Source organism: Camellia sinensis, chromosome 1, assembly GCF_055761805.1.
Source record: "Camellia sinensis isolate YWXY chromosome 1, ASM5576180v1, whole genome shotgun sequence".
Taxonomy (NCBI): domain Eukaryota; kingdom Viridiplantae; phylum Streptophyta; class Magnoliopsida; order Ericales; family Theaceae; genus Camellia; species Camellia sinensis.
Window position 1 is genome coordinate 124,944,795 of NC_138961.1, and position 72,089 is coordinate 125,016,883.

At 39.7% G+C, this 72,089-nt stretch overlaps 2 protein-coding genes and 1 long non-coding RNA gene across 3 annotated transcripts; 2 read left to right on the top strand and 1 right to left on the bottom strand.

The window, feature by feature from the left end:
* The first annotated feature begins 3,279 nt into the window (after nt 1-3,279).
* Nucleotides 3,280-6,351, top strand: LOC145819783 (uncharacterized). Its single transcript, XM_082913652.1, has 3 exons — nt 3,280-3,654; nt 3,769-5,331; nt 5,863-6,351. The coding sequence occupies exons 1-3, from the start codon at nt 3,280-3,282 to the stop codon at nt 6,349-6,351; spliced, it is 2,427 nt and encodes an 808-aa protein (XP_082769778.1).
* A 20,539-nt stretch (nt 6,352-26,890) lies between these two features.
* On the bottom strand, nt 26,891-29,971 carry LOC114279528 (peptide methionine sulfoxide reductase B5). The gene is made up of 3 exons (XM_028221783.2): nt 29,596-29,971; nt 27,398-27,554; nt 26,891-27,330 (listed from the first exon to the last, which is right to left on the bottom strand). Exons 1-3 carry the CDS (start codon nt 29,688-29,690, stop codon nt 27,163-27,165), a joined length of 420 nt encoding a protein of 139 aa, XP_028077584.1. The 5' UTR covers nt 29,691-29,971; the 3' UTR covers nt 26,891-27,162.
* On the top strand, nt 27,448-29,816 carry LOC145797184 (uncharacterized). The gene is made up of 2 exons (XR_014338395.1): nt 27,448-27,579; nt 28,058-29,816. It is a non-coding gene; the product is annotated as an uncharacterized LOC145797184 (long non-coding RNA).
* Nucleotides 29,972-72,089: the final 42,118 nt, after the last annotated feature.

Genomic DNA, 72,089 nt, shown 5'->3' on the forward strand with positions numbered 1-72,089 from the left:
AAGCAAGATAATGCATGCATATGCATTGGCCCATCAACTAAGCATAAGAGCACAACTCTCAAACAGGATCAGGAAGTGGCAAACATGGAAGTGTGACAACACTATATGCTCTGAAATCAGGTGTGAAATGATGCCAAATCATCTAAACAACACAAGCATAGCATGCTAGAAGGCCTAAGGCACAAGACTACCAAAAGGGACTACACAAGAGGCATGCAATACGTGGCACAAATGATTGAACCAACCATAGATAGAGCTCAATTAGGTCAAAACAAAGACCAAAACATGCTAAGATGGGAGCTCAAAAGTCTAGGCGCTGAGATAGGAGCTCAAAAGTCTAGGCATGCATGCATACAAGTTAGGCCATAAGCGAGGCACAAAGGCATAACCCTTAAAAGCACTCAAAGAGTGAAAGAAGTGAGAACATGGCAATGCTATATGCTCTGAAATAACATGTTAACTGATGCCAAATCATGCACATGTCACAAATGAAGCATGCTAGGAGGCTCAAAGCTTGAAACTAGCATAGGCACTTGCACTATAGCTATACAAAGTGTGACACTCCGAACGTTTAGTCAAGTCCATATAAATATTTATATTTATATATAATTATGGTTGCACGTAATTATGGTTGCACGTGATGATAGATGAATAAATGTATAAATCTAAAATGGCATTGGGTTATTAATTAGGGATTATTATTTGAGGCTAAATATAAATTTTATAATACAAATTAAATTAAAAAAAAAAGAAAAAAAAAGGGGAATAAATAATAATATAAATAATAATAATGGGTATGGTAATAAAATAAATAAGTAATTTTTTGTTGGTATGTGCTAATATGTAATTTAATTAAAAATTAATTTACTTATGTAATTATATTAAAATATTGGGTCAAATGTAATTATCTTAATTATTATCTCAATTAATTCTTAAGATAGATATGAATCTCGGGTGAATCAGAAACAATCTGGGGAGGGATTCGAATCGGCCACGTGTCGGCTAATCGGTGGACTCATCTCACTATAAATAGTGAGAAGTTGCTCAATCTGTGGAAGAGAGAAACAGAAAAGAAGAAAGGAAAAGAAAGAAAGAAGAAAGAAAGAAAAGAGAGTGGGAGAGGTACGTAAATAAGTTGGGTTAGTGGAGTAAGGCTAAGGGTCACTATTAAGGTGAGTTATATTATACCTTGAGTTACCAAAATGTATTTTATTTATGTTTTGACTTACCAAAATCTATTTTATACAAGTTATATTTTATTAGTATATTAATAAAAGTTATGTTTTATAAAGATTTCAGTTACGTGGTTTTATTTCTGAACCCTATTTGCTTAAAAGGAAACTCATGGATATGTTTGTTTTTATTTTAAAGAATATTTGGCTATAACCTTATGTGAAAATATGTTTTGTGAATACCACCACGGGAGTCCCATGCCTTGGGGGACTTAAATAACCACTGGCTTAGTGATTGACCACTTTGTGGCCCAGTGTTTGTCATGGATCCATTGACCAGTGTAGTGCTAGTCACTTAGTGATGTACCGTGGTTATAGTGATTATTTCAGTCTCTGGCACTTAATTAAATTATGTATTCAATTCAACTCAATTTATAATGTTTTTAGCTTAAATAAATATCCATGGCTATTTTGTGCCCTCATAGTATAATATTTCTCACTCTGCTATGTGCTTATAGCTGTTACCCCTTTCAGGTGACGAGGTTTAGCGGGATCAAGATGGAAAATGAATCGCTATGTTGTTTTGTTTTTTTTTTTGTTTTTTTTTTTTATTTCTGTCTTCTATTATTAAACTCTTGTAATACTATGAAGCTCCAATGACTATGTTTATTACCTTTAAAATAAACAGTTGATACCCAGTTACTTATTCTAATTTATTTAAATTATCCGTTTGTGCTGTAAAATTTTCCAAATTACCTTATTTTATTTCATTTATCTTGTTACGACATTAAACCCTTGGGGTACCGGGTTTGGGTCGTGACAAAAGTGGTATCAGAGCAATGGTTCTTTTAAAAAAATATAATTATTAAAAGTTTAGGGGTCAAAATATAAATAATAATAATATAGATAATATAAATAATAATAATAATAATGGGTGTGGAAGTAAAATAAATAATTAATTTTATGTTGGTAAATAATAAAGTGTAATTTAATTAAAAAAAAATAAAGAGATAAATAAAATAAATAAATAAATGAAAAAAAAATGTATTAAACTTGCATTATTATATGTCTAATGCATATAAGTCATGTTATATATATGTCTAGGCTAAGTTTTCTTGTGTTGTAGGACATGGCAAACCTATTGGAGCTATTCTGGTACGAGCCCCCAGAAGCTTATCTCCTCCCAAACCAGTTAGAGGGCTGGGGTGACTCAGAGAGTCTGGTCAGGCAAGCCCATCCAACACTTGACCCTCTCATGGAAAGATCCGTTTAGTTACAGGCTGACCCCGATGAGGACTTATTATTCTGGAGACTTAGCCGAGATAGCACCCGCGAAAGGTACATAGGACCAACCCACGTTGTTGGTCTTGCTCCAGATATAGAACCACCACATTTTCTGGTCGCACCTCTACCCGTAGGCTTTGCAGAGAGGAGGGGACCTGCATATCCTAGTAGCCACCTTCACACCACGACACCACCTCCCCAGCACATTGTCTATACCCCAGCTGTGGACTTTACCGACGGTGCATCATACCTAGAGACACCGATACGGATTACTGGACGGGAATTATGGGGTTATGATCACGGTGCTCCTGTTTACGTGGTTCAGATAGTATGGAGCTGCTTCGGAGTTGAGCTTAGTGGGTGGGAGTTTGAGACCAGCATGCAAAGTGAGTTTCCGGAGTTGTTTCATGGACCAGTTTTCCGAGGCCAGTTTCCCTGATGGCCTGATGGATCATTTTAGATATCTGACCGGAAGACCCTTTTTGTGAGCTGACCATGAGTAGTCTAATCCTTTTGTATTAGTAAGATTAGACATTGATTGTGACCGCCAGACTGACACCTTATATATGGTAACAATGATGTATCTGGTATTAATGTGATGTATATGTGGTAATGTTAACATGATGATAAGGTTATTATATTATCTAGTATTAATGTGATGTATATGTGGTAATGTTAACATGATGATACGGTGGTGATATTATAGCAAAATTAATATGATATATACAAATGTGGTAACAATAGAACTAATATGTTACATATGACGTTATATCAAAAATTGTTTCAATATGATATCACACTTACATCATTTTACCTTGTAGTAATGGCCAACGAAGGAAACGAAAACGGATCATCAGTCAGCGGTACTATCCCAACGGAACAGATCATGGAAAGGGCAGTCACCAACTTTTTACAGGCCTTGCAAAACAGCATAACCAATGGGACAGTAGAAAGACAAGAAGGATCGACTACGATCAAACAATTTCAAGATCTGAAACCCACCACGTTTATCGGCAGTCCAAACCCACTAGTAGCAGAGGCTTGGGTCAGGGACATAGAGAAAATCTTCCGTGCACTACCTTGCACAGAAAGACAGAAGGTGACTTTTGCCACTTTCACCTTCAAAGACGATGCACAGGAATGGTGGCTCCTTACCTTGGAAAAGGAAGATATTGTGACTTGGGCAAGGTTTTTAGAAGTATTCTATGAAAAGTACTTTCCAAATTCACTACAGGAACAAAAAGCGTCAGAATTCATACATCTAAGGCAAGGAACCATGACAGTGGCCGAATATGAAAGTAAGTTCACACAGCTGGCACGATTCGTGACATATGTCATTCCCACCGAAGCCCGAAAGGCCAGGAAATTTGAAGCAGGGTTGGATCCTGAAATTAAGGACAGACTGGAGGTTCTAAAACTACCAACCTACGCGGCGGTGGTAGATCGAGCGTACATTGCGGAAAAAGGAATTAAAGCTTTACGATCTGGAGAGCCAAGTCAGAGGAAGCGATTTTGGGAAAGAGATAACAGAAGACCCAATGTAGCACCTCCCAAAAGAATAAATACAAGCACAACCAGTTCAACCGGTCCAAGCAATCAAAGTCCTACAGACCTTAAAGGTGGCGTTATTCCAGCTTGCTCTACCTGTGGAAGAACTCATTGGGGACCATGCCGTCAGGATACGAGAGCATGTTTTAGATGTAGCCAAGTTGGTCATTTATTGAGAAATTGTCCAAAGCTCGTCCGCCCCTTTGAACCAGTCCGAAAACCCGCAGTACCTGAAGGAGCGAGAAAAGACCAAAAATGCCAAGGAAGAGCTTTTGCCCTGGTGCCTGGAAACCCAGAAGTTACTGAAAATGTTGTGTCAGGTACACTCTCTATTTGTGGTCACTTAGCCCATGTTCTCTTTGACTCTGGTTCAACCCATTCTTTTGTTACACCACACTTTGCTACCAAGTTAACGCCAATGCCCGAACCCTTAGGATACATACTATCTGTGTCTTTTCCCTCTGGAAATTCTGCTCTTAGTACTGATGTATACAAATCTTGCACTGTATCCTTAAAAGGTGAAACCTTACACGTAGACTTGATACCCCTTGGCATCAGTACCTTTGATGTAATTTTAGGAATGGATTGGCTAGCTGCTAATCGTGCCTCTATCGATTGTAAAGCCAAAAAGGTGTTCCTCAAGTCACCAAACCAACTCGAGCTTGTCTTCGAAGGAACTAGAGCCTCTCTCCCTCCCTGTATTATATCTTTCATAACAGCCCAACGACTGCTAAGAAAGGGTTGTTGTGGTTGTATCTGTTATGTGATTGATACTCAACAAGAGACCCCCACACTTGATGCGATCCCCGTAGTTCGAGAATTTCCAGATGTGTTTCCTGAAGACCTGCCTGGCATCCTAGTTGATCGGGAAATCGAGTTCACCATTGAAAATCAACCTGGTACCCAACCAATCTCAAAGACCCCTTACCGCATGTCCATGGCAGAATTGAAAGAACTAAAAACTCAACTCCAAGAATTACTGAATAAAGGCTTCATCCGACCAAGTACTTCACCATGGGGAGCTCCGGTGCTGTTCGTAAAGAAAAAGGATGGTACAATGAGGTTATGTATCGACTATCGAGAACTAAATAAAGTCACCATCAAAAATCGGTACCCCTTGCCACGAATCGACGACTTGTTTGATCAACTGCAAGGCGCCCAAGTGTTCTCAAAAATTGATTTGCGTTCTGGTTACCATCAACTAAAAGTCAAAACGGAAAGCATCGAAAAGACTGCCTTTAGGACCCGTTATGGGCACTACGAGTTTCTTGTCATGCCATTTGGCGTCACCAATGCTCCAGCGGCCTTTATGGACCTCATGAATCGAGTGTTCAAACCCTATCTTGATGAGTTCGTCATTGTCTTCATTGATGACATTCTCATATACTCGAAATCGCCAGAAGATCATGAACACCACTTACGAAAAGTCCTACAGACATTACGTGATCACAAACTTTATGCCAAGTTGAAGAAATGCGAATTCTGGATCACTAGTGTACATTTTCTCGGTCACGTCATTAACAAAGATGGCATTTCAGTTGATCCCCAAAAGGTTGCAGCAATCGTGGATTGGCCACGACCTACTAACGTATCCGAGATTTGAAGCTTCTTGGGCCTAGCCGGCTACTATCGGCGCTTTGTGCAAGATTTCTCGAAGATAGCTTCACCATTGACCCGGCTAACTCAAAAGAACACACCCTTTGAATGGACGGACAGGCAGGAACGTTGCTTCCAAGAATTGAAGGACAGACTCGTGACAGCTCCAATACTAGCACTCCCCGTGGAGGCAGAAGGGTTCATAATTTACAGCGATGCCTCATACAATGGTTTGGGTTGCGTTCTTATGCAAAACGGGAAGGTCATTGCTTATGCCTCTCGCCAACTAAAGACTCACGAAAGGAACTATCCAACTCACGATCTAGAATTGGCTGCAGTGATCTTCGCCCTCAAAATCTGGCATCATTATCTCTATGGAGTAGCCTGCGAAATCTACACCGACCACAAAAGTCTCAAATATCTGTTTACACAGAAGGAATTGAATATGAGGCAACGACGATGGCTAGAATTCATGAAGGACTACGATATAGAGATTCATCATCATCCTGGCAAAGCTAATGTAGTAGCAGACGCACTAAGTCGAAAAACGACTAAAAGTTTGGCATGTACACTCATTCCCCGCAAGATCCATGGATTGCTCGCCAACATGATCGTGGAACCCGAGTTGATGGACGAAATTAGAGCCCGCCAATGTGAAGACAAACGTTTGAAGAAAAAGTACGAGGAACAAGGAAACACGCCTGATCCTGACTTTACAATTAGCAATGGGATACTAAAATTTCGAAATTGAATTTGCGTACCCGACCTTCCAGAACTCAAGAAAAGGATATTAGTAGAAGCTCATAACTCGAGGTTTGCAATCCATCCTGGCAATACAAAGATGTATCACGATCTGAAGGAATACTTCTGGTGGACCGGAATGAAGAAAGACATAGCAAGCCATGTCTCCAAATGCCTGCGTTGTCAACAAGTTAAAGCGGAACATCAGTGACCTGCAGGAATGTTGCAACCACTCCCTATTCCTGAATGGAAGTGGGAACACATTACTATGGACTTCGTGGTCGGGCTACCACAATCGTTTTCAAAGAATGATGCAATATGGGCTATAGTAGACCGATTAACAAAGTCAGCACACTTTCTACCAATCAAAATCATGTACCCTCTAAATAAGTTTGCCACTTTATATATCAAAGAGATTGTTCGGTTGCATGGTATCCCAGTATCAATCGTGTCTGACCGAGATCCTCGTTTTGTGTCTCATTTCTGGAATAGATTACAAGAAGCTTTGGGAACTACACTGAAATTCAGCACGGCCTATCATCCACAAACCGATGGGCAATCCGAAAGAACAATCCAAACGTTGGAAGACATGTTACGTGCATGCGTGTTGGACCTCAAGGGTAACTGGGATGAGCACCTACCTTTGGTGGAATTTGCCTATAACAACAGCTACCAGGCAAGCATTGGAATGGCGCCGTACGAAGCTCTGTATGGAAGGAGATGTCGATCACCTCTGTGCTGGACGGAGGTCGGGGACAGGAAATTGTTAGGCCCCGAAATCGTGCAAGTCACTAGTGAGAAAATCCAACTCATTCAACAGCGAATTCGCTCCGCTCAGAGCCGCCAGAAAAGTTATGCAGATACTCGGAGACGAGACTTGGAATTTCAAATATGGGACCATGTGTTTCTCAAAATCTCCCCAACAAGAGGAGTAATCCGGTTCGGAAAACGCGGGAAACTAAACCCACGTTACATCGGGCCATTCGAGATACTGGAAAGAATTGGTCCTGTAGCCTATCGCCTTGCACTACCTCCTGAGCTATCTAATATCCACAACGTGTTTCACGTTTCAATGCTCCGACGGTATCTCCGAGACCCAGAACATGTCATCGATTATGAGAACTTGGAGGTTCAAGAAGATCTCACCTACAAAGAACAACCAGTGCAGATTCTCGATCATCGTAATCAAGTTCTCTTAAATAAGACCATACCGTTGGTAAAGGTCTTATGGCGAAATCCTCACATCGAAGAAGCTACGTGGGAAACCGAAGCACAAATGCGAGCTAAATACCCGCACCTCTTCGAAGGTTAAGGTACGTCAAGTTTGAGGACAAACTTCTGTTTGGAAGGGGAGAATTGTGACACTCCGAACGTTTAGTCAAGTCCATATAAATATTTATATTTATATATAATTATGGTTGCACGTAATTATGGTTGCACGTGATGATAGATGAATAAATGTATAAATCTAAAATGGCATTGGGTTATTAATTAGGGATTATTATTTGAGGCTAAATATAAAATTTATAAAACAAATTAAATTAAAAAAAAAAGAAAAAAAAGGGGAATAAATAATAATATAAATAATAATAATGGGTATGGTAATAAAATAAATAAGTAATTTTCTGTTGGTATGTGCTAATATGTAATTTAATTAAAAATTAATTTACTTATATAATTATATTAAAATATTGGGTCAAATGTAATTATCTTAATTATTATCTCAATTAATTCTTAAGATAGATATGAATCTCGGGTGAATCAGAAACAATCTGGGGAGGGATTCGAATCGGCCACGTGTCGGCTAATCGGTGGACTCATCTCACTATAAATAGTGAGAAGTTGCTCAATCTGTGGAAGAGAGAAACAGAAAAGAAGAAAGGAAAAGAAAGAAAGAAGAAAGAAAGAAAAGAGAGTGGGAGAGGTACGTAAATAAGTTGGGTTAGTGGAGTAAGGCTAAGGGTCACTATTAAGGTGAGTTATATTATACCTTGAGTTACCAAAATGTATTTTATTTATGTTTTGACTTACCAAAATCTATTTTATACAAGTTATATTTTATTAGTATATTAATAAAAGTTATGTTTTATAAAGATTTCAGTTACGTGGTTTTATTTTTGAACCCTATTTGCTTAAAAGGAAACTCATGGATATGTTTGTTTTTATTTTAAAGAATATTTGGCTATAACCTTATGTGAAAATATGTTTTGTGAATACCACCACGGGAGTCCCATGCCTTGGGGGACTTAAATAACCATTGGCTTAGTGATTGACCACTTTGTGGCCCAGTGTTTGTCATGGATCCATTGACCAGTGTAGTGCTAGTCACTTAGTGATGTACCGTGGTTATAGTGATTATTTCAGTCTCTGGCACTTAATTAAATTATGTATTCAATTCAACTCAATTTATAATGTTTTTAGCTTAAATAAATATCCATGGCTATTTTGTGCCCTCATAGTATAATATTTCTCACTCTGCTATGTGCTTATAGCTGTTACCCCTTTCAGGTGACGAGGTTTAGCGGGATCAAGATGGAAAATGAATCGCTATGTTGTTTTGTTTTTTTTTTTTGTTTTTTTTTTATTTTTGTCTTCTATTATTAAACTCTTGTAATACTATGAAGCTCCAATGACTATGTTTATTACCTTTAAAATAAACAGTTGATACCCAGTTACTTATTCTAATTTATTTAAATTATCCGTTTGTGCTGTAAAATTTTCCGAATTACCTTATTTTATTTCATTTATCTTGTTACGACATTAAACCCTTGGGGTACCGGGTTTGGGTCGTGACACAAAGCAAACCCCAAAAGGCCAATAACACCTAAAACAGCCCTAAAGCATGTCAAAACAATGCTAAAACATGTGTGGAGTATAGCAAAAACAAGCTAGCATGGTAGGCTAAAACATCAAGTAAGCTAGGCCAATGAGCATGATTACACTACAAGTGTAAGAGGCAAATGAGGGATGCTCTAACCAATCAAAAATAGAGTTGTATCATGGTAAAATAACACCAAAAATACACTGAAATGGTGGCCCAAATGCCTAGACAAGATGGCATACACATTGGCTCATATTTAAGGCATAAAACACCAACCCTCCAAAGCATTGAAAGAGTGACACATGTGAGTGTATGACAACGAAACATGATCTAAAATCATGTATCAAATGATGCTAAGTCATGCGAATAGCCCAAGCAATGCATGCAAGTGGACTCAAAACACAAAGCTAGTGAGCAAAAATGAACTATGGCTGTACAAAGCAAGGCATGCATGACCCAAAACACTTAAATCAGACCTAGAGCATGCTAAAACATGGCCAAAAGCTTGCTGGAGTGGAGCCAAAAACATGCTAGAAGATGGTCCAAAGCATGATGCATGTTGGGCTAGCAACGAGGATTGCATTACAAGTACGTGAAGCATGCAACAAGTGTTGAAACCAACCCAAAATAGAGCTAAGGCATGCTGAATAATGACCAAAAACATGTTGAAATGGAACCAATACATGCTAGAAAGGTGAGCTAAAACCTTAAGCACACAAGGCTAGTTTGCAAGGATTACACTACAAGTGTATAAAGCATGCAAGGGTGGCCTAAACTAAGCCAAAATAGAGGTATGCCATACTGAAATAAGGCCAAAAATAGGCTGAGATAGAGCCAAAACAAGCTTAACAAACATGCTACTTTGATGAGCCAACAAGGCAAGCAACCAAGATATAAGGAGAAGGGATGACCCCCTCTTATTTGGGACCTCAAAACAAGCTTTTTGTTACTAAAAATCCCCTGAATTTCAGTGGTTAAAAGGCCAAAGAGAGGTTGTTTGAAAAGCTTGAAAGATATCTCAAAAGGCTTTACAAGCCAAGAAGCAAAAGGGAGGAAACACCCCCTAGCCAAACAAGGCTTAAACCACCATTTTTATGCCTTAAAAATAGAGTTTCTAATAGTTCAAAACCAGCCCCAAAATAGTCCAAAATAATGGAAAAAGGATGGTGAAGCAAGTGTGCAAAACAAGTACAAAATGGGAGAGTTATACCTCTTGAAGCCAAGCACACTTTAGAGCAACAAAACAAGCTTAAACCAAGTAAAAATCCTCTTCTTGAGCTCCAAGAAGGTCCAAAGTTATCTCAGGCAAAGGTGGAGGTATTTGGTCAAGGATTTATATGCAAAAGCTAAGGGCTTGTATGCAAACTAGAAGTGATTCCCCACTTGTATGCACAAGACGGCAAGAGAGAGAGAATTCTAGAGAGAGAGGTTTTTTAGAGAGAGAGGCTCCCAAATCTTCCATCCTTGCAAAATATGAGATTTATCTTCCATATATAGCAATTCAAGAGCTTTGGATCGGAAATATCTGAATTGCAAATATCTGATGCAGTGCACAACAGCTGGAGAGGAAATATCTGGGAATTCTTGGCTTTCTAGGAATTTCTGGTCGACCAACCACCCCAATTGGTCGGTCAGCTACTTTTTATGGTTTGCAAGGATCATTGCTGGTCGGCATATGCTCGGTATGCTCAAAACGTGGTCGGCACACTCCCTTGGTGGTCTACAGCAAAAATCAGTCTTGGTCTCTGACTTAAAGCAAGCCTAACTCTTTCATCTGGATGCCTTTTCAGGTCATTCTTGTGTGCAAAATGAAGCCCTGGAAGTAATATTTCCAATGGTAGCATCCTTACATTAAAATTGGAAGTGTGCTAAGAGATATCCCTCTTTTAGTGAAGACTGCTCAGTTTCGGTCCAACCGGATTGATGCCTAATTTCAACTAACCATATCTCCCTCATCCGGACACGGCTTTAGGAGATTCTTAAGTGAAAAATGAAGCCCCGGAAGTAAGATTTCCAACGGTAGTGGCCTCATAGATGAAATTCAAGTATTCAAAAGGATAGGTCTGAGTTAGCAAGGGATGCTCGACTCTCTCTTAACAGTTCATGCCCATATTCTTCCCCAACTTGGTTTCTTCTCTCCTCTCCTCTTTTCCTCAACTCCAAACCCCCAAACAAGGTGTTTTGAAAGATTTTTCAAAGATTTCATCTCTTTTTCATTCATTTCCACTTTGTCCTCGCTCAGTTTACCGAAAAGCGCAACATTTAACAAAATGCGAGCATCGGAACATCATAGAAACTTCCTTTCAAAAATGTTTTGAAAGAGAGGGTTTTAAGATCTCAAAATCATTTGGGTCCAAAAATGGGGTGTGAGATTTGGATTTGATGCTCTCCTTGTCGAAGAAATCGAAGCTTTGCACTACACACCTTCATCACCAAGCAAACGATCAGTAGCGCCCATGTCTTAAGGGCGGTTAAAAATTAGGTGTCTACAGTGTATCGCATTCATTTATATCTATTGGTTTTGCTTCTTCTTTGGGGATAAAGATTGATTAGTTGGAGTCACCATTGTAGGATGAGTCACCGGTTCGGGATAGAGTGGCATTGGGGCGAATGTGCCACTCTTGTGAGATTGAAGTCACGGATCATTGACTCTCTTTTGATTTCATCATCTTAGACATGCATACTTTTGACATTAGATTGGGTATGGATTGGTTGTTACATTTTCAGGTTATGATAGATTCTCAGTGCCACAGAGTGTCTGTGTGCACACCTATTACGGATTGTTTTTATTTTCTATCTGATCAGGGCGGGCTTAGCTTTTTTTTACCATTTCCTTGGCCGACGAGGGTAATATGGTCTATACGAGCACGAAATAATCTTCGTGTATAATCCTATTGATCAAGTTTGTACTCCTCCAAACGTCGTCGCTTTACTACCTGAAAGCACAAACGTGAGCTTGTGAGACCCCCAACTTTTGTAAACCTTATTAGGTCCCTAAATTTTGAGTTATTATAATAAAGCCCTTAATTCGTTGATTGTTCGCAAATTAAACCCTAGAACCGAAAACGCATCACAGACGAACCCATACAAACCCTAATTGACCCTGGAAGCTTAGAAATCATTTCTAACACTCTAATATTAATTATTTAACTCTCAAATTTTAGATTAATCGCTCTAAACCTTAACTTCCGGTTTTCACAATCTTCGTTTGGTTATTTACCTTTAAATTCAAAGCAAGATAATACAAATCGAATTATTTTTCCTAACACTAATTTATTAACTCTACACTTGAAATAGATACTTTAATTGAGCCCAAGCCCTCACATTTTTATTAAATCACAAATTGACCCCAAACAAGTACCATTATATATTTATATATACACTTGTACCCTAAAATCTTTTTTTAACATTATATTTTACAATTTCCAAGATTTGTACAAAATATATATATATATATAACAAGTCCATCAATTCACCATCACATAGCTAGCCATCATACCTCCTAGGCTATAATCATTGTACTTTACTACAAACAAATCCCTTGAAATCTTGGAGCAATAATGACTTTGGTACCTATAAAGATTTGCTATATATATGTGTGTGTACTTCTAACTAAAAGGTATTTAAATTAGCCCTAAACCTAACTAGATCATAATTAAATACATAATTAAGGTTCTAATCATCCCTCATTCCATTACATTTAAACTAAATCAAGGCACTATTCAATTGAATTGGAACCAATGGGCATTTGGGACTTTTCACACCAAATTCTCTATAAATATACCACTCATCCCCATTTCTTGAGCACATATACACACCCACACACACACCCACACTATATTCTAGTGAGAGAAGAGAGGGAGGAGGGTGAGCATGGTGGAAGATAGGAGAAGAAGTTTTCTAGCAATTCCAACAACCCTCAAGTAAGCCACAACACAACTCTCTCTTCCATTTTCCTTTTCAAATACATGTTATTAGAAGTTTAAAATGGTATTTTCAGATGTGTTATAATGGTATTCTTGTGTTAAAAATAAAAGGAGTTGAGCCTTGATTCTACCCTTCTTCTTTTTTTCTTAATCGGTATAAGACTACATTTTTCCCTATCAATCTCTCAAAATTTTCAAAGGCACCCCTTCACTTTAAATTTCTGAGTTTAATTATATTATTTAGCATGTATTCATCACAAGATAAGTGGAAAATTTCCCCTAGCTGACCTTTTTTCTCACCAACTTTCTATTTTCAAGAACTATGCTTGAAAAATCTATTTTGTAGCCACCTTACAAAAATTGTAGAAAAATTTATAAAAATACTCTGGATCTCCATTTTATGTCAAAATTTTTCTTAAGGAGTTATCTTTCAAAGAAAATTGGTTTCATTAAAAACGAGTAAGCGGTTTGTGAAAAAATCTGATTTTCGTAAAGATCAACGAATCTGGACAGAGCTGGAGTATTTCTGAAATAACTACAAATCTGGAAAAGCTATTCCATTTCTGAAAAATGTTCTGAAAACTAGATAAAATTCCCTACGAACCATAGGAAGGTCGGGCTCTGGATAAATCTAAAATAGCCCTTTTGAGTATAATCTTTACGTAGTACTGAATCTGGAAATTCTGTTTTCATTAGTGTTTCATGCTCTTGTGTTCATGAATATGCTTACTAATTTATGATCATGTCTCAATATGATATTTCACATGTCATAGGTTTATGTATTTTATTTTAATCCTTCGATGGTGCTCACACTTATGCAAATCAGAAAATTTTATTCATGTGCAAATTTATTCCCTTAACTACTTGAATATGCCTAGAGCTACTTGTGCCTACCTTCATATGTGAATCTCATGTGTTGTAACATTATTTCCTTCTCTTTGTACTATTTAGTTGTTCAAACTTGTGCAGTAGATGTTGTTTCAAGAGCATGTCCTAACTCTGACTTAAATTATCTAACTCAAACGGGAAACTTAATGGGTGGTAATGGGTTGCGAATTTTTGGATAAGATTACTAAGATATTGATTGGTTGACGGGTTGCGTTCCCTATTTGGAAGTTAAAATCTTGCGCAAGTGGTTTTCGGAATCCTTGAACGGAGCGGTTGTATTCGGACCCTAGGTATTTGGTGTAAGGAGGGATTTGGGCAAAGCCCATTATTGCTGTCTCTTTTGAGGCCCTGCGGTTGGCGCTACGCGGTACATAACCGTTGGTAGGCATCCGAGGTTAGTTCTGCAACAAAGCAGCAAAAGAGGGGGCATACCGAATAATTCGTGTCCGATTCTTGTGGTTGGAAGGATGAAGTCTCTTTGGGGGATTTCTAGATTTCTAACATTTAACCTTGTAATCCATTATTATTGAGTGATTATCATGCTTCATTACTTGCTTGTTACAATTGTGATGGTGTATTGGATTAGGAAAAAGGGATAGGGTGTGTGTGCATTTACTAGGCATTCAAATCTCATGGCGTTTCATGCCAGGTATCGAAGAAACGTACGAAGCCAACGAAGAGTCAAAGACATTTGAAGACTTAAGTTTTCCTTAGAGAAAGTTTGGAACCATTTCGCTCATTAGTCTAATTGTGCTTTTATTTATTCTTTTTGGATTGTAATAATAATGGAACTCGTTTTGTAAATTTAAAATTTGAGACGCTGTAATTATTATTTACCTTGTAATCCTATGCCTATCTTTGCATTGTTATGAGACCTTGCGTCAATGCCTTTTAAGATCTGTCAAAAGAGTAGTGCACAACCTAAGAAAGCTGGACTTAGAAGGGAGGCTAACTTGACTCCTACAGCAATTTGGGTTCTTACTCAGTTATTGGCCATAGGACTCATTAGTGTCGTTTCTTAGACTCCTAACCTTAGATAAACCCTGTATTTAATTGATAATATATTCTCTGAAGTTCACGATTTTTGGGGTGTCACAGAGCTAGCCAGCGGGTGTGTACCGGAAACCTCTCTAATGCTTAAGTCAACAAATAAACAATAGACACAAAAGCTCTATGTATTTGAGAGTAAGAATTGCAATACCTGTGCATAGGTCTTGTCATGAGCTTTTATAGATTTCGCCTGGTACAATCCTAGTAGAACTCTAACTCTCCTTAGCAGAGTCCTCCTAGGAATCACACTCCTAAGGATAATACATGTCCTGATAACACCCTACTCACTACCAGCCAAGTGAGATGGTTAGCACAATCTTAGTAGGACTCTAACTCTCCTTAACAGAGTCCTTCTAGGAGTCTCATGCCTAAGGTTAATGCTTATCCTTAGAACACCCTCATCACTGCAAGCCAAGTGAGATGGCCACACCTTTATGCTCGGATATACATTCCTAACTAAGCTGTTTTGTCTCGATCCCCTTCCGTTCGAGTCGTGTGACCGAAAACCGATCTACTGAATGGCACCCTATCGAGCTACACATAGCTCGACCCTTTCTATTAATAATATCTTGGTCTGATAACGGACTACTTTCAGATAGCTAGGTCCAAGCCCTAGCAACCTATCTCTGACGAGCCTAGTGTCTTCTTAGCCCAAGAACGAGCTACAGCAGCTCTTATCTCAGCCCATTGCATGGCCCAACTTCCAAAGAAGACTTTTCCTAACTCGGCTGAATTTGTTCACAAATTACCCTCTCAATTGCCCCTTAATTCCATCTACGTAGCATGATTAGGATTATTTTCCTGCTTTGGCCGAGGCAACTATCATCCTGGCCAAAGAGTGCAAAAATTTTGTTGGTTAAACCTGCCAACCTACTTTGGCCGAGATAACTGTCATCCCCGCTAAAAAGTGCGAAAAATTGGTTGGTCAAACCTGTCAACCTGCATTGGCTGAGGTAACTCTAATCCCGATTAAAGAGTTCAAAATTTCTGTTAGTCAAACCTATCAACCTGTTTTTGCCGAGATAATTGTCATCCCGGTCAAAGAGTGCAAAAAATTTTGTTGGTCAAACTTGTCAACCTGATTTGGTCGAGGTAACTGTCATCACGGCAAAAGAGTGCAAAACATTTGTTAGTCAAACCTGCCAATCTACTTTGGCCGAGGTGACTATCATCCCAGCCAAAGAGTGCAAAAAATTTTGTTGGTCAAACCTGCCAACCTACTTTGGCCGAGGTAGCTGTCATCCCAGCGAAAAATGGGTAAAAAATTGGTTGGTCAAACCTGCCAACCTGCTTTGGCCGAGGTAACTATCATCCCGGCCAAAGAGTTCTAAACTTTTGTTGGTCAAACCTGCCAACCTGCTTTGGCCAAGATAACTGTCATCCCAGTTAAAGAGTGCAAAAATTTTGTTGGTCAAACTTGCCAACCTGCTTTGGCCGAGGTAACTGTCATCTCAGTCAAAGAGTACAAAAAAATTGTTGGTCAAACCTGCCAACCTGCTTTGGCCGAGATAACTGTCATCCCGATCAAAGAGTGTAAAAAATTTGTTGGTGAAATCTACCAACCTTCTTTGCCCCACTTATGTAAAGGTTTGTTAGAAAGAGTTGGTCAAACTTGTCAACCCCTTTTTCCCCCTGTTGGGCAAAGATTTATTAAAAAGAGTTGGTCAAATCTGCCAACCCACTTTGCCCCTAGTTAGGCAAAGATTTTGGCGCAGTCTGTCCTACTTGTCAACCGTGTTAACTCTCATCGAAGGCTTTTTATCTGGCATCACTGTTGTGCCGGACTCTACCTTGGCCCCATCTTCCTCTACCCAGATGTGTTGGTGCACTCTGTCTATTAGGGCTTCCATAATAAGGGGTGGCGTCATTGTCATTGAATCCCTCAATTTATTGCCCGCTGGTAAACCCCATTTATACTGTGCGAGAGCTAGGTTTGTGGGGCAATATTCGATCTGATTAAAAGTCTCCTAATATCGATTGTTGTAAGACTTTAGTGTTTCTTTCTCAACCATGTCGATGGAGAGTAGTTGGTCTATCGTCACCGGCATCTTGGTGTTTGTCTTAAACTTGTTGACAAATGCCTCTGCAAGTTGCGCCCATGAAGCTATGCTGCCTTCTGGCAACCTCTTACAACAAATCAACCCTAGATCACCTAAGCTTGAGGGAAACAGGATACACATTAGAGCCTCGTTTCATCAATATATGGCCATCACCTGGAAAAAGTTGCTCAAGTGCATATAGGGGTCTAACTTCCCCTCATAAGTTGTGAACTTAGGCTGGTGGAAGCCCAAAGGTAATGGTGCGTTTTCTATTGCCAGAACAAACGACAAACTTTGTAACCTTGCCAATGCCTTATCGGCTGGCTTGTAGGTAGGGCGCGATGCTGGCATTCTAACCTCGATGCTTTCGTGCGTTCTAGGTGCAATCTGTTGTAGAGCTGAGATCCTCTGAGGCTCATAAGCCTGGACGTCTTTCTTCATTCGTGCCCTTTCTACTATAACAGTTCGCAGATCCACTGATTCGGGCAGCTCAGTGTGCCAAGAGGTGGTTTGGTGAGTATGTGAGGGTTGATAACTGTTTCCCTCCATGTAAGACCTTTCAGTCCTCGTTCTCTCAAACTTAGAGTAACGAGTCCTGGAGATTCTTGATCTTGTGTCACCTGTTTAGAGGCTTCTGCTTTCGAATTGCAATGGCGTAACTCACTTGTCGCGATCTCCTAAGTGGCAAGAATGCATTATGCCTTTGCGGATCTCTTCCCCTGCCACGCCTTTGCCCTTCATCTGGCGTTTCATGGCCTCCATGTCTGCTGCCATTCTCCTTATCAATTCATCTTGCTCTCTTACTTGATTCTCCAGAACCTGAGTATCCATCCTCTGCCTCTGTCCATCTGGGCTTTGAGAACGGCGAGAACTTAAGCCCCATTTTTCTCGCATGCCCTTATGTGGGTTCCGTTGCTGGGGATCCAGTTTTACCATGGGTGGGACAAAAGGAAAACCTTCACGCCTCCCGCCCCCTTCCAGGGTTTGCCCATCAATAGCAGAATGTGGCAAGTCTTTATTATGCGCCATTGAAGTTAGTAAAAGAAAAAACTCAATGAAAAGGCTTGTTCTCTGTAGAATTTCCCACAAATGGCGCCAATTGTACGAGCACAAAATAATCTTCTCGTATAATCCTGTTGATCAAGTTTGCACTCCTCCAAACGTCATCGCTTTACTACCTGAAAACACAAACGTGAGCTAGCTGGCAGGTGTGTGCTGGAAACCTCTCTGATGCCTAAGTCAGTAAATAGACAATAGACACAAAAGCTATGTGTATTTGAGAGTAAGAATTACAATACCTGTGCATAGGTCCTGTCATGAGCTTTTATAGATTCTGCCTGGTACAATCCTAGTAGAACTCCAACTCTCCTTAGCAAATTCCTCCTAGGAATCATACTCCCAAGGATAATACCTATCCTGATAACACCATACTCACTACCAGCCAAGTTAGATGGTTGGCACAATCCCAGTAGGACTCTAAGTCTCCTTAGCAGAGTCCTTCTAGGAGTCTTATGCCCAAGGATAATGCTTATCCTTAGAACACCCTCATCACTGCAAGCCAAGTGAGTTAGCCACACCCTTATGCTCAAATATACATTCTTGACCGAGCTGCTTTATCTCGGGCCCTTGCCGTTCAGGTCATGTGGCCTAAAGCCGATCTACCGAATGGCACCCTACCGAGCTACACATAGCTCGGCCCTTTGTATTAACAATATCTTTTTCCGATAAAGGACTACCTTCAGATAACTAGGTTCAGGTCCTAGCAACCCATCTCTGACCAGCCTAGTGTCTTCTTAGCCCAAGATCGAGCTACACAAGCTCTTATCTCGGCCCATTGTGCGGCCCAACTTCCAAAGAAGACTTTTCCTAGCTCGGCCCAATTTGTTCACAAATTACCCTCTCATGGTTTGAGATGACTTGTCGAGGGTAATTTGTGAATACCTGGATGTTTTCCATGAAAATCTTACTAAATTGCCACCCCATTGGGAAATTGAATTCTCTATTGACTTAATGCCCAATACGACACCAATTTCCATTGCACCATATGGATTTACACCCACTGAGTTATATAAATTGAAGATTCAACTCCAAGAACTTTAGAAAAGGGCTTTATTTGCCCTTGTACATCGCCTTAGGGAGCACCGGCTCTCTTTTCAAAGAAGAATGATGGGTCATTGCAGTTGTGTATTGATTACCACAAGTTGAATCGAGTTACCATTAAAAACAAGTATCCTTTACCCAGAATAGATGACTTATTTGACCAACTTAAGGGATTCTGTTGCTTTTCAAAGATAGACTTAAGATCGGGGTACCATCAGTTGAGGGTTAAGGAAGAGGACATCTAGAAAATGACCTTTTGTACATTTTATTGCCACTATGAATTCCTAGTTATGCCATTTGGTTTAACCAATACACTAGCACCATTCATGGACTTGATGAATCGAATCTTCCGAGAGTTCTTAGATTGATTTGTAGTCGTCTTTGTGGATGACATTTCGATATATTCATCCTCTGAGGAGGAATACGCGGAACACTTGTGGATAGTACTTGATTTTCTTAGAGTGCACAAATTATATGCCAAGTTTGAGAAATGTGAGTTCTAACTTTCAGAGGTGAAATTTCTAGGCCATGTGGTGTCGGGGGAAGGGGTGACTGTTGATTCCTCTAAGGTAGATGTCGTGCGAGATTGGGAACGACCTAAGAACGCTTTTGAGATTCAGAGTTTCCTCCAAGTTTCTTCGAGTTTCTTCAAACCATACATTACTTAAGAATCTTTTGATAAATCATTTCTTACATTGGTAACTTATTTAATTATTTGTTAATTTTGAAACATTTTTGCCATCTGAAGCCTGTTTGGTAACCATTTTGTTTTCAGTTTTCAGTTTATATTTACAAAAATTTTAAAAATTGTCATAAAAACTTGTTTGATAATTTTTTTTAGTTTATAAATAGTTGTCTCAGTTTGTAAATTTGAGGGAAAAAAATAAATTCAAAAAATCAGTTTACGTTAGTTTCTAAACAGAAATTTAAAAATTTTACTAACAAAAATTTTTTTCAATTAATTTTTTTTTTTCAAATAATTTCTTTTCCAATTAAGTTTTTTACAATGATTTTATTTTTTTTTCCAACTAATACTAACCGAGGAGACAATTGGTAATGCTGCTTTAAACCTTAGGGAGGGGATTGTAATTTCTAAATGTGAGGGGTGTCAATGTAATTTACCTAGTGAGGGAAAAATTGGTATTAAAAAGAATTAAATTGCTGAAGGGGGGGGAATCTGTAATGAAACTTTAAACCTTAGGAGGGAGATGTAATTTTCAAAAGGAGAGAGGGGAAACTGTAATAAATATAAACCTCAGGGGGTGTCAGTGTAATTTACTCAAAAAATATTGAGAAAATATTGTGATAACTTATAATAATTTTTTAATTAAAATGTGTAATTGTCAAACGAAAATGTAAAAGCATTGGGTGTCTCTTTCTCTCTCTTACATTTTTTAGGGAATTTTTATTTTGGGAAAGATGCACTTTTGTCCATTTGGTTAGGATTATTTTCACATTCAACCCTATGTTTTATAAAATCACAATGATAAAATAAATTTAAACTAAATTTTATAAAATTATAACAAGTTTAATTAGTTAAGTGAGGCTGTTAAACAAACTAAACCGATGTATTTTTTCTTTTTTGGTAAGCTGGAGGCCAAAGGCCAAAATAAGAAAAAAGAACAATTAAGACACTGCTTTTCGAGAGAAGAGCTAATCAGATGAATCTCAAATCAACAAAAATCTAATCGACGTAAGAAACTTTGGACAATTTGTAACTCCAACATTGCTCGCAAATCTTCTATTGCCATTCAATCTGCACATCAGCTTTTCTTCGCACATGTTGTAAAGAACAACTCTATCATTTTGCTATGAGACTCTGAATTTCCAACACTATATTATGCTCCAGATGCATCCAATTGGGCTAATCAATCGAGAGCAACTTGTGTATTAGATTCCAACACCACATTCCGAAAACCCTTGATGTATTTGTTGACAAATGATAGATTGCTAATAAAAAAAATATCATTTTTTTGCAATCGAGTTTTTTTAATAAAAGAATCTCTTTTGATAAGATTTTTTACCGGTGTCATCGTAATGTTGATTACTCACTTGTTTTGGGATTGGAGCTTGCCTTGAGTAGCCTCTCTCGTTGGTATATTTATGGATTGGATCGGATTGCTTCTATCTTGCATGGACAATGTATCTCTTTTTGTCAAAGATGATCAATATATTGAAGACGAATGAAGGATCACTAATAAAAAATGACGTTCTTTCTCAATTAAGTTTTTTAATAAGAAGATTTCTTTTGATAAGTTTTTTCATTAGTGTTGCCATATTGTTGATTACTCGTTTGTTTTGGGTTTAGGGCTTGCCTTGGGTAGCTCATTTCATTAGTGTATTTGTGGGTTAGATCAGGTTGCTTCTGTCTTGCATGGATAATGCATCTCTTTTCGTCAAAGATAGGGGGAAGCGATGCCAGAACTTTTAGTTCAGAATGTTCGGAGCTCGATTTTAACCAACGTCCAATTTTTAACTTGGAGTTAGATCTCAACGGCATCCCTGCTGCTGAGCACATATGAATCACTTACAATACACAAATCTATGAAAGAATGGGTTATGTTATGAGCATTTTCAATATGATTCTTTTCCTGTATTTGTTCGATGAGAAATGTGAGACGAAAAAGGAACCCATTTTTCAATTGGGAAATACAAGTCTGCTTTGTCCACTTTCCCTATCCCCTTTATCAAAATGATCAAAAAGGCAAGCTTGCTTCTTATTTTCATATTTGATCTTTTCCATTTCTGCCTCGCTTGTTGTAGCTAAAAATTTATTTTATATTAATTTGTTATATAATTAAAAGTTAATATGAGTCATGTTGAATCGATTTATTTGAAATCAATAATTTCAAGTGTAATGTACATGCATATGTTAACTTTTTTAACACGATAATTAAAATGACTATATTATTTTCCCTTTACTTTTGCTATTCAATCCACATAAAAACAATACAGTTAACACAAGCAAGTTAGGGTTTAAATTAAGGGTAACATTCATCTTGCCCTGTTCAATTTAATTTTTTCACTGTTTAGATAATTATTTTGGCTAATATTAGCGGATTGAACTAAGATTTTGAATTTGACTATTTTTTTAGCCAAGTTTATGATGGTCCATTGCTGAATGTGGTTTTTGGCAAGAGGTTGTGCTTGAAGGTGTTGCTTTTGTAGGAGGTAGATGACCAAAGATGGCTATTAGAGAAGGTTGCCGGTGAAAATGGCTAGATATGGTGGTCAGTTGTGGTAATGAGCGGTAGGTGATGGCCATACGGGGTTGGAGGAGATATGAATGGAAAAATAATAATGATCTAAACAAATGACATTAACTTTTGTAGTTCCAAAAATTTAGTAAATTTTGTAAACTATTTACAAATCTTTTAAAATGAAAATCAATATCCAACTATTAGTAATTTTTTGATTTAAGGAATATCAATAGAAGTCAATCAATAGAAAAATCAAAAATTCACAAAAACAACAAAAAGAATCAAGCTTTGTGGTTGAGTTCTAATATCTTGACAGATTTAAGTACTTCTTTGGAGGCAATTGACTGAAGGAAACAAACTAAAACTTGTATTAAATAACTGAAAATGTTACTAATTATAGATCACAAGAATCAGAACCATAACAAAGTAACAAATTACAAACTAAGAGCTAATTACAAATGAACTACCCCTAAGGCTGGCTAATTGCTACTATTATTGTTACTCCTAGCTTTCACAAATTTGTGAATATGTTTGAAGGTCCTTTTCTCTTCAAATTCCCAGCCTTTATTCAATTGCATTGGCCATAATTGCTATAGCCACATAGCTTTCCTTGTTGCATGCAAGTATGCTTCTTGGGAAATTGCCCCACCCACTGTTGCTTCCTCCTTTGACTACTTGCTTCATTTGGTCATATGCCTTGCACACTTCCTGCACGAAGACACTTGTCCACTTTGCAAGCATCCAACTTGGACCTCAATCAAAAGATCTAAGCCACATCAGCATTTTACTTGTTGCATGCAAGTATGCTTATTAGGAAGTTGCCCCATGCGCTGTAACTGTTATCTCCTTCGACTACTTGCTTCGTTTGGGCACATGCCTTGCACACTTCCTGTATGAAGACACCTGTCCACTTTGCAAACATCCAACTTGGACCTCAGCCAAAAGACTTGAGCCATGTTAGCACCTCTATCGACAGGCCAAATTCAACATTTTAGTACCAACACCAGCAAATTTTTGTTTACAAATTTTAAAATTGTTGTAAATATATTCAAAAAAATTATAAATATAAATGTTATCAAAATGTAATGACCGGGTGTCCTATTCATCCTTTTTCCCCTTGTTTAACCTTGGAATTGTTTCGTTGGGACATCAGTTTAACTTAGGACTTGTTAATCGTTTGCGTTTAATGTGTTCTGGAGTTTTTCCACAAGTTTTGGTTCGTGTTTATTCTGGTGATAAATTTCACTTGTTTCGAAGAGTGCGAGGTCAGGTCCGAAGTGCCTTGAATCGAACCAGAAAATTTCTAGGCTGGAGGATCAGGGCCGCACCTGCTTCACCTTGGGCCGCACGTGCAGAAGAGCCGCACGTGCAGAGAAGTGGCGAATTTGAGCCTTGCACACTTCATTATATGTACGTGCGGGGTGTGGTACGGATTGGGAGGCCGCACGTGTGGGGGTGAGAGTCACACGTGCGGAAAGCAGGCTCCGCACGTACGGGGACAAGTGTCTCACATGTGGGACGGGCTGAGTCCGAATACTTTGTTTTTTTTCTCTCATTTTGGCTAAGTGTGTATCACTTTCTAACCCTTCCTTCTCACTCTAAAAACACTTTTGCTCCTCCTTCTCTCTAAAAACTTTCATCAAACACTACAAAGCCTTGATTTCTTGCAATCCATTGGGTCTAGATCCATCATCTCTCACAAGTTTTGGAGATCAAAGCTAGAACTTCACTTTGTGTGGTGGAGATCAAAAATTTTCATATTTGGCTCTAGGGTTTCATCTCATCTCTTCAACAAGAACTTGAGGTAAGGTTTCCTTTGAGTTATATATACGTTTTTGCTAGATTGATGTTAAATTTGGAACTTCTTGGTGATAATAAGAAAGTTTTTAATTTTGGTTCAAGAATGTTATGTTTTTTTTTTTTTTAAAAAGGTGGGTTTAACCATGTTTCTTTTAAATAGCCTCTTGAGGGTTTGAATAACCTTGGTTAAGGAATGATGTCCTCTTTTCAAGCTTCTTTCTAAGGTTTGGGTGTGTGTGTTGTGGTGGGGGAAGTCAAACCTAGAAATTTGGGGGTTTTCAAAACAAGTGGTGAGAACACATGGAATAAATTATTAATGTATCATTTTGTATATCAAAATCAGTTAAGAAAGGGAAAGATTCTTATTTATAGTTACAAATGATGAATCTCATAAAATATGGGAATTGTTGGTGTTGGAAAGATAAATGTTCAAATATTGCTATAGTCTTGAAATGACTATGTTGTTGGAATTGCTTGAGATGTGGTTATTTGTTGATGGATTCAAATGGAAACATGATTCTATTGTGAGATAGTATGGAACGGATGAATGAAAACTTGTTTATTTTGAGATTATTGTTGAGATATTTAAGAATGGAAAGAAATTTATATTGTAGCATTATCAATTGTTTCCTTGCATACACAATTCTTTGGTTACTGCATGTTTTGATTTGAATTTGATTACTTTGCATTGAGAAAAGAATTGTTGAGAAATGAGAACTATGTAATGTCCTTGGGGTAAATACATTGGTAAGTTCGAATAGGGGGTGTAGATGGAATTGATAAGTTGGCCTGAGTGTCCAGGGTAAAAGACCAAAAACACGCGCGAATGAGGTACCACTTCCCTTCCGGTTAGCAACCGGTAAAGTGGGGTTTTTGGTAGTACTAGTTAAGCCTACTTGCAGACACCAACTTAGGAATTACCTGAGTCGTATTTACCGCCCCATTGAATAAAATTGTAAATTTTGAAATTGTTGAGATTTCAAACTATGGTTGAACATAGTGACTTTTTAAAAGGAATGTAAATGAAATTCACTTTTAATTGGCATTGCATGGCATTTGCATTTAATATTGAAAATTTTGCATAAACATATATACTTTGTTAAGGATTCTCTACTGGGCTTTATGCTCACCCCTATGGGATTTTGGTGCAGGAAAAAATGTAGTGATCCCACTGAGTTGAGGGCATTAACATATTTTGTGAAGAATAAATGACTCTATTTTTGTTGTGATTTATTTTGCTAGCCAAGGGCTATAAATGTATGGGTTCGTGAAACCGTTTTGTGTAACCGAGATTAAGCCTTGGAAGATATAAGCCTTCAAGGGCATTTTATTTATTTTTTTTTGGAATTTGATGTTCGACATGCTATAGATTCATGTATTTCTATATCATTGAATGTATAATTCACATGTGGGACTTTTGTACAAACCTTATTGATTAATAGATGTTGGTTGAAGTACTTAATTTATGCTGAATTATTTTTGGGTGTTACACAAACAATCCTTAACAACCCAAAATTGAAAATATTAAGCCAAAATTCATTTTAATAGTTCTTATACATTAGATCAATTTGACGAGTTTGAAATTTATAAAACCATGTTTGAAATGGCCAGATTACAATTGAGAACGAGACTGTTAAATTTGAGATGACACATATTCTTAGGTCTCGTTTGGCAAGTTAATATTTTAACCAAAAAGTCAAAAAGTTACTAAAAATGCCAAAAAGCCTATAATACAAAAAAGTCAAAGATTTCATTTTCTCTCTACTTTTTGCACATCTTTTCGTAAAAAGTCAAAAAGACACCCCAAACATACTAGTTTTTTTTACGTCATATTTTAATCAAAAAGTCAAAAAATTACTAAAATAGCATATTCTCAAACGAGGCTTAGTATAAAATACCAAGCTTTACTTAATATGAGAACCGGGACTGCAATTTAATTTTCAAAAATTGCTTTGTAATGCAGCTTCATCATGTTATATCCCTTTTCTACATTATCTAAGTACGGTAAAAAATTAATTCATATTTGTATGGACCAGATTGATTCATATTTGTATGGATCCATTTGGCAATGTAAAGTATAGATGGAAAGAGTTAAAAATGCCATAATGGAAGCCAAAAAAATTAGTAGATAGAAGTGATGGCGTGGAACACGAGCCACTTCCCATTCCAAGAAAGGTAGTTGGCTCAAATTGTATACATAAGTTATTTAAAAAACTCGTCAAGACAGTTGTTGAGTTGTGTCAAAATTGAACTATAACAGCCAATACTTTCACCTGAGAGTTGAACCGTTAACTTAAAAACATGAATCCCTCTTTAGACCTCATATACTCGTGTCAGAAGAACACACACCAAACACATGTTAGACACATGAGAAGAAGCCTCTTTTTTTTGGTAGTCGGACAAATTGGAGACACACAATTGACATGTTGAAAAAGTATCGTGTCTCCTTTATTTTATTTATATTTTTTTTTTTTACAAAGCAGTACCAATGTTAATAAATTTGATAAGAATAAATAAATAATATTTAAATATATTACACAAAATAAGAATTTTGTTTATGAGTTCCCTAAAAGCACCATTTAAGTTTTATACTTTATTAAAGTTAACAAGGTTCTATATTTACATAAAATTATATATTTTTTGTGTGTATCGTGCCCGTGAACTTGTTTCATGGCTGACAGGCGACAAAGTTTTCTATGTAAATCTCTAGTTACCTCATAACAGGTGAAGAAGAAGATAACTAGGTAAAAGCTTCATTGTGAGATCAATGAAAGTAAAAGCACATCTTAAACCCTTTGTAGTTCTAGAAGTGACCTCTGCTTCCTCAGAAAACTATACAGCAAATACTCAGACTCACAAACAAAGCATACAAGCTTACAATCATCACTTACTTACCACAAACCATGCAGACTTCACTAAACTACTACAAAAAAATAAAAATAATAAAAACAACAACGAAAGCAGCCTGTTCTTGCACTAAAACTTTCATTTTAATTGTCACTGGGAAGCAGTTGAAGTCTCAGCTGGGAGAAACTTGATCGATACACTGTTGACACAGTGGCGTTCATCTGTGGGAGTCGCAAAGCCCTCGCCTTTGAAAACATGACCTAAATGGCCGCCACAGGCTGCACACGTAATTTCTGTTCTCCTCCCATCTGGGTCGGGCTGAAAAATTACGTCTTACTTTAAAAAACTGGTGACAATATCAATAACATAGAAAATTGGGACTTACAAAGCGATTAATGGCTCCAGGGAGACCCTCGTAGAAAGCTGGCCAACCACAGCCAGAGTTAAATTTGGTGGTAGATTTATAGAGTGGCGTCCCACAACCAGCGCAATTGTAGATGCCATCTCTAAAGAACTTGTCATATTCCCCCGTGCTTTTTGGCCTGTACAACAACAATTGTAGGGATAGTAACAAACTAAGAAGCATGGACACGGACACGTGACACGACACGGATACGACACGGACACGCCGACATGCTAATTTTCAAAAAAATGCAGGACACGACACGCGGGGGACACGCATGAAATATATAATTTTATATATTTATTATATGTTATATATATGAATATATCATTCAAAGATAATAAAAATATTAAGTATGACAATAATTCTTATGAATTTATATGATTTTTGTTTTATTATTGTATCTTAAGTTGTTTTGTTCAAACTTATAATTGGTTTCACATGTGTCTAATTGATAGACATGTGTGTTTAAGAGATACACATGTATTCTCCAAGTGTCCAAAGAGTGTCCGGGTCTTTAAAAAATAGGACACGTTTTAAAGAGTGTCGGACACGTGTCGGGAAAGTGTCCAAAGAGTGTCGGTGTCCGACACGGATACGACACGGATACGTTACCTTCTTAGAAGTGTCCGTGCTTCTTAGGTAACAAATCAAAACCTATATACATACTACAACAAACCATATCACTCACTAGGGTCTAAAGTCAGCTATGGAAATTTACTTATTGGAAAATACTAGTTTCGCTGCTTACCATTTTTTAAACATAAATCAGTTTTAAGTTAACAATGGCAATCTCCTAGCAGAAAAATATACATAAATTGGTGCATGTCTATGTCCATGAATGCACTAAATCTCAGTTTTTAAACATATATCATACCTATTTTGGTAACTCACTATTTTAGCCAAGAAGTCAAAAAGTCACTACAAAAAAGTAGCTCTTTTTTTTTTTTTTTTTTTTTTGCACTTCTTTTTATAAAAACTGAAAAATCACTAAAAAGCTAATTCTCAAAACGTCTCAAGACAAGAATGCCTCATATCAGGAATTTCAGTTTGATTTCAATATTATCATAGCAAGTGGTAAATGCAAAATTTTTGAATGAACAAAATCTGCCCTACCGAGGAATGCTTGAGCATTATGTTATACACACAAAAAATGCATAAAGGTTAAATGAACTTCACTATGATGAGATAACTATTGGATGCCATTGAAGTCAAAGGAATTCGACATTTGATTGTTTCATCTACACAGCAACGGTTTCTTTTTATTTCTTTTGGAGAAAGGAGGGGAGCAAAAAAATAGGTCAGACACATCATGAGTATATTTCCTACCATAAAAGACCATTTTGATCATCAAATGCAATGAACATATTTCAATGAAAACAAAAATAGAAGATGTGAAGCATATTCCATGAGCAAGTAGAGGCGAAGATGGATGTTCTCACGATTAATGGTCAAAGAGAGGGCTGCAAACGGATCAAATTTTTCATGAACAGATTGAGTATTTGTACTCGATTGGTTTGTTAAATGAACAAGCTCAAGCCAAATGAACCAATTAGGCCGGCAAACATACGATATTTTATATATTTTGCTTATGTTTGGTGTTCTGTGCAAATTTCCTTAGTTGATTGATGAAACAAATATTAATGACAAGAGTATTCTTTTATTTCGAGCAAGTAAAGTGTAATATACCCAATCATTTTAAGGTTTCCTTAATTCTATTTCTTGCAAGAATTTCTTGAGGAATAAATATTCGACACAAAAAAGAGAAAAAGAAAAGACCTTTCTTTTCTTTTCTTTTTTTTTTTGCCCTTCTTCAGCCCCAGATAACTGATTTTAAGCGTTACCCATTACACCAATTGTTGGCATTTTGTCAATTAGTTCATCATAATGCAAATATCAAAGTCAACATTCAAAAATTCTAAAACAATCCAAGCAGAACAAACTCACAACCAAAGCAATTTTGATTCAAAACATTCTGACTCTGAACTCAAAACCCATCTCACAATAAACCATTTCAAAATTTCAAGACAATTATGCAAGGAGACATATGTATCTATCTACAAGTTTAAAACAGAATTCGTAATATGAAACTTTTAGAATAGCAATTGAAGGCTCAACAAATTTCAGAGTAAACAAGTGTGGGAAATAAAGAGAGTTTTTTTTTTTTTTTTTTTTTTTACTCTGTTCCTTTCTGGCGAAGGATTCGGAACTGCTCGGGAGAGAGAATTGCTCGCCATTCTTCCTCTGGCTTCTGAATGGAACCGTTTGCCGCCATAGCTTCGACTATAGTGCTTGAATCCGAGAACGCAGCTGCGAATTTGGGATTTAGTAAATGGGTTTGTGCTGATTTATATGCATTTTCTCGGAGAATGAACTTGGCCGCGAAATGTGGTCAGAGGAGTTCCGGCTCAAAAAAGTAGTTGATCAAATTTTTACGTGGCGGAGAAAATAAAAGAAATTAAAAGCCTAAAATAGAAAATTTACAATACTTCCCAAAAATATATGATTCATTTTTAAAAGGTCCACGTCGTGATGAATACAAAATGAATAAAACTCTATGCACTAACTGATAGATTATGTCTTTATAGACGATGTGATATAATTTTTAAAATTTTAAATTTTTATAATTTGTATAATGAATGGGGTTCATAATTTTAAAATTAATATTATAATATATATTAATACGTTAATTAACATATCAATTGGTACATATAGTACCCTGTACAAAATTTATTTTTTATTTAGGGATTGTTTGGGAAATGCTAAATTAATATACTTTTTATTTTTTACGAAAAATATGAAATAAAGATTGAGTTTGAAGTGATGTAATAAAGAAGTGATGTAACTTAAATAAAATAATTGTGACCTAAATAGGATAATGTACTAACATAACATTTGTTATTTTAACACATGCCAAACAACCACTTATTTAGTCCTATTCGGGTTTAGATTATTTTAATTTAAAAGTTACAAAGTTATTATAAATTATCATTTTTTTATTTATAAAAAGTCAAAAAATAACTAAAATAATAAATTCTCAAACCACTCTTTACGAATTGAATTTTTTAATAATTTTATTAAAGAAAATAAGATAAATTACAAATACACCTTATAAGGTTTGCTTAAAATACGAATCGCCCCCTATAATTTGAAAAATTACAAATACTTCCTTGTTAGAATTTTTTATTTAATAAAATTAATTAAAAAAGTAAAATTTCTAACTGTTCACCTATACAATAATAAAATTATCAAAATTATTAATTACAATAAAATTTAACATTATTAAAAATTGTTAATTAACTCGATAATTTATTAATAAAATGACCTATTTGTCATGAAATTATAAACCTTAGGGGGTATAATATAATTTTTAAAACTACATAAGATAATTTGTAATTTAAGTAAATCTTAGAGAAGTGCTTGTAATTTATTTAAAAAAAATGTGAAATAAATAATGAGAATATGTTGATTTTTTAAAATATTAATTTTTCCCCCAAAAAAAGCTTCATGTTCCGTTTAATAAGTGGTTAAAATAATGAAAATATTTTAAAAATATGTAAGAGACTTCTCTAGGCTAGCTAAACCATTGACCAGGTTGACTAGAAAATGTGTCAAGTTTGTGTAGAACAAGACTTGTGAAAATTTATTCTAAAAACTTAAGACTAGATTGACTACCGCACTAGTTTTGATAATTTCATAATGGGGTTTGGGTTATACTGTGTATTATGATGCATCTCGAGATGGGCTTGGTTGTTTGTTGATACAAGAGAGAAAGGTTATGGCTTATGGCTCACGTCCATTGAAAACCCACGAGAAAAACTACCCTACCAATGATTTAAAACTAGTAGCGGTAATTTTTGCCTTGAAAATTTGGAGACACTATTTATATAATGAAAAGTTTGATATCTATTCTGACACAAAAGCCTAAAATACTTATTCTTCCAAAAATATTGAATTTGCGCCAACGTAGGTAGATGGAGTTTATGAAATACTACAATTTTGAGTTGCACTACCATCTAGGGAAGGCCAATGTTGAGGCTAATGCCCTTAGTTGAAAGGCTGTGAGTACTATTGCAAGTGTGACCATTCGAAAATGGGTTATATTGGGTGATATTGGCGAGTATGACTTGCATCTTGCCAGTCTAGCGAAGGTGCTACCTTGTTTACTTTGATTACACATCCCACCTTGACTAGCAAAGTCATAGAGGCACAACAGTGTGTAGACCGCCCGAACTCGCTCCGCACGCCCCCTTTTTCTTAGAGGGCGCGAATTGGGTCCGTGCTACTACAGTTCGGCCTCCTGTCACGGTTCTGAATCTAATCTCACAAAGTGCAATGTAAGACTGATAAATCACCAAAGAGTCCAAATTCGACAAATCGTTTTGAAAAATCGATTTTAATCAAAAAGCGCCAAACATTGACTGTTTTGCCAGATTTTAAAGTCGCCACCTAAATATTTTGTTTTGGAAAATTTAGGAAACCTTGACTCATGCCTAAGGTTACATGTCCGTCATCACCAAAGGTGCCTCCGCTCGGGAACTTGAGTGCGAGGGGGGAAGGTCATGAAATGAGCACTCCCGCTCACCCGATCAAAGGATCGGCCTCTACTAAACATGATATGTTGTTTTTATAAACACATGCGCTCTTATTCTAATTGTTAATCTAACTCACTATGCAATGCGCACAGCATACAAGTATAGACTCGATCGCAAGAATTGAAATAAAACAACTCATGTTTGTTTTTTAAAATAGTTTGAAAGTTCTACTCGCAAGTAGGCTAAAGCGTGGATTTGCCACCCTCGAGTGGGCTTAAAACATGATGATTTGCCACTTCACAAAGTGGGCTTAAAAAAAACTCACAATCATCGAGTTGTTACAATTTAGGCAATCAAGCCTCCACCCATAGGCATTCATGCAATTAATCACTTAAGCAAATAGCCTCATGGCAAGCATGCTATCATGGCATTACTCACACTCATGCGAGGATACTAAAGCATAAACACTTACAGTGTACTCCGAGCCAAAACAGAAAACTAGTTAGAAATCATGCATGATCCTAGCTATACAAGATGCCTCATGCAACACATGCAATAATGCAACTACTAGGCTCGGCTACCTAAGATGGCATATGAATGCAACACTTGATAACATGCTTTGGAACACATATTCAAGTAGATATTGAAAGACAATGCAGTTTGAATGATGTGCCAAGCTCGGTGCATGCAAAACAAATGGATGATGCACGTGTGCAAGCATAAGGTATGCTAATTGAAAAATGCCCTAAAACTAACCATCGAAAGCGGTTAAGTAAAAAGGAGAAAGAAGTGGGGTTAGAAGACGCACACGCATACTTATTACAACGTTGTTCCCTCTCAAAGGAGGGTCCGAATAAATAAGCTAAGCTACACTAAGCTAAGCTAACTAACTAATCTAATTAAACTAATTAGACTAATTATTACAAACCAATTGAATAACTAGCAAATTACTTACTAATTATTACAAAACTTTAACTAATTAACAAATTAATTAATTAAATTACAAAACCAATGCTAAGTATGCAAAACATGAAAACTAGGCTGCCTCAGCTCGGTCTTGGACAATAAAGTATACATGCTCTCGATTGCCGCCTCGAAACGTCTTCCGGTTTGCTCTTTAGAGGCTCTATTTGCAAGGTGTCTTCAAGAACATGTTGCTGGAACTTACCAAAAAATGTTGGGGAGTGCACCAATGGCCTGCCGCCGATGAGGAGCTGCTGCCGGCCAACAATGCACGGGCGCCGGCCATCAATGTGGCACTGTCGGCCACTGGTGTGCTATGACACCAAGCTATAATAGAGCACAAAATAGAGGAAAAGAGAGGGTCTCCCAAGAACATGTATGTACTGTGCCACTCCTTATCCTCTCAAAACATCAAGGGAGAGACACCATTCGATCCAAAACCATCAATCAAGCATCTCAATGCATGATGGCCAAAGATCCAACTTGCATATATTCAATGAATGCACAAAAAACAAGACTCTAAGACCACAACCTTATCATGGATGATCAAAGGCAATGGAGACAAAGGGGATTGGCTCATTTTCATCACTTTGAGTATGAAATGAACCAATTCACCTTGTGTTCAATATAACGTCCGATTGAACATAATACAATGCAAATGCAACATGCTTATCTTGACATGTTTTACTTGTCCAATTCTTGTTTACACATTTTAGCTTACCAATTAGTCCCTTAACCGATTAAGTCCAATGTGAAAAGTCCTCTAATTGGAAAGATGGTCTAAGCCACAAGCACCTTGAGCATGAAAGAAGCCTCATGCTTTCGGTTAGTAGAAACCCTCAAGAGAAGGCTAAAACCATTAGGCATGAATGCCTCAATTTCATGCTCAAGCCAACAAGGAGCTCAAGACCACTTTCAAAGAAAATGAAAGAGTGAAGCATGGAGTGCAATGGCGTATATGTAGACACCCCACTTTTTACCGTCCTCAAGATTTGGATGTCATCGTTTGAACACTCGATGATCATCCATGCTCGTGTTTGTTTTGAGTTCTCGATGGTCTCGGCTGCGTGCCATGCCTTAGGATCTCTCAACTTGTGTGTTTTGTACTTAGTTGTGGACCAAACACTTGTGGTTTTGTTTCTGAGGGAAGAAAGTGGCTCAGCAAGCTCGAGAATTGAAATTCTATAAGAAGGGAGCCTCACCTTCCTTTCCAGAGGTTCTGAAAATTGATATAGAAGTGATATATATCTCTCTCTATATATCTCCCTCTCTCTCTATATTTGTGTGTGCGTTTGTGCCTTAAAGCGTATTTTCTTCACACTTTTGCACTAGAGCACCTAGTAGAACACCATCCTTTGGTTGTTGAGGTCCTTAGGAGTTGGTTTCAGAGTTCTTGGAGTGATTTAAGCTCAGAAAAGGTGCTGGAGTTTCGTTCTTGAAGGTGTTCTTCAAGGGTGAGTAAACTACCTTTTAATCCCCCATTTTTGCTTAAGCTTTTAGACCTACTTGCATATCGTTTTAAGATTAACTCTAAACTGTAAAAAGTTCTGATTTTGCATGCTTGTGATAATTGTTTAAGGTCACTTTTGTGTTGGGGTTAGTCTACTCCCTCTTAGGCCTTGTTTGGCCTTGTTTTGTGCCTTCCCTTTTGAGCTTTGGAACTATCTTGTTTTGACCTTCTCACCACTGAAATCCAGATGATTTTCAGTGGTAGAGAAGTGGTTTTGGAGTCTTGAATAGGAGAGGGACACCCCCGTCTCCTTGTGTCTCATTTGCTAGTATAAATAGCTGATGTTGGTAGCATGTTTGCTTAGCATGTTTTGGCCCCATTTCAGCAACTTTTTGGTGTTATTTTAGCATGCTATACCTCTGTCTAAAGTTGGTTTGATAGCCGTTTACATGCATCATGCACTTGTAGTGTAATCCTCTCTATTGCCTTAACATGCACCTTGCATTTGGACCATCATTCTTGCATATTTTGCCTCAACTCAAAGGAGCTTTTAGTCATGTTTTACCATGCTCTAGCTCTTATTTGTGTTGTCTTAATCATGCATGCATTATTTTGTATAGCCTTGGTTCAATCTAGCTTGTTGGCTTTGAGTGTCCAAGTCATTAGCATGCATTGCTTAGACCATTTTCATGATTTGGCATCATTTCATATGTCATTTCAGTCCATATAGGGTGGTCATGCACTCACATTTATCACCTTTTCCATGCTGAAGAGAGTTGGTGTTTTATGCCTCAAGAATGAATCATTGTGCATGCCATCATACTTAGGCTTTTAAGATGCCATCTCAGTGGATTTTTGGGCTTATTTTGACATGCCATAACTCTGATTTTTATTGGTTTAAGTCATGCCATGTTTGGTTTTAATAGGTGTGGTGTAACACCCCTTGTTAGCCTTGCATGCTTCATGCTTTTGGTCTTGTCTTGACCTGCCTTGGGACTGTTTTGGGTGCCCTTGACCCTTTGGGGCTTGCCTTGCATGGCCGTGGTTTAAGTCCCTTTGTTGGTTTCATACTTTGAGCTTTCTTGCATGCTATCCTTATGTTAGGTGAGTGGTTTGGCACCATTCCATGCATGATTTCAGGGCCTATAGTATTGTCATACATCCATGCTTTTCATTCATTGCTCATGTTTGAGAGTAGTTGCCTTCATACCTTGTTTGTGAACCAAAGTGTATGCATGTTTGTATATGCTTTCATGCTTCATTTCCATAGCATTTTAGCCACTGATTTGGGCATGGCTGAGGTCTGCCCATTTTGGTTTAAGTCCATCTTTGCATGTTGTTGCATGCTTGTCACATTGCATGTTGTTGCATGCTTGCTAGTTTGCATGTTGTTGCATGCTTGTCCATCTTTGCATGCCATGCATGTTTGTATGTTTAGGTTGCATTTTGCATGCTTGCTAGTTTGCATTTTGCCACATGCTTGTTTAGGTTGCATTGCATTTGGCATGCTTGTTACCTTAGCCTTGTGTGCATGTTTGAGTCATATTGCATTTGGCATGCTTATGTTGCATTGCATAGCTTTTCCATGTTGCATGCATTGCATTGTGTTTGGTTTGGGGTGTCAAACCAAACACGAGGACCAAGGGACGTTTCGTACTTGAAGTGACGAAACGTGCCTCAATCCTCGGTCGCCGACACTCTTGATCCAACATGATAGAGTGTGAGGAATTCATTTGTTTTTGTGCATTCATTCCATATTGATTTGTGCAATTCGGCCTCTTTAGCCATCACGCATCGAAATGCGTGATTGATGGCTCGAGAGTCGAACTTTACACTCCTTTGAGTCTCAAACATGATAAGGGGTGCAGCTGCACAACATTTTCTTGCGAATGTATTGCCATGCCCTTGTTTGTCCTCTGCCGCAGCAAAAGGAGCAGTCTACAGGAACAGATGGCCGATCGGCTATCTTCAGTGCCGATCGGCTAATATTGCTTGGCCGATAGCCTCATTAGTGGTCGATGGCCCTTATCCTTTGGCCGATGGCCATACTATTTGGCTGATGGCCTTTCACAGTGTTCATGCAGTGGTTCAGAAGCATCACAAAGATTTTCACAGTTTTCAGAGGTGCAAAACAGTGCAAACAGAGACAACATAAGGCATGGTAATGGATTTCTGAGCGATGCCGATCGAGCATGCATTTGTCCTTCCTCTTGAGGTCGTTTTAACTTTTTTGTAACTTAATTAATTTGCTTAATTAGTTATGGTTTTGTAATAATTAATTAGCTAGGGTAGTTAATTAATTAGTTGGTTTGTATTATTTATTCGGACCCTCCGTCGAGAAGGCGAATTTGTAATAAGTGTGAGTGAGTGTGTGAATGTCTTCTAACCCCACATCTTTCTCCCTTTTACTTAACCGCTTATGATGGTTAGTTCTAGGTCATATTTCAATTAGCATCCTTATGATAGCAAGTTTGCATTCATTGATCTGTCTTGTATGCACCGGGCTCGGCGCATCATACTAACTGCATTGTATTTCAATTCCTACTTGAATACATGGTTATCAAGTTGCATCTCATATGCCATTTTAGAATAGCCGAGCCTATCTTAGTTGCATTTTGCATGTGTTGCATTAGGCATTCTTAACATAGCTAGGATCATGCATGATTTCTAACTAGCTATTGTTTTGGCTTAGAGCACTAGGTAAGCTTTTATGCTTTAGCATCTTGCATGAGTGTGAGTGTTGCCATAATAGCATGCTTGCCATGAGGCTAACTGCTTATGTGTTAAACTGCCTGAATGCCTGTGCATGAAGGTTGGGTTACTTGAATTAGAACAATTCATTGAAATGTGTGTTTTAGGCCCACTTGCGGGTGGCAAAATCATGTTTTTCTAAGCCCACTTGAGGGTGAAAAATCCACGTCTTAGCCTACTTGCAAGTAGCACCTTCAAGCCATTTTCAAACAAACATGAGATGTTTTGTTCCAACTTAGGCGATCTAGTCTATACTTGTGTGTTGTGCGTATCACATAGTAATTCTAGCTAATAACCGGAATAAGAACACATGTGTTTTCAAAAACAAAATATCATGCTTAGTACAGACCGATCCTTTGATCGGGCGAGCGGGGGTGCTCATTGCATGACCTTCTCCTCTCGTACCCAAGTTCTCGAGCCGAGGCAATTTTGGTGATGACGGACACGTGGCCTTAGGCACAAGTCAGGGTTTCCTAAATTTCCCAAAACAAAATATTTAGGTGGCGACTCTGTATCTGGCAAAGCAGTCCATGTTTGGCACTTCTTTTTTAAAAATCAGTTTTCCAAAACGATTTGCCAGATTTGGACTCTTTGGTGATTTATCAATCTTGCATTGCACTTTGCGAGATTAGATTCAGAACCGTGACATTGAGTTTGAACTGTAGTATGCTAATGAACAAATCAGATTTCGCGCCATCTCGCGCGTGGAGCCCGGGACGTTCGAACACGTCTACAGTTTTTGGCGACTCTGCTGGGGATTTATAAAACTTGACTCAAACTCATGATATCGTGTTTTGTTTACACTTATGTGTCTCTTTGCATTGCATTTGTATTGGTGCGCCTAGGACACCGTGTTTGCCGTATGCTATTCCTGAACGGTTTGTCGGAGGCTCGCTTCGAGAAGCGTTCCATAAGGCTGAGCGGTTGTGGGCTCTGCCACGACAGGAACACAAACCTCGGTTTTTACTCGGGCACCCTTTTTGACCATTCGACCAAGTGCATATCGGAAACTGTAGTGACTATCCCAAGCTAGGATAGGTTGCTTACCCAATTATAGGTTGTTTAAAACCGCTGTGTGCGTAGTGAAACCCTAGCTCCTGACAATAGGACAGGGAAACCCTACCCTAACACAGGGGTGTTTTGGCTATCTCTTGCTTGTTATGTGCTTTTAGAGTTAGCCTTTACAGGAATGCACGTATCAGTCTGCAAGTCTGGGTATCAGGCCTGCGGGCATCCGATTTGAAGAATCAGTATTTGGGGAATCAATTTTACCTGCGGGTATCAGATTCAGATTTGGGGCAGTGATGTGAGAACAGTGATCAGTGGTTGAGAACAGTTCATTCAGCTTGTGTTTGCCAACTGTGTGTTGTCTTTATTTAAGCTGTTATGTTGTCCGTTTTTCTGTTCATTATTTCCTTATTATGCTTTATTTATCTTTTTGCAAGGTAGTTTAGCACCATTGCATCCGACCAGGCAGATATGCCCCGAGCACTCTAGGTTAGAGGTCGCAGACTTAATTGATCCAGGAATCCAGTAGACGGACAAGCAGCGTTCCTTTCTTTACCCCCGGTTACCAGACAGAGGTCAAAAAGGCGTGGTGTATCGGTACAGCAGTCGCTAAATCAATGGTCTACCCCACCAGTGAACAGTCAAGCTGAGGTCTCAGTTTCTACTGTAGGGATAGATATACCGGTTGTTCAGATATATCAGCACAATATGGCAGATATAGAGGAGATGATGCGTCAGCTCCAAGAGAGTATGAAAGCCATGCAGCAGGAGGCTGCCCGTCAAGCAAAATTTTCCGCACGCCAGGCCAAGGTTATGGCCCAACATGTAGAGTTGATTGCTAGATTACAGCAACAACCACCACCACAGCAAGCCGGAGCATCTACTTCGCACTCAGCTCCTCCCCCACCAAGAGTTCCAATACTCGGGGAGACCACTAACGTCCAGAACAATACGGACGATCCAACGGGGCCGGCTTCACCCCCAATCCCACCCCAGCTATCCAAAGCACCTACCAACCTACCAGATTCTCCCTTTGAGTTCGAGGTGGACCCAACGGCGTTGAAAGTGAGCAAGCTGGAAAAGCTTTTTAAGAAGTCTCAGGGCGTGAAGTCCATTCCGGATATTAACGATGGGTACACCGACTCGACCGTGACTCTGCCAAACCAGTTTAAAATGCCGCACATAGACCGTTTCGACGGGTTTGGAGATCCTATGGTGCATTTGCGGCTGTTCTCGGACATACTAAGGCTGATGGGCCTCTCTAGATTGCAGAAGCTTTCCCTGTTTGGCCAGACCCTGTCGGGTGTAGCGGCTATTTGGTATGCAAAACTAGAGGACTCCATCAAGAGGAACTGGGAGGAGATGGCTGAGGCCTTTGTAGCCCAATACTTCTATAATACACAGATCGAGGTCACAACTCGTGATTCGAGACAACTAGGCAAGAGTCGAAGGAGAGCTTCTCCGATTTTGTGACCCGGTGGAGGGCTAAAGCCTCGATGATGACTATCAGGCCTGTTGACAAAGATCAAATTCGGATGGTTGTGCGCAACCTCCAGCCCATGCTCATACAGAAGATGATCGTCCTCCCCCTCTCCACCTTTGCAGATCTACATGAGATAGGGGTACAGATTAAGGATGCGATGATGCAGGGCTTCATTGATCATGAAAGAGAGCAGCCCAAGAGGGTATTCAACCACAGTACGAATGCAGGCACAAGTAGTGCTGCAGCTACCAGAGCTTCAAATGTGAGTATGGTCACCACCACCACCACCCCAAGAACCCTTTCAACTACACCATTCACCGGTGCATCTGGAAGTGGCTCGCAAACAACCAAGTTTCCACCCCGAGGCCAAAGAACCTTCACCCCACTATACATGTCTTTGTCCAAGGCTTTGGGGGTTTTGATCAGGAAAGGGCACTGGAAGCCCCTAGAGCCGCGGCCATTGCCAGAAAAACCTCCCCCCTCCCATAACCCGGCGAAGTACCGCGCCTTTCACCAATAGCATGGTCATGACACCGACCAGTGCTATAGATTGCGTTACGAGATTCAGGATCTCGTTGACAGCAGGGTGATCGTGCCTCCAGAGAAATCGAATGCCACAACCAACCCTCTCCCACCACACAACCAAGCTTTACCTTCCAAACGCATCAATTTGATCCAAATTGGGGTTGTGTCATATGACCCTAGTATATATATCACCCCTTCCCACCTACCCAAGCTCGAGGTGTTCATTCCTGACAGCACTGACTTGTGCATGTTGAACATCTCCCAAACCCAACCTGAAACGGTGGTGGTGCCTATCGAAGATAGAATTGGGTCGACTGTTGAGGCAGATGGGAATGATCAGTCAGAGCTTGAGGGGTCTGCGAGCTTCATGTACAACCCGAGCGATTACATTACATCAGTAGGGTAGGCTGGGCCAAGTGTGGAATTGCCAGTGAGGGCAGAGATTTGTGTAGTACGGGAGGATGGACCTAATCAAGGGCTGGATGACCTGGCAGAACTATAGGAGGACATCGTGAATCTTCAATTCTTCAACGAACAGGACTCAGGGGATGTGACTGTCAACTGGTTTGGTCTAGAAGGGTCAGTAGAGTCTACTGGGTGGCTTGACGACCAGCCGGATGTTGTTGAATAACCTCAGCTAGAATAGGGTCTGTCAGGGACAAGGTCATAACAGTGGCCAGAAGGGTTGGGAATCAGAGTACATCGCCGGAGAGCACCGGTGTTAAGAATTTCGCTCGGGATCTAGGTAGTTTGGGTACGGAAGATACTGAACAGCAGGCTGCGCTGAAGCAGTTTGAGCGGGAAAGGATCGAGGACTCTGAGAGAGCCAAAAAGGCCAAAGCCCCTGCGGGAACAGAACGTGCTGTGTGCATAAGAACAGAACGTGCTGGGAGCACAGGAACACAGGGTGCTGCGGGCACAGGAATAGTTGTGACGGAGCCGGACAGGTGTCTATCGGCTCCCAATGGCATGTGGTGGGAAGATGACAACCTATGTCTTGCCCACACCGATGAGGATTGGGGGAACAATCAACCGGATGATACTTGGTACGTTGGCAAAGTTGACCACATGACTAGGAGCGGACAGTATTTCAAGCCCCCACACTTAGATTAACCATAGGTGTTCGGAAAGGACAGAGAGGCAGAGAAGCAGAAAGACAAGTTACTCGAAGAGGAGGCTGTGCTGAAACAGCTTAAGAAGATACAAGCAGACATTTCCATCTGGGGACTACTTATGGCCTCAAGAGTTCATCAACAGGTTGTCCTTTCTGCAATGGACAAGGCCAAACTCTCAATAGACACCACGCCTGAGCAGCTAGTAGGATTAGTTTTTCCGGGAGGAGCTTCCCCGACGTTGACCTTTTTCGACAAGGAACTGCCGCCTGAGGGCGCAAATCATAACAAACCTCTCTACATCTCTGTCGAGTGTAAAAACAAATGGATACCGGTAGTTCTTGTCAATACGGGATCCGCCATTAATGTGTGCCCGTCGAGGATAGCATATGCAATCGAGTTGAAGCCCGTAGACTTTGTGCCAACTGCCCAAGTGATAAGGGCCTACGACAATACAAGCAGAGAGGTGATGGGGACTGTGCAAATCTGGACTCAGGTTGGTCCAGGGCAACACAATGTTGACTTTCATGTCTTGGACGTTCCCACAACCTTTAATCTACTTCTAGGGCAGCCGTCACTGCACCAGGTGAAAGCGGTCTTTTCCACCCTGCATCAAATGTTGAAATACCCCCACGGGAAGGGGGTAGCTATTGTTTTTGGAAATTCGTCAATCCATCCGCCGCCAGAGGTGTCTACACCGGTTTTAGAAATCGAGCATGGCACAGAGGATGTGTTCCTGTCAAGATTTACCCTAGCTGAGGCCTGGGTCGTTCAGAACATTTTGGCTGTTGATGAGGGGTTGTATGTCAGTGCACAGTCTGTGTACCTCAGGAACAAGCTCCAGCATATCTCTGGGATGGGACTAGGGAAAACTGGCCGAAAAGGCATTACAGTATCTGCCAAAGTGCCGCACAATCCGCATACCTTTGGCTTAGGCTATTTGCCTACCAAAGAGGACTGGGTGAGGAAAGGCAAAGAGATGGCCGGAAGAGCCAGAGCCATGTAGGCTGGAAGGTATTTTGAGTTGATGCATCGGCCTATCCAAGGCACCCTGAACGGACGCTTTGTCCGGGAGGAGGAAGACTTTCCAATCTGCGGCTTCCCACAGCCATGGCTAAACGCAGAGAAGAGGCCCCTGCCAGATTTCGAGATCTTCTTTGACTTGCAGTTGACCGGGGATGATGTTGCCGAGGAGCAGATAGACCCATCAGCTAGGGTTGAGTAGTGTAAGAAAGTGGATTCCGAGAGCACCGAGATTGAAATGGGGGTAGCACTAGCTTGTCTACTTTCAGATCCTCCGATCGTACATGAGTGCTTGGGGGATGACCTCTCAATGTCTATGATTGGGAATGAAGCGGCTACGAGCCCATCTTTGAACATTTTGGATGCGTCCATCGCACCCTCCCTCATCTGGCAGTACGAGGAAGAATTCTTATTGAGCAGCACCGGGTCAGGTAGTGAGCCGGAATTTGATTCCACCGAGTCTGTGGAGTCAGAATCAGGTTCCAGCTCATCTGAGTCTGAGTCCGGTATTCCTAGGGGTGACAACCTGGATGCCACAATCCTGTCTAGGTCGTCTTTTTCTTTTTCCTTTGAGTCTATTGTAACAGAGGAATCAGGCGACTTGGAAGTGATTAATGAGAATGGAATGGTTGTGGCCTTTGAGTATTTTTCTGTGCCCTTGATTTATTGCATTAATTCAGACTTTCAAAATTTCGATGAAAACGACGAGGAAGAAATTCCTTCGGTTTTGAAATATTTGTTAGATCAGGAGTAGGAGAGGTTTATAAAACCATTGGTTGATGAAATCACCCAAATTAATGTTGGGACTGAGAAGGACCCGCGGCTGGTCCAGATCGGGTCCACGTTGTCTTCGGAGGAGCGCGACCGCTTAGTCGCTTTATTAAAAGATTTCAAAGATATTTTCGCGTGGTCCTACGAAGACATGCCTGGAATCGATCCTGAGATTGTACAACACCGGATCCCTCTTGACGCAGAGGCCCGACCTGTTAAGCAGAAACTCAAAAGGATCCGCCCGGACTGGGCTCTCAAGATCAAAGAAGAGGTCACCAAGCAATAGTTCCAGTGCCGAAGAAGGACGGCAGAATTCGGGTATGTGTGGACTTTAGGGATTTGAATAAAGCCAGTCCAAAGGACGACTTTCCTCTATCGCATATCGACGAATTAGTGGATTTTACTGTTGGGCATGCGTTGCTCTCATTCATGGATGGCTTTTCAGGCTACAATCAGATTCTGATGGCACCCGAAGACCTGGAGAAGACTGCTTTCACCACCCCGTAGGGGACCTATTGTTATAGGGTTATGCCATTTGGGCTCAAGAATGCTGGGGCTACATATCAACGAGTTGCGACCACAATATTGCACGACATGATCCATAAAGAGGCTGAGGTGTACGTGGACGATATAATTGTCAAGTCCAAGGAAAGAGATAGTCATTACACCGCCTTACAAAAGTTCTTCCAAAGGATTTGAGAATTTCAGTTGCGGCTAAATCCTCAGAAGTGTATGTTTGGTGTTATAGTAAGGAAAATGTTGGGGTTCTTGATCACACAAAGGGGCATCGAAGTCGACCCTTCCAAAATCAAAGCCATCTTAGAAATGCCACCACCAAGGACTGAAATGGAGGTGCGAGGCTTTCTAGGTAAAGTGCAATTCATAAGACGATTTATTGCAAAATTAACCTTGACTTGTGAACCACTCTTTGGTCTCCTGAAGAAAGGAAAGAAATTCTAATGGGACGGCCGATGCCAAACTGCTTTTGAACAGATCAAACAATATTTACAGAACCCACCCGTGTTGTCATCGCCTGAGCCGGGAAAACCGTTGATTTTGTACCTTTCAGTGACTGAACCTATAATGGGCTGCATGCTTGCACAAGAGTCTGAGGACAAAGTAGAGAGAGCTATCTACTACCTGAGCAAGAAAATGATGGATTATGAGACCCACTACACTCCGCTGGAGAAGGCTTGTCTGGCCTTGGTATGGGCTACTAAGAAGCTGCGGCACTACCTGTTAGCTCACTCTGTAATACTAGTTTCGAGATTAGATCCCATCAAATATCTCTTCGAGAAACCGGCACTTACGGGTAGGCTAGCCCGTTGGTTGCTTCTGCTTTCCGAATTCGATCTGAAGTATATGACGCGTAAGTCAGTGAAGGGGAGAGCGGTAGCGGAGTTCCTAGTCGATCACCCAGTTGAAGGGGAAGAAGCAATTGAGTACCTATTCCCAGACGAGGCAATTTTGGACGTCGAAGACGAAACCTGGACGATGTACTTTGACGGAGCGTCAAACCAATATGGGTATGGGATAGGGGTGTTGCTGATACCACCTGACAATTCCCGTATCCCTCTAGCATTCAAACTCCGGTTCAAAGTCTCGAACAATGAAGCAGAGTACGAGGCATGTATTACTGGCTTAGAAGCCGCTCTAGAACTAGGGACAAAACGATTGGATGTCATCGGGGACTCGAACCTTGTTTTATTTCAAGCTAAAGGAGATTGGAAAGTCAAAGAAGAAACACATGAGAATCTACCACCAGACCTTGGACTTGCTAATTCCTCGGTTTGAGAAACTGAATTTCGCTCATCTGTTAAGAGAGAACAACAGGTTCGCAGATTCATTAGCAACTTTATCTTCTATGATAGACATCCCTTTTGGAGTCCGGATGCGTCCGATCATCATTGATCAGAAATTTGTACCGACCTACGAGCTGATTGCTGCCATAAATGAGGTACAAGATGAGAACCCCTGGTATTACGATGTCTGGAACTTCTTGGAAAAAGAGGTGTATCCACCAGGGGCAAATGCCAAGGATAAAAGGACAATACAAAGAATGGCTACTCAGTTCATCGTCTATTGGGAAAAACTGTATAAGAGAGGTCATCTCGGGATGCATAAGCTGTGTGTTGATGCCGAAGAGTCCAAACGCCTGATGGAGGCCATCCATGGAGGGGAGTGCAGAACGCACATGAACGGGGTGATGCTAGCCCGAAAAATTCTCAGACAGGGTTACTACTGATCTACCATGGAGAAGGATTGTATTGGCTTTGTCTGGCGATACCACAAATGTCAAATCCATGCAAACCGCATGAACATTCTGTCGTCAAAGCTGTACAACATGACTTCGCCATGGCCATTTTCAGTCTAGGGGATTAATGTGATCGAGGTTGTCACTCCGAAGGGATCCAATGGGCATGAGTTCATTCTGGCCGCGATAGACTATTTTACAAAGTGGGTTGAGGCCCAGTCTTATGCTGTGTTAAAGGCATCGCACGTTGCAAAGTTCATCAGGAACAACATCATCTGTCGCTACGGGGTCCCGAACGAGATTATTTCAGATAATGGTTCCCACTTCAAGAAGGAAGTGATCGGCTTGTTGGAGAAGTACAACGTGGCTTTTCATAAGTCATCAACATATCGGCCGCAAACCAATGGAGCAGTTGAGGCCGCCAACAAGAACATCAAATGTATTCTACATAAGATGGTGGAAACCTATCGGGACTGGCCAGATAAGCTGCCGTTTGCTCTATGGGGCTACCGGACTTTAATTCGAACTTCTAACTGGGGCGACTCCGTATTCCTTGGTCTATGGGATGGAGGCTGTTCTGCCTATCAAAATTGAGGTTCCGTCATTACGAGTACTGGCTGAGTGTCAGATAGCTAAGGCATATTGGCAGCAAAGCAGATTCGAAGAACTTATGTTCTTTGATGAAAGAAGGCTGAAAGCACTGTACCATGTTCAGGGCTATCAACGACGGATTGCCAGGGATTTTAATAAGAAGGTTAAGTCCAGGAATTTGAAAGAAGGAGATTTGGTACTTAAAGACAACCGGGCTCCCATCCACGACCCTAGGGGCAAGTTCAGACCCAATTGGACTGGACCTCACATCATCAAGTCTATCTGGTCGGGTGGAGCTGTCGTTCTGATGGACCTAGATGCCCTAGAGTTCTCCCAACCGATCAACATAGACAAGTTAAAGAAATACTTCCCCTAAGTGGCTCGCTAGGCCAAAAACTCGAAAGGGTAACCTAGGCAAAAGTTAGAGCATAAAAAAATTTGAAATGATAAAAACTGAGCTCGCAAGGTTGAAAACCCAGAAAAGGCGACCTTGGCAAAAGTTAGAGCACAAAATGAGAGAGTTAATACACGAGTGAACCGAAGCTGAACTACGTAAGGCTTGATTCCCATCTTTGGGATACGTAGGCAACTTCATCCTAAAGTCCAGCCATAAACACTTCCAAATCAACTTTGTCCGTGTGATCATGTTGGTCATCTTTGTCTATTCTGCATTCAGGAGCTCGGTTATGATCTCCGATACAGTCCTATTCAGACTAGGGGTAACTTTCCAGTTGCTAGGATCCGGGATTGTACATCTCAGTGATAGCTTTCAGGCGTGTCCAGTTGTGATCCATATCGAAAATGGCTTTGAAAAGTTTTAATAAAAGTTGATTTTGCTTAAATTAATCTTTTTTACAACTTAGACCATTTTTGGACCAAACAGAAAATTTTCAGTACCCACAACCTTCAATTACATTGATTTCAATACAGAGTTCTCCTACTCTTGATTACAAATTGAAGTTGTTTTTCATTACATTCAAAAAGAAAACTTAAAAGTTCTGATTAAAGCAAATAAATCCAGGGCATAGTCAGGTGTTCCTGTGTCCCCTCCCCAAGCTTGTGGAATCCTCTGATGCCAAAGTGGGCCCGATATGCGCCTCCTTATCAAACCAAGCTATGCACTCATCAGAGAGGGTGCAACTGAAAATGCGAGCGGGGGCTAGAAGCTCTCTCGTCCTCCATGCTGCAGCATACCGAGCTAGCTATGAGCCTCAGATCGAAAATGTAGCAGGGTACTCTATCCCCTTCTCTGGACAAGTCTGATCACGTCCGAACTGGCGTCGGATCCGGAACGGAAAGTAAAAGACACTATGCGTCAGGCCAATTAACTAAATCCTGAGCTGGCGAGTCATGTTGTAGCTCATCACCGGCAGATTAAGCCAAGGGTCTGACGCAAGAAGTGCTCCCCCAGGTACCAATCCCGACAGACTGGACCCTCCAACAAGACCCTGAACCGGGCAGTCTCTCGAGCACCGGCATACTGTTCCCTCACTGCGTCAGGCAACGCAACCCAGGGCTACCAGGTGATCTGAGAATGATATACAGTTGATTATCTACTATTGAAACTACAATGCAAAGCGACGCTCAAATAAACTGTGATGTTTGACATACCTCAGCTACGGTGATGGTGTCGAAGTACCTGCGAAAGAACAGAAAAGACTCCCGCGGCCTCCGCTCGCACCTCACGTCGAATCAGTGAGAGAAGAGGACAGTAAGGGGCATCTCCACCTCTAGCTCTGGAGCAAGCCTCGGGAAGTAGGCATACACCCACAACTACAGAGTGTAACAGGGTAAGAATGAGTATGCTTATCAATAAGGCAGTATGCAGACAAAGCAGAAATCAGAGTCGCGCGCAATGTGTTATGCAATGTGTGCAGTGTATTGTGTAGTGTGTACAGTGTATAGCCAGTGTAAATCATATTGTGTGTATGCAGTGTGTACAGTGTACAGATAGCATAAAGCAGAATTAAAAAACAGAAAGGGAAAATGTACCTCCCAGGCTCGCCAGCAGCCTCCGAGCAAATGTCTGCTGCAGCGAGAGGATGAGCTCATGTATCCATAAAGTGTGGCCAAGCCTGCACCACCCCAGTCGTAGCGGCGGACCTCCTCACGTCCACCAATGCACTCAGCAGATAAAGGGAAACAGTGTTCACCCGGTCGGCGAAAAGGGTGGTCCCCAGCAAAAACATAATGAACCCTCAAGCGTACTGCTCCACCTCCTCATGGGTCGTGGGCGCCTGTACCCTAAAGTGGCCCTCTAACCAAGAATACCTCACGAATCCTGGTTGGGAGAGAGGTGGCCGAGCGCCGAGCAAGAACATCTGGGTGGCGTCCCACTCATCCATATCAGTGTCAAAGGGAATCCGATCACCCCCTACCCCGATGCTAGTGAGCATCGAGAAGTCGAAGGGAGTCATCGTCATCTCCCCTGCAGCAGAAAGGTGGAAGGAATCGGTGGTGTCCCACCACCTCTCCACCAGGGTACCGAGAAGGGGCCTACTCACAGTGAGGCGCAAGAGTCCCATGTAGAAAATGCCGACGCCGGCCTGATCAACGATGTGGCAGACCGCATCGGACAGCTCCATGTACCAACCTCGGGCGATGGTGTTCCCATACCCTCGGAAGGTATGGGAATCTCCCTGTGTTCAAAGACAAACAGTTGAGAAACAATGTTAGAAATACAGTGTTTGAATGCATTCAGAATTGACAAAAATGCAGTGTGTGTGCATGTGTTCAAAGTTTAAACAGATATCGCGTGTGGGTGTGCTCACAGTGAACTACGCATATGATGTATCAGTGTGTTTGGGTTATTCAGTTATAGAGCGGTATCGGCTATCGAAGATGTCTGATCTACATTGCGGAAAATGAAAGAGAGGAAGAATATACCTCAGTGGCACCGAAGGATAGGTGTGACTCTGGCTCGCGTAGCAAGAGCTCCAAGGGTGTGCCTCGCGCGTAGCTCCTGAACTGACGGATGCTATCAGGAGGCAATATGTGAATCGCCGGCCGGTATGTCGCCGAGTCGAACGGTCGAACGCTAAAAGGCAAGAGCTCGACCTCTAGGTCCATGTCCATCTCTGGGAGAGTCCCACCTCGTGGAATGTCGTCCGCCATCTCGAGAAGGGTGCAAAAATGGTCAAGGGTATGGAAAATGGGTGAAAATGCAAAAAGTCAACCCAAAAGTCAACCTTGAGGGGTGAAAAATGAGAGAAAATGCCAGAGTGTGGGAAAAGGCATGAAGATCGAGGTAAACTCGGGGGAAACAAACCCCAAGTAGTGGAAATCGAGAATGTGGCACCGAAATCGCGTTTTGTTCGGTTCAAAGTGTTTGAAACGAAGAGGGAGGCTCGAAAACAAAGGAAAAACAAGGATCGAAGCGAGGAAAATGACCTAGAGAGGTAGGCAAATGATTTTCGAGCTTGAGGAAGTGAGGAAATAGGGTTTGAGGCCCTATATTTAAAGACCCGAGGTGAAATGTCAAAACTGCCTCGAATCTGCCATTTTTGGCCGATTGGCCAAATTGTTAGCCGATCGGCTAAATATTTGGCCGATGAGATATTTTTATGGTCGATGGATGGTCGGTGGCCTCCCTTTGTGGTCAAGGAACCTCCAATGTCCTTGTTTGGGTCAGTTGTGTTGATTGGTACCCTTATCTCTTAAGACAGTGCAAGAAAATACACTGTTGAAGCTTAATCGGCCTTCGTGTTGACCTCGAATCATGCCTTCCGTGTGCGGCACTTGATACGTACGAGGTATATGCTTTTCGTATTCCTTTGTATATTGTAAGATTTGAGAATTGCTCAAGAATTGCTTTTGAATATCATGTCTAACGAACGTTGCGTCATGCTTGTAAAGCGCGCATTGGTTATACGTCGTTTCGCTCTTGCATTGAACATGACTCGTCTTGTTTTAAAGTTACGTCTCAACGTTGTGAATAACATGCCTTTACCATGCTTCTGTTGAATATATGCTTCTCTTTTTTGTTGCATTGTTACACACATTGTATGCGTTGTCGCGTATACTTTACTTACATGTGTTTATGCACCCTTCTCGCATTGTTACACACATTGTATGCGTTGTCATGTATGCTTTACTTACATGTGTTTATGCACCCTTCTCGTATTGTTACACACATTGTATGCATTGCCACGTATGCTTTACTTACATGTGTTTATGCTTTTCCTTGCATTGTTATGCACCACTCAGCTTGCGTTGTTGGGCATGCCCTCCTTGCATTGTTATGCACCGCTCGGCTTGCGTTGTTGCGCATGCCCTCATCGCATTGTTATGCTCATTTCAAATTGCATTGTTATGCACCACTCGACTTGCGTTGTCGCGCATACCCTCCTCGCATTGCTATGCTCGTTTCAAATTTCATTGTTATGCACCACTCGGCTTGCGTTGTCGCGCATGCCCTCCTCGCACTATTATGCTCATTTCAAATTGCATTGTTATGCACCACTCGACTTGCGTTGTTGCGCATGCCCACCCCGCATTGTTATGCTTGTTTCAAATTGCATTGTTATGCACCACTCGGCTTGCGTTGTCGCGCATGCCCTCCTCGCATTGTTATGTTTGTTTCAAATTGCATTGTTATGCACCACTCGGCTTGCGTTGTCGCGCATGCCCTCCTCGCATTGTTATGCTTGTTTCAAACTGCATTGTTATGCATCCCACTCAGCTTGCGTTGTCGCGCATGCCCTTCTTGTATTGTCATGCTTGTTTCAGTTGCATTGTCATACGCCCCTCCGCATTGTTATGCATCACACTTAGGTTGCATCATCATGCACCCCTTCACTTGCGTTGTCACGCACTTTTCACTTGTATTGCTATGCATGTTTCTAACGATATTGTACCTATTAAGTTTCTTTCTTTTGCAGGCACGATATTGTATGTACGGTTCATTTGAAGCGGGCACGACCAGACGAGCCAGACGGTATTGTATGTACTCCGCGTGAGACGTAGTGAGAATTATATAATTCTCTTACATCCTTTCTGCATGTAATGTAGTTTGATTCTTATTCGTTTGCTTAAACTGTTGCATGTTATGCTTCATTACAGCTCTCTTTGCATGATCATAAGTTATGTTCGGCATCGTGCATGTCCTTTGCATCTTGCCCCTACTTACGGGCGCATATCTTTGTTATCTTGTATGTTTGTCTAAGTCTTCGGCCTTGTCAAAAATGGGTCGTCTCTAGCCTTTGACATTCACTCCCGTCATCTTATGACTTTCGAGTTCTGTCAAAGAGGGGCAACTGTAGACATCCCATTTTTGACCGTCCTCAGGACTTGGACGTCATTGTTTGAACGCTCGATGATCATCCATGCTCGTGTTCGTTTTGAGTTCCTGAAGGTCTCGGCTGCGTGCCTTGCCTTAGGATCTCTCAACTTGTCTGTTTTGTACTTGGTTGTGGACCAAACACTTGTGGTTTTGCTTCTGAGGGAAGAAAGTGGCTTGTTGGCCATCCCCTCAACCCATCGGCTAAGGCATTGAGCCATCGGCCTTGCTTTCTTGCCATCGGCCAAAAGTGGTGGCCGATCAGCACTCTTTTTGGTTGATCAGCACTTTTTTTGGTCGATCGGCCATATTTTTTAGCCGAGGCCTTTCCATCTGCTTTTTACAGATATTTTATGCTAGTTGTGACAGCTAGTATGCACATTTCTGATCCTCCATACACGTGTATGGAGGGATTTGTTTCAAGACTCAAGCTTGTTCAACAACCTTGAGAATTGAAATTCTCTAAAAAGGAAGCCTCCCCTCCCTTTCCAGAGGTTCTAAAAATTGATATAGAAGTGATATATATATCTCTATATATATATATCTCCCTCTCTCTCTATATTTGTGTGTGTGTTTGTGCCTTAAAGTGTATTTTCTTCACACTTTTGCACTAGAGCACCTAGTAGAACACCATCCTTTGGTTGCTGAGGTCCTTAGGAGTTGGTTTTAGAGTTCTTGGAGTGGTTTAAGCTCAGAAGAGGTGTTGGAGTTTTGTTCTTGAAGGTGTTCTTCAAGGGTGAGTAAACTACCTTTTAATCTCCCATTTTTGCTTAAGCTTTTAGACCTACTTGCATATTGTTTTAAGATTAACTCTAAACTGTAAAAAGTTCTGATTTTGCATGCTGGTGATGATTGTTTAAGGTCACTTTTGTGTTGGGGTTAGTCTACCCCCTCTTAGGCCTTGTTTGGCCTTGTTTTGTGCCTTCCCTTTTGAGTTTTGGAACTATCTTGTTTTGACCTTCTCACCACTGAAATCCAGAGGATTTTCAGTGGTGGAGAAGTGGTTTTGGAGTCTTGAATAGGAGAGGGACACCCCCCTCTCCTTGTGTCTCATTTGTTAGTATAAATGACTCATATTGGTAGCATGTTTGCTTAGCATGTTTTGGCCCCATTTCAGCAACTTTTTGGTGTTATTTTGGCATGCTATACCTCTGTCTAAAGTTGGTTTGATAGCCGTTTACATGCATCATGCACTTGTAGTGTAATCCTCTCTATTGCCTTAACATGCACCTTGCATTTGGACCATCATTCTTGCATATTTTGGCTCAACTCAAAGGAGCTTTTAGTCATGTTTTACAATGCTCTAGCTCTTATTTGTATTGTCTTGATCATGCATGCATTGTTTTGTATAGCCTTGGTTCAATCTAACTTGTTGGCTTTGAGTGTCCAAGTCATTAGCATGCATTGCTTAGACCATTTTCATGATTTGGCATCATTTCATATGTGATTTCAGTCCATATAGGGTGGTCATGCATTCACATTTGTCACCTTTTCCATGCTTAAGAGAGTTGGTGTTTAATGCCTTAAGAATGAATCATTGTTCATGCCATCATACTTAGGCTTTTGAGATGCCATCTCAGTGGGCTTTGGGGCTTATTTTGACATGCCATAACTCTGATTTTATTGGTTAAGTCATGCCATGTTTGGTTTTAATAGGTGTAGTGTAACACCCCTTGTTAGCCTTGCATGCTTCATGCTTTTGGTCTCTTGTTCTAGCTTGTGTTGGCTAGGTTCAAGCTTGTTTTTGGTCTTGTCTTGACCTGCCTTGGGACTATTTTGGGTGCCCTTGGCCCTTTGGGGCTTGCCTTGCATTACCATGGTTTAAGTCCCTTTGTTGGTTTCATACTTTGAGCTTTCTTGCATGCTATCCTTATGTTAGGTGAGTGGTTTGGCACCATTCCATGCATGATTTCAGGGCCTATAGTATTGTCATACATCCATGATTTTCATTCATTACTCATGTTTGAGAGTAGTTGTCTTCATACCTTGTTTGTGAACCAAAGTGTATGCATGTTCGTATATGCTTTCGTGCTTCATTTCCATAGCATTTTGGCCACTGATTTGGGCATGGCTAAGGTCTGCCCATTTTGGTTTAAGTCCATCTTTTCATGTTGTTTAATGCTTGTCACACTGCATGTTGTTGCATGCTTGCTAGTTTGCATGTTGTTGTATGCTTGTCCATCTTTGCATGCCATGCATGTTTGTATGTTTAGGTTGCATTTTGCATGCTTGCTAATTTGCATTTTGTCACATGCTTGTTTAGGTTGCATTGCATTTGGCATGCTTGTTACCTTAGCCTTGTGTGCATGTTTGAGTCATATTTCATTTGGCATGCTTATGTTGCATTGCATAGCTTTTCCATGTTGCATGCATTGCATTGTGTTTGGTTTGGGGTGTCAAACCAAACACGAGGACCAAGGGACGTTTCGTACTTGAAGTGACGAAACGTGCCTCAATCCTCGGTTGCCGACACTCTTGATCCAACATGATAGAGTGTGAGGCATTCATGTGTTTTTGTGCATTCATTCCATATTGATTTGTGCAATTCGACCTCTTTGGCCATCACGCATCGAAATGCGTGATTGATGGCTCGAGAGTCAAACTTTACACTCCTTTGAGTCTCAAACATGATAAGGGGTGTAGCTGCACAACATTTTCTTGCGAATGTATTGCCATGCCCTTGTATTGCCATGAAGGTTAGGTTACTTGAATTGGAACAATTCATTGAAATATGTGTTTTAAGCCCACTTGGGGGTGGCAAAATCATGTTTTTCTAAGCCCACTTGAGGGTGGAAAATCCACGTCTTAGCCTACTTGCGAGTAGCACCTTCAAACCATTTTCAAACAAACATGAGATGTTTTGTTCCAACTTAGGCGATCTAGTCTATACTTGTGTGTTGTACGCATCACATAGTAATTCTAGCTAATAACCGGAATAAGAACACATGTGTTTTCAAAAACAAAATATCATGCTTAGTACAAGCCGATCCTTTGATCGGGCGAGCGGGGGTGCTCATTGCATGACCTTCCCCTCTCGTACCCAAGTTCCCGAGCCGAGACAACTTTAGTGATGACAGACACGTGGCATTAGGCACGAGTCAGGGTTTTCTAAATTTCCAAAACAAAATATTTAGGTTGCGACTCTGTATCTGGCAAAGCAGTCCATGTTTGGCACTTCTTTATTAAAAATTAGTTTTCCAAAATGATTTGCCAGATTTGGACTCTTTGGTGATTTATCAATCTTGCATTGCACTTTGCGAGATTAGATTCAGAACCGTGATATTGAGTCCGAACTGTAATATGCTAATGAACAAATCGGATTTCGCGCCATCTCGCGCGCGCATCCTGGGAGGTTCGGGCACGTCTACAATATACTTCAGCGCTGAAATGACATGCTAAATGACTTAAAATCATGCAAACAAACCATGCACAACATGTTAAGAGTCAAAAGCATTGAAACTAGTGAAGGACACAACACTGGAGGTATGGAATACAAAGCTCAAATGACCAAACTAGCTCAAAACAGAGCTACATCATGCCAAAATAGTGGCCTAAACATGCTGGAATTGAAGCATAAAAGGCAAGAAAAGCATGCACACTTATTGGCTCACAAGCAAGGCATCAAAGCACAACTCTCAAAAGCAATGAAAGAGTGATATATGTGAGAGTGTGACAGAGGTGTATGCTCTGAAATTACATGCTAAATGATGCTATGGCATGCAAACAACCCAAGCAAAGCATGCTAGAAGCCTTAAATCACAAAGCTAGTAAAGGCCAACTCTACTATTGCTATACAAAGCAAGCCTCAAAAGACCAAGACCACTCAAAACAGAGTTAAAGCATGCTAAAATATGAGCAAAACATGCTGGAGATAAGCTAACACAAGCTAGAATGATAGGCTAATTCATTAAGCAAGTTAGGCTAGTGAGCAAGTTTACACTTCAAGTGCAAGATGCAAGCAATGAGTGGCCAAACCAGCCAAAAATAGAGTTTAAACATGTTAAAATATAGCCAAAAACATGCTCAAACTAAGCTACAACAAGCCACAAAAACATGTTACTTTGCAAGGCTAACTAGGCATAACATGGAGAGACAAGGAGGGAAGGCCACTCCCTCCTATTTGGGACCTCAAAACAAGTTTTCTACCACTGAAATTCCTCTGGCATTCAGTGGTTTTAAGGCCAAAAATAATTTGTTTGAAAAGCTTGAAAGAATTCTCAAAAGACCCTGCAAGCCAAGGAGCAAAAGGGAGGAAACACCCTCTAGCCAAACAAGGCTTAAACCACCATTTTAGAACCTCAACATCAGAGTTTTTTATGGTGAAAAACCAGCCCCAAAATAGTACAAAACAATGGAAAAAGGGAGATAAAGCAAGTGTGCAAAAACAAGCTTGAAATGGAGAAGTGCTTACCCTTGAAGCACAACAGCAAAACAGGTGCAAATCTGAGCCAAAACCAGTTTTGAGAGCTCAAATAGGGTCTCCAAGAACCTCAGCAACAAGGTAGAGGTGTTTGGTCTAGGGTCACTTTGCAAGAGTGTAGGAAATTCTCATTTCTAAGCACAATATAGGAAAAGAGAGAGGCTTCTAGAGAGAGGCTGGAATTTTGCTCACAAAATTATAGAGAGAGAGAGAGACATTTTAGAGAGAGAGTCTCCCCTAACTTGCCAACCTTCAATATATGAGATATAGCCTCCATATATAGCAAAAAGGGCAGCCTTGGTCGAAAATATCTGAGCTAGGACAGCTGGCACATTGTGGAAATAGCTGGAGCAAAAATATCTGCAAAAATCTGCTTTCTGACATTAATGGCCGGCACTTGATCAGTGTTGGCCGGCATGGGACACTCTTGGATGGCATGGGGCCAGCATTGGCCATTCATGGCCGGCACATGGTCAAAAAATCCGATTTACGGTCAAAAACTTCCACCTCTGGTTGGATAGAAAAATCTACTTTTTGGGCCCGACTTCAACCGGACATAACTCCTTTATCTGGACACCTTTTCAAGTCATTCTTGAGCCTAAATTGAATCCCTGGAATTCTTGTTTCCAATGGTGACAGCCTCACATCAAAAATCCAATTGTGAAAAAAGTTATGTCTCTTTTAGTGAAGACTGCTTAGTTTCAATCCTACCCGGATTCATGCCAAACTTCTCCCAAACTTGGTTTCTTCTCTCCTCTCCCATTTTTTTCAACTCCAAACCCCTAAATAGGGTGTTTTGAAAGATTTTTCAAAAGATTTCATCTTTCCTTCATTCATTTCCACTTTGTCCTTGCTCGGTTTACCGAAAAGCGCGACATTTAACAAAATGCAAGCGTCGGAACATCGTAGGAACTTTTTCAAAAGCTATTTTGAAAGAGAGGGTTTTAAGGTCTAAAAATCATTTAGTAAAATATTTTTGGTCCAAAAGGGGGTGTGAGGTTGGGATTTGACTCTCTCCTTGTCGAAGAAATCGAACCTTTGCACTGCACATCTTTCATCACCAAGTAAACAATCAGTAGCGCCCAAGTCTTAAGGGCGGTCAAAAATGGGGTGTCTACACAAGGTAACCGTGAGATCCACAAGAGGATCTCCAATGGGAAGGAAGAGAAAAGTTTGAACATCCACTCGGATCTAAGTGTGAGGTGTTTAGACTGTTTGTTTGTGTCAGAATCTTACAGAGAGGAAGTACTTCAGGAGTTTCATCATTCATGCCTTGCGGTACATTTAGGAGGCACAAAAATGTACCATGGTCTTAGTCGTCAGTTTTGGTGGAGGGGCATGAAATGGGACGTTGCTTTATTTGCTTCAAAATGCCTTACTTGTCAACAAGTGAAGGCCGAGCATAAAAAACCAACAAGTTTGTTGCAACCCTTACCTAGGGTTGGGCATAGGGTTATTCAACCCGTGAAAATCACCCAACCCAAATCGCCCACACCTATTTGGGCAATTTCGCATAATCATTAGGGTCAAATACGAGTTAAGATTTTCCTATTTTGTGGGTTGCGGGCGGGTTACAATTTTTACCCTTACCCGCACTCACCCACTCGTATCTATATAGATTTTTTTTTTAAAAATCTGGACCGTCAGATTTTCTTTTAAGTTCTGTAAGTGTGCAACCCTAGTCTTCACTTCTCTCACTCACTTGCAAGTAAACGAATATTTTGCAACTTGTTTTGCATTGCAAGTGTGAAAACCAAACAAATACTGGTAACTTGTAATAAAATGAATAAAATGGCTTATTCATGGTTATACTTCTTGTTTTTCACTAGTTAGTGAGTTCAGCAAACCCTAAAATCAGATGTTTCTTCTATTTTTATTAAAACAACTACGGGTTTTGTTTACCTTATACATTTTCTGCAAAATGAATGTAAATCCATTGACTGATCCTGCCTTATGGTCTATTTCCTTCTAGAAGTAAATTAGATAGATATGCTGTAATTATTTCATGATAAGAAATATGTGATTTTATGACCTAAAATAATATTTTAAAAATTGGAGGAAAGGCCCAAAAAGAATTTAAAAAATTGGAAAAACAAGCCCAAAAATAAATTTTTAAACGACAAGCCCAATTTGCAAACTGTCTGCAACCTCTCGTATATCCACGAACCATATCTGCACAAACCATAATTTGCATTGCGGATAATTGCGGGCATAATTTTTCCCAGATCACAGACGTACGAGCATATCCAAACCGCAAATGGAACCCTCAAAAATCGATCTGCAAGCACCCCTACCCTTACCAATAGCCGAGTGGAAATAGGAGCATGTCACCATGGATTCGTGGTTCGACTTCCGAGAACACAATGGGGTAATGATGTCCTTTGCGTGGTTGTTGATAGGTTGACTAAGTCTACGCCCTTTATTCCTATGCGCACAGGTGACACAATCGATTATTTGGCAGAGTTATACATTAGACATATAATTCGACTTCATGGGATTCCAATGACCATTATTTCGACATAGATCCTCGTTTTACCGCCTGGCTGTGGCAAAGCCTTCAAGAGGTGTTGGGAAGCAAGTTGACCTTTAGCACCGCCGACCATCCCCAGACCAATGGGCAATCTGATCATACTATTCGAATTTTAGAGGATATGCTTAGAGCTTGTCTCCTAGATTTCAAAAGGTCTTGGGAGAGACACCTACCATTGATTGAATTTTCCTATAATAACAGTTATTAGGCGAGTATTATGATGGCACTATTTGAGGCCTTGTATAGCCAACCTTGTAAATCACTGATTTGTTGGGCCAAGGTGGGTGATCATCGATCTTGGACCCAGAATTAGTACGAGAGACAACTGAGAAAGTTGCTCTCATCCAAAAGAGATTGGTTATGGCTCAAAGCCGATAGAAGAATTATGCCGACAAGAGGAGACAACCTCTATCCTTTGAGATTGTAACCATGTGTTTCTTAAAATCGCACCGATGTGAGGTTTGATGAGGTTTGGGAAGAGTGGGAAACTATCTCCAAAGTTTATTGGACCTTTTGAGATCTTAGAGCAGATTAGAGAGGTGGTATACCGCTTGGCTTTACCACCATAACTTTCCGGGGTTCATGATGTGTTTCATGTTTCTATGTTTAGGAAGTATGAACCCAACCCTTCGCATGTGCTTGATTGGGTCAACTTGGAGGTAGATGAGAATACCTCGTATGAAGAGCAACCAATTAAAGTTTTAGATACCCGGGAACCAGTATTGAAGGGCAAGACCATACATTTGGTCAAGGTGTTGTGGAGGCACAACGGAGTTGATGAGGCAACTTAGGAACGGGAGGCAGAAGCCAGCTCCAAATACCCAAATTTGTTTAATAATGCTGATTTGATATTGTCATGTACTTTAATGTTATTGTGAGAGTTGGGCATTATATTACTAACTATCAGTTATTGAAGTCCATGTGATTTTGAAAATGAAAATTTTGTAAAATCATCGAAGTTAATGACATTTTGAATCATTCAAAATCGTATTAGAAGATCATATTATTGTTATTCGGAGTTCATCTTGTGATTTGGAATTGTTAGGATTGTTGGGTTAAAACTTGTTTCATATTGAGAAAACTAGTTTAATTTCGAGGACAGAATTTCCTACGGTGGGGAGGTTATGATGTCCCAAGTCCTTTTAAGCAATTTGAGAAGCAATTTGAGTATATTTATTTGTAATTTTTGTCTCTTTTTAATTGTCCTTGTCATCGTTGGGCCCTTTGAGTCTCGTGTTGTTACCTATTATTTTCCTTATGGTTGTTCATATACATTTTAGTGTGTTCCGATGTATCATTTTGCATCTTTAGGTGTTGGAGTGAATCCAAGAATGGCGGGAATCCCTTAAGGTCATTTTGTCTCATTTTGAGTTGAGACCGCTCGAGCAGTACTTCATTGCTCGAGCGGTACTTTCGTCGCTCGAGCGGTAACGTCATCCTTGCAGAACTTTGTTTTGAATTTTGAAATACTAGAAGTATGCTTTCACTGCTCGAGCGAAGGTTTCACCGCTCGAACGATCTATTTACAAAGGAGAGAGATTTTGAGAATTTGAATTCGTAGCTCAAGTGCAGGTTTCACCACTCGAGCGGTCTGTCGCAATTAGCTTTGAAAAATGTGTCCAATCACTTAAAAGTTGAGTCATTACACTCTTCTCCTTCACTTTTCATTTCACTCTATCTCACTCTCTCTAGAAAACACGTACCAACCTCATTGATTCCTTGATCTTTCTTAATCCATTGGGATTTTGACCCTAGTGTTTTCACTAATATTGGAGAGCTCATCAAGGGCTACGTTGTATGCGGTGGAGATCGGATTTTGATGCCATTAATTTTGAAGCTTTTCTCATCCTTCCTTCGTAAAACTTGAAGTAGGGAGCTTCTTTGAGTTATATATATGGTTTTAGCATGTCTTATTTATTTTGTGTCGAAGGTTTGAGATTTGAAATGTGGGATCTTAGAAATGTTGAAAAGTGACCTTTATCATGATAAAGTTCAAATAAAAATGGTTTTATGAACTTGTGAACCTCTTGGGAGCCCATGGAGGAAAATAACTTGAAAATGATGGAAACACCCTCTTTTGCTCAAACCCTAGATTTGGGGGAAATTATGAAAAATTAGATTTTTGTGATATAATAATGAAGTTGTTGGAAATTTCTTCGAAAAAAATGATGAAATTTCTTTTGTTGTTGCTGGATTGAGATATCCATGAGATGGACAAACTTTGTGTTGAGAAATTTATATGTTAACATGATTTTGTATATGCTTGGACTATGAAACGAAAGTGAACAATGATTGTGAATATGAAATGATATCATATATCACATGGATATGGATTTTTGGTTATAACTTGAGCAAATGTTAAGAATTGTATAATGTAACCACGGAACTTTATAATTGCATCTCATTTCATTCATTCTGCATAGCTTTGAATATTGTTTATTATAGCTATGCCTTGGAAATTGATTTACTGTTTTGAGAACACAATTGAAAATCTTAAAATGTTTTGCAGGTAAATACGTTTGGTAAGTCCGAGTAGGAGGTGTAGGTGGTAGTTTAAGTTGGTCTGAGTATCTAGGGTGAAAGTCCAAAAACATGCACGGAGGAGATACCACGTGCCTTCTAGTTAGGAGCCTGTAAAGTGGGGGATTGGTAGTGCTTGTTATACCTAATTGTAGACACCAGCCTAGGGATTACTTGAGTCATATTTACTATCCCGCATTTAAATTTTGGAATTTATCGAGATAATGAATTGTCTTTAAAAAATCATTACATTTGATTTTTTTTCAAAGGAATAAAACTTCTGATTTTGGGGCATGGTATAGTGTTGTATTCATGTGATTATGGCTGCTTAAACGTATGTACTTGTAGACACCCCATTTTGACCGGCCCTAAAATGTGGGTGCTTTCCTTTGATTACCTGATGATGAAAACAAGAATGTGCTTCTCACAAAATTCTTAGTAAGAAAGATAGAATTTGTGCTTCATTTCCAACCCTAAGCTTGTTTTGGCCAAATATTCAAAACTCTCTTTCGAAACTTTCTTTCCGCACTTTGTCCCCGACTATTTTCCTAGTGTTCCGAGGCTCACTTTTAAACTTCAAATTGAAACATTTTCTCTGGAAATTAAGCAAAGAGTAGTGTGGAAATAGGAGGAAAGGACGAGAATTCCGTCGAAAAATCCTATTTCATGCAAAATAGTCAAACACGGCCAACTTTTTGGTCGGCCAGCCAAATCCATTGGCCAGCAAACCAAGAAATTGGCTGGCTAGCCAAGATTTTGGCCAGCCAAGCCAAGTTTTTGATCGGCCGTCTAATTTGACTAGGAGTAGGGTAGTTTTGGAAGAATTCTTGCTGAAAGCGTATGGGTCATGCCATTTTAGATCTTTTGATGATACATTCATGCATGAGATGTATCTAGGCCCCCTCCATTATCCTCATTTGCCCTCTATTGTCAAAAAGGGGATTGTCTTCTACCCCAAAAGGAGCATTCAAGGTAACCACCCTTATCACTCCATCTTCCTTGTCTCCCACCTCCTTAACTTTTCCTTCCATTCATTATCTATATAGAGGATCAAAAGGAAAGGAATTGAATTAAAAGAGAAAATAGAGATATAGAGAGAGAGAGAGAGAGAGAGAAAAGGAAAAGCCTTAAACTTTGAGCCAAAACTTCTATACACACTAATATTCCATATTTCCATATACGAAAATCATCCCATAAATTTTGTTAGAGCCATATTCTTGAGCTTTGATCAAAAGAGAGTGAGTGTTCCTTGAAAGAGAGAAAAACAGAGGGTTGTAACTCTCATCCCCACACACACTGTTAAACAACCCAAAAACACCATTCTAACTAGAATTTCAAATTTTTGAACAGAGAATTAAGAACACACTTCCTAAGCTTGAGGGTGATCAAAAGGAAGTTTGAAAATCAAATCCTTTCTTAAAAAGTAAATTTTGCACACTTCCTATTTTCTTTTACTTTTGCTTTTTCTTTCTTGTATTGCTTTTCTTACTTCAATTTCATATTATAAACCTGTTGTAAGCTAACTGGAAGTAGTTAGTTCAGCCACTTGCATATTTTTTGTTTGTGCTTCTGGTGTTTAAAGAGAAATAGAGTTTTCGGCCTAGCCTAATTGGTCGGCCAACCATTAGCCACTTTTTCCTAGACAGAACCCACTAGCCTCCCAGTATTGAGTAGAACAGTCTTCGACGGTCTCTGAGGCCCCCTTGAAGCTACAGTTTTTATTGTTTTTATTTTAATTAGAGAGTGTCTGTGAGGATATATTTTGTTGTAATATTTTTTCTTTCCCCCCATATTCGGATTTGTAATATTCAAAGCAAGGTAATAATTCCCCATCCTTTCTTCTTTTTATCTCGTTCTTTTATTTAATTTCTATATCTGTACATATACAGTATGTTTTAATTGTCATCATATCTATGCTTTGCATCCATATTTCATGCCTTAAGATTTGGTTAAATTTGCATTTGTGGGTTTAGGTCTCGTTTGGGAACAAGTTTTTTTAGTAACTTTTTGACTTTTTAGCTAAAATATGATTTAAAAAAAAACTAGTATGTTTGGGATGACTTTTAGTTTTTTATGAAAAGATGTGCAAAAAGTAGAGATAAAATGAAATCTTTGACTTTTTTGTATAGGTTGTTGGCTTTTTGATTTTTTTAGTGACTTTTTGACTTTTTAGCTAAAATCACCACTTGCCAAATAAGGCCTTAATCGATTATTATGTAATTTTGTGCGCTACCTCATGTCTTGAGATGATTCACACATCATATAGTTTAGAAATTGGATCTTTAGTTGCATTTCATGGATGAATTGCATTAGGATCTTATATATAGGATCGTGCATATTTACTAATTTTGTTTTTGTGCCTATTTGCGAGATGTTAGTAAATAATTAAGTTTTTGTGCTTTAGCATCTCACCTGTGTATAATTTTCTTACTATGTTTAGCATCCTACCATGTGGCTATGTGCTTATTTAATATAACTCTATGCATGCCAGTGGGTGAAGGTTGTGTTATTTAATTTGGAATAAAATTGATTTTCATAATTGTACTATTCAAAACATTTTCTAGATAATGAAATCAATCTGTTCCAAAATGGACGACACAGTCTATATTTGTTTACTTTATATAGTAAATTTTAGGATTTGTTAATAATCTAAATATGAACACATAAAGTTAATAAAAATCATATCATGACTTAGTAGAGGCCGATCTTTTGATCGGAGGAGCGGAGGTGCTCAATTAATGACCTTCCCCGCTCATACCTAGGGTTCTGAGCCAAGCATCCTTGGTTACGACAAATAGTGGCCTTGGCACAAGTCACAGGTTTCCTAATTTTAACAAAATATTAGGTGGCGAGTCTAAGATCTAGTGATGTAGTCCTTTCTGGCAAAGAATTTGTAATAAAATGGATTTTCTATAAAAGTTTCCAAATCTGGACTCTCATCTATGTTTCACATTGCACTCGTGAGACTACTCGGGTAACCCTCGGGCGATGTTACAATTTCTAGCAACTCTACTGGGGATATATTAAGAAATCTTGACTCAAACTTCATGATATAACTTTTATTTTCAATTATATATACATTGCATTTCATGCATTGGTGCACCTAAGTCCCATGCTCGTCACCTGTTATCCTAGACCACTATTCGGCTTCAGACAGATAGACGGTCATGGGCTCTAATATGGTGGGTGCACAAACCTTGGAATTGAGATCACCACGTACCGCTTGATCCATCGGATTGAATAGGTATATCGGTGTCTCGTTGAGGTACCATTTTTGACCATGACTAACCTAGTACATGTAGCAAGCTCTAGGAACTTCCAACATTAGGGCAGGATGCTACCCCATTTAAGGATGTATGATGCCACTTGTTTGAATATTGGAACCCTAAATCATGTCAAAGCTAGGACATGATAACCCTACCCTTCATAAGGGCATTTGTTCTCTTTCTTGCTATGTGTGATGAATATGATCTAAGGTTCTCAAAATTCTAAGCAGTGGTTCAGGCATTTTACTTTGAGGGGTTGAATTCAGTGTGTCAGCATGTTGAATAATGATCAGTTAGGCCAAAGTGCTGCTGAAATTTTGATTGAGGGTTCCGTTGTTTTTGCTAGATAGTCATGTGCTATAGCTTCAGAACTACCTAATATCCCTCAACTTCTTTCGACTCGCGCTAGTAGACTCTGTAAAATCGCAGATTTGGTTGAGGGTCATTCAATTTTAGTTTCTTTACCACTGGTGACACGTAAAAGAAGAGCGAAAGCTTCATAAACTGTCTAGAGTACCCCTCATTCACCAACCAGATCATCCCCACTCAACTCACCAGAATCAGTGATGGCTCAAGTTCCAGAGAATATAGCAAACATGTTTTTGTCCATTTAATAGAGCATGGATGCCATTTCTAATTTGGTTGCCACCCATGGTAATACTCTCGCCAAATTACGACGCCCATTTGGGGTGTCCACTACCCAATCACCTCTGGTGACTCATTTAATTCCAAATCCACCTCCACTAGCTAAGGAACTTCCTGAGCCCAACTTGCATGAAGACTTTAGGGTTCCCGCACAACCTTCAGGACGACCTTTTCCCCTTCTACAACCAACGGGAGAACCTTTTCCCATGGACATGAATGAATTTGATTCGACTATGCTAAAACTAGAAAAGCTAGAAAAGATGTTCAAAAGGTTACAAAGGATCAACACTATCCCAGACTTCAAAGACGGGTATACGAAAACAGCTGCGAAGTTGTCCGAACGATTCAAGATGCCACAAATTAATAGATTCAATGGATTTGATGACCCTATGGTGCATATTCACCTGTTTTCTGATGTCTTGAAGCCTATGGGTTTGATCCATCCTCAAAAGTTATCTCTATTTGGGTGAACTCTGTCAAGAGTGGCTGTCATCTGGTATACCAAGCTAGAAAACTCAATAAAACATAGTTGGGAAAAATTAGCTGAGGCTTTCACCTCCCAATATGCATACAACACTCAGATCGAAGTGACCACCTGGGAGTTTGAAATGACCCGTCAAGAGCCTAATGAGAGTTTCATGGCCTTCACCACCAGATGGAGGGCCAAGGCAGCCATGATGACAAATCGACCCCCTGAAAAAGATCAAGTCCATATGGTTGTCAAAAATCTGCATGGAAGATTACTGCAGACAATGATAGTTCTTTTTCTCTTCAACTTCAAGAACCTCCATGAAATTGGGATTCAAATAGAGGATGCCATCAGACAAGGGATCATTGTAAAAGAAAATTAGCTTGCAAGAAAAACATTTCATCGCAGTTCCAACGCCGCCCCCAGTAGTAGCACAGCTGCCAATATACCCTCAGAAGTCAACACAGTCATTGCTAACAAATCACTTTGCCAATACTGGCCCACAAACAACTAATTCCACCAAAACCCCTAAAAGAACTTTCATCCTCTCCATATGTCTCTTACTCGTGCCATGGAAATCCTAGTAGAAAAGGGACACCTCAAGCTCCTTGACCCTCAACCTCTTCCAAATCCTCTCCCAACCAAACATGACATAACTACATACTACGCCTTTCACCAATAACATGGTCATGAGACTGATGGTTGTTTTCACCTACGGCATGCGATTCAAGATCTCATCGATAGCAAAGTCATAGCTCCACCTCAAGGTCACCACCAACTCATTACCTCTATACCTCAACCTAATCCATACACTGCCATCTACCTCCAACCCCAGCATATACATCACTTCAATCCATTTACCCAAGCCTAAGGTGTTCATTCCAAAAAGCATTGACTTATGTATAATAGATACACCTAAACCTCAATTCTCTCAAACCCCAAAAACCAAACTCTGAAATAACTGAATTCAAGTCCAACCCACTCAAAAGAGCCTAGCCCAATCAATCCATCAAGACCAATCTGGTTCAAATACACTGAGAGCACCAATGGCTGAACCCATTATTTCTAAGATGTTGAGCATGATTAAGGATCTTCAGAGAAATGTGGCAAATTTAACCTTTGGAATCTTAGCTCCATCATCGACCACATCACATGCTAGAAATTTCACATCAAAAAGCTCTCCAATCTAGGAGCGAGCTAAAATTGGAATCGGCCAACCTGAAGCCATTTTAAGCCTAGGTGAAATCATGTCTTCCCCAGAAATAGACACCCAATCCCTTGACAAAGCTAAAGCAAGTAGCAAGAATGACGCTGGGCAAGTATTGATCCTTATGCACATCTTCAATAGGCTATTACGACTTTGAAGATCAAAGGCCTGAACAAATAGCAACTCCTTGCAGTTGTTGAAAAGACTGTGGATGAAACTTTTGTTGCTTAGGTTGGGGACACTTTGAATTAGGGGTTAAGCCATGAAAAGGGATGCCTTACCAAAAACACCCCTCCCAGCTCCAACCCTAAGCCTGTAAGAGTTCTCCTAACCCGGTCAGCACCCACCAACCCCTCTGTCACTACTTCCAAGACTGATAGTCGTACCTTCAATCCTCTTTACATGACCTTGTCCACAGCTCTTCAAATCCTCATGGAAAAAGGCCATCTCAAACATCTTGAATTGAAGCCACTTACATATCCACTCCCAACTAGACATAATCCTGTCCAGTACTGTGTCTTCCATCAGCAACACGGCCATGACACTGACTATTGCATTCCCCTTCGCCATGAAATTCAAAACTTGATTGATAAGAAGGTCATCACCTGCCCAAAAAAACCACAAAGTCTATTGACGTTGGATCAGTGAAATTGGGGGATAATGCCACTAGTTCTGTGATCGAGGATGGACCATCGGCTGATTGTACAAATTTTGTTCTAGACGTGGTGGATGGCACACACTGTAATTAGTAATTTGAGAATGATTTCATTTTACTTTCTGAACAAGTGTTGAGTCTAAACCTAATTCCGCCAAGTCTATGGAGCTGGAATCAGGATTAAGTCAGTCTTGTGAGTCAGAGTCTATTGATTTTGGGGAGATAACCTGAACATCATTGTCCTTTCTATGTCTGTCTTTTCTTTGCTTTTGAGTTTGTTTCAATCATTTAGTCAGAAGTTCTAAATGAAAATGCAGTAAATTTCACCTACTTCTATGTGCCTTTAAATCAATGCATTGACTAAAATTTTCAAAACTTTTTCCAAAAACTTTGATAAAAACAATGAGGAAGAAATTCCTCAGGATTTGAAAATTTTGATCAATTGAGAGGAAGAGAGGTGTGCTAAGCCCTTGATGGATGAGATCACTATTGTTAATGTGGGTATTAAGAAGGATCCTGATTCGGTCCAGATTGGTTCTACACTATTTTTAGAAGAGCACGAGCAATTAGTTGCATTATTAAAAGATTTCAAAAAACGTTTTTGCATGGTCTTGCAAAGGTATTTCTGGAATTGATCTTGAGATTGTACAACATAGGATCACTCTTGACCTTGGGACCTGACCCCTCTAGCTCTCAAACCTTGATTCAGAATGTTCAATCACTAACCAAAGTGTGAGGCTTGCATAGTAAGATTGGAAGCAACCCTAGAACTAGGGGAAATAATGCTGGATGTGATCGAGGATTCAAGCTTAGTCACCCACCTAGTCAAAATGAATAATTGGTTTGTCGACTCTTTGGCAACCCTAGCTTCAATGGTGGATATACCGATCGGGGTCAAGATGCATCTAATCCTCACAGAGCAGATGATAGCAGCAATAGAAGATGAAAATCCTATGGCATTACGACATTTTGGAAAATGATCTACGCCCACAAGGGGCAACTGCTAAGGATAAGGTGTCAACGTAGGATTGCCAAGGCATTCAGAAGAAAGTCAAATCCTAAAATCTGAGAGAAGAAAATTTATTACTGAAAGACAATCAAGTTCCTATCCACGACCCTAGGGGAAAATTCACACCCAATTAGATAGGTCCCTACATCATCACATCTATTTGGTCAAGTGTAGCAGCCATTCTCATGGATTTAGGTGGCCTAGAGATCTCATAACCAATCAACATGGACAAGCTAAACAAAGCACTATCTTTGACAGGCTCGCAGGCCAAAAACCCAAAAGAGCAACCCAGAAAAAAGTTAGAGCAGAAGAACAAAAAATAATAATAATAAAATGAAAACATGAAAAAAAAAGTAAAAAAAACTCGCAAGGTTGAAAACCCGGAAGGGTGACTTTGGCAAAAGTTAGAGCACAAAAAGAGAGTGTTAATATCCAAGTGAACATTACCTATGAACTACATAAGGCCTAATTTCTATCTTTAGGATACGTAGGCAATTTCATCATGAAGTTTGGCCCTAACCATTTTCAACTCACTTATCCCTTCCATGTTTGATTGGTATATTTTTACTTGACTCAGTTGTCTTGTCCATGTTCAATTGGGTTAACTTTATTTGGTTTGATTATCCTATCTCTTCTTTACGGGAGATTCCGCTGCAAGACAAATCAAGCTTGGGTTTTTGACTTGAGGTTGTGCATCTCAAGGGTTGATTCCATGTTGGTCAGGTAATGACCATTTGCGAAAATAGATTTTTGATGATTTTTAATGAAGTTGACTAATTTTCTCAAAAAATTATTCTATTTTTGCAAAAATCAAACCATTTTTTGGACCCAAAAAGAAAAAAATTTAGTGCTCATAGCTTGATTACATGATTTCAAAACAAAGAATGGAACAAGCATGCTAATTTAACTCTCATGTTGGTCAAAAATTTTTAGCATAAAACCAAGAAAAGTCCAAGTAATGAATTAGGGGCATAGTCGAGTCATGAATTATGTCTTCTCTCTGCACTCTCGAGTCTCATGTTCATATTTCAGCCAACCGGCTAACCATTCAGTTGGTCGTCCAAGTTTTATTTAACACCAGGTGCTTCTTGATTGTTTCAGCCAGCCGGCTACTTGTTTAGCCGACCTGCCAATTTTCTAACCAATTCATCAGTTTGTTCTACCGAGAGGTTCATGAATCAACCAACTCATCAATTTTTCAGCTAGTTTGACAACTAATCAACCGGCTGGCCAATTTTTGAATCCATAATGGAAAACTGCAGAATTTGTGTAGGCTCAAAGGTTTGTCTTTTAGAGTTTTGTTTTGAGCATCTTTCATTCCAACAAGTGTAAATATATGTGTTTGGATTGCTTTAACTTTGTTTTTATTTCATTGAGTCGTTTTTTAATTTCTGGATAACTAAGGGCTTAATGTCCAATTCAGAGTTCATTACAACTCAAGTATTCTCATATTCAAATTCGAAACAATATAGATTTAATGCTCAAGTGTTATGCCATTCACGCTATGATGTGCAAAAACAGAATTCATTTTATTAAACTTCAGGGTAAAGCCCCCGATCAGCATTACAAAAAAAGAAAAGAAGAAAATTTCAAAACAATAGAAGAAAAATCTGAAGCATGGGTGCTCCTTCCTAAGAAAAACAAAAACAAAAACAAAAACAAAACAAAACAAAACAAAACAAAACAAAATAAAATAAAATAAAAAATGGACTTTTTTTCTCAGTTTTCGACAACAGCCCAGCGGGGAAGCTACAAATCAATCTCATTTGTAGGCAACTTCGCCAATTGCCTCATCACATCTTCACTCTTGGGAAGCCTTTAAAGACTCTTCCTCGGCATTAGCAGAACTTTCGAAAGAAATTACTCCCCGCCGACTATCAAATGTAGAGTACAAAGGAACTCTGAATCAGGCCATGAAGGTGACCTGTCATTTCAGCTCTTTGTTATGCTTTTTCAATGTGCTAATCTCTACTCGAGCATCCTTGTACATACACTGGAGCAAGGAGAGTTGGGCGTTTAATCAGTGTATTTCACCTGTCCTATTCTGCAGCTGATGGGACAAATTAGAGACTTCAATCACTATCTCCACATAAGACTTCACTATGAAGTTGTTAGCATCGATATCAAACTTCACTGCCATTGTTTGCTCAACTAACAGTGTAGGAAAGTTGAGAATAGGAGCAGGGGCACTCTGTCAAGGCTCAGAGGAGTTGGCCTTAGCATTCTCAATTGCGAAACCGTTAAGGTCAGGGAAGAGAGTAAGAGGACGGTGAAAAGAGGCCATATCAGAGAAGAGTAATGCCTCCAAAGAGAGAATTGGCAAAGTAATGGCAGAGGGAGTTTACAGTTTTCTACTCTTCTCCCTTGCAAGTTGTGTTTAAGAAAAAGAACGAAGGAGAAGACGAAGCCAAGGAAGAGAGATTACCGAGGCAATCTTTGACAATGGGGGTCAGTCCAGCTGCTGTCAGTCAGGCATGCCGTGATTGTTGAAATCACGCCAGACACAACACTCAACAAAGACAAATGGGGCAAAGAGGAAGAGACAAAACAGGGAAAGAGTGTATATATGTAGATATTTTTGTATATATATGTATGTGTATGTATTCGCATATATATAGTTTGTATGTGTATATTTTGTATATGTACGTGATACGTGTTTTGTATATTATTTGTATCAGTATATGTGTATATGGTATGTATATAAATTTTCAAAAAAAGAAAAGAAAAGAGAAAAGAAAAAAATTTTGAAAAAAAAAATCAAAAAGAATTTTTCAAGAAAAAAATCAAACTCAAAAATCAAAAACAGAAAGAAGAAACTTTGAAAACAAAGAAAAAAAAAATCATTTTGTGTGTTCATCTATTGTGCATCTATCATGTTATTATTGTGCATCCATCATATCATTGCATATTATGTGTCTCACATTGCCCTTTCGTGTTTTCGCATTCACCATCACACTTGCACTATCTATTACATTTGTCATGCATGGTTACAATCCATTCACATTACTTCAAACTTTTTCATTACAACCTTTCTCCTTTACTCAATTAAAAACCATTTCCTATTTCGTATTGAGGTACGATCTAGGTCTCGTTTTTTAGTTAGGATCCATTCGCTTTTACCTGGTTGAAAACCATCCCCTATTTTGTATTGAGGTACGGTATAGATCTCACTTGTTGGTTAAGATCCCTTGTTCCTTTACCCAGTTGAAACCATCACCCTATTTCGTAATGAGATATGGTCTAGGTCTTGTATATTGGTTAAGACCCCTTTCTCCTTTACCCTGTTGAAACTATTACCACATTTCGTATTGAGGTACTATCTAGGTCTAGTATATTGCTTAAGACCCCTTTCTCTTTTGCTCGGTTGAAACCATCTCCATATTTTGTATTGAGGTACGGTCTATGTCTTGTATATTGGTTAAGGCCCTTTTTCTCTTTACCCGATTGAAATCAATCCCCTATTTCATATTGAGGTATGGTCTAGGTCTCACTGTTTGATTAAAACCTTCTTTTCTCCTCTCATGTGAGTCTGTTTGGATTGTACCCCTTTGTTTTGCATCATTTGTATAAGGTTTGCCTCACCATATATTACATCTTGCATTACATAAATATTGCATTTCAAAAAGAAAAGAAAAAAAATTAAACTTTCAATTGCATTTGCATATCATTTGCATGGTTACAACTACCACTGTTGCATCACTTGGCTATAATCTATTCACATCAACATTTGATTATAACATTTTTCATCAGTTACTTCTAGCCTCCTTTTTGGGTTGTAGGTTCAAACCACTCGGTTTATGCTTGCCCTTTTTCGGGATGACGATACTATCCCTTTCTCGAGTTGTTTGACAGGTCAAACCACCATTGCTTAATACCTCCCTTATTTTGGGTTGTTAGTTGAGACTATCCATCGGTTAATGCCTCCCCTGTTTTGGGTTGTAGGTTAAAACTATTCATCGGTTACGTTTCGTTCTTTTATGTGAATATGTTTGGATTGCATCCCTTGTTATGCTTCATATTACCTGTTGCATTGCATTATAAATCATGAATTTTCAAAATAAAAAGGGCGTCATGAAGCATGAAAGTCTAACTTTCAATTGTATTTCAAGCATATCATTTGCATTCTGTCCCTGAACTACGCTGGTTTGATTCCTTGCAAGGGAATATGTAGGCAACCCTCTAGTTCAACCAACTGCATTTGCATCTTGC

Coding starts and splice junctions, on each gene's coding strand:
- LOC145819783 (XM_082913652.1), top strand. CDS start 3,280: ATGGCCAACGAAGGAAACGAAAACGGATCATCAGTCAGCGGTACTATC. Junction 3,655..3,768: donor CTTGGGCAAGGTTTTTAGAA/GTATTCTATGAA, acceptor AAGTTCACACAG/CTGGCACGATTCGTGACATA. Junction 5,332..5,862: donor TTATGGACCTCATGAATCGA/GTGTTCAAACCC, acceptor CAAAACGGGAAG/GTCATTGCTTATGCCTCTCG.
- LOC114279528 (XM_028221783.2), bottom strand. CDS start 29,690: ATGGCGGCAAACGGTTCCATTCAGAAGCCAGAGGAAGAATGGCGAGCA. Junction 27,555..29,595: donor CTTCGCCAGAAAGGAACAGA/GTAAAAAAAAAA, acceptor GTTGTTGTACAG/GCCAAAAAGCACGGGGGAAT. Junction 27,331..27,397: donor CTGGAGCCATTAATCGCTTT/GTAAGTCCCAAT, acceptor GTAATTTTTCAG/CCCGACCCAGATGGGAGGAG.